This window comes from Anser anser (genome assembly GCF_964211835.1).
Source record: "Anser anser genome assembly, contig: HAP1_SCAFFOLD_109, whole genome shotgun sequence".
Taxonomy (NCBI): Eukaryota; Metazoa; Chordata; class Aves; order Anseriformes; family Anatidae; genus Anser; species Anser anser.
The window spans coordinates 193,693-263,300 of NW_028154199.1; the positions used below are offsets into that span (position 1 = coordinate 193,693).

General features: G+C 45.8%; 2 protein-coding genes and 2 long non-coding RNA genes across 8 annotated transcripts; 1 reads left to right on the forward strand and 3 right to left on the reverse strand.

Moving 5' to 3' along the window:
• Positions 1-307: 307 nt before the first annotated feature.
• On the reverse strand, positions 308-5,457 carry LOC310890369. Its single transcript, XR_014577222.1, has 4 exons — positions 4,613-5,457; positions 3,813-3,875; positions 1,004-3,554; positions 308-587 (listed from the first exon to the last, which is right to left on the reverse strand). It is a non-coding gene; the product is annotated as an uncharacterized lncRNA (long non-coding RNA).
• A 1,118-nt stretch (positions 5,458-6,575) lies between these two features.
• On the reverse strand, positions 6,576-19,036 carry LOC310890370. 4 transcript variants are annotated; one of them, XR_014577224.1, is made up of 6 exons: positions 16,869-19,036; positions 16,339-16,397; positions 15,971-16,131; positions 8,262-8,455; positions 7,922-8,041; positions 6,576-7,139 (listed from the first exon to the last, which is right to left on the reverse strand). It is a non-coding gene; the product is annotated as an uncharacterized lncRNA (long non-coding RNA). The 4 variants fall into 4 exon arrangements; XR_014577223.1 differs by having other exon boundaries at positions 7,922-8,455; positions 16,000-16,131; XR_014577225.1 differs by having other exon boundaries at positions 7,922-8,455.
• An 8,698-nt stretch (positions 19,037-27,734) lies between these two features.
• Positions 27,735-30,751, reverse strand: LOC310890371 (zinc finger CCCH domain-containing protein 11A-like). Its single transcript, XM_083852721.1, has 3 exons — positions 29,715-30,751; positions 28,431-28,600; positions 27,735-28,014 (listed from the first exon to the last, which is right to left on the reverse strand). Exons 1-3 carry the CDS (start codon positions 30,103-30,105, stop codon positions 27,949-27,951), a joined length of 627 nt encoding a protein of 208 aa, XP_083708847.1. The 5' UTR covers positions 30,106-30,751; the 3' UTR covers positions 27,735-27,948.
• Positions 30,752-38,215: 7,464 nt separating this feature from the next.
• LOC310890372 (ubiquitin carboxyl-terminal hydrolase 42-like) lies at positions 38,216-47,824 on the forward strand. Of its 2 annotated transcripts, XM_083852723.1 has the most exons (11): positions 38,216-39,810; positions 40,662-40,899; positions 41,606-41,806; positions 42,883-42,993; positions 43,154-43,256; positions 43,420-43,487; positions 43,644-43,714; positions 44,249-44,331; positions 45,564-45,675; positions 45,995-46,135; positions 46,969-47,824. In XM_083852723.1, exons 2-11 carry the CDS (start codon positions 40,662-40,664, stop codon positions 46,993-46,995), a joined length of 1,155 nt encoding a protein of 384 aa, XP_083708849.1. In that variant the 5' UTR covers positions 38,216-39,810; the 3' UTR covers positions 46,996-47,824. The 2 variants fall into 2 exon arrangements, with proteins under 2 accessions (XP_083708849.1, XP_083708848.1); XM_083852722.1 differs by having other exon boundaries at positions 45,995-47,824.
• Positions 47,825-69,608: the final 21,784 nt, after the last annotated feature.

Genomic DNA, 69,608 nt, shown 5'->3' on the forward strand with positions numbered 1-69,608 from the left:
CTGTAAAAATGTTAAGAAGTCTCCATCTGCAAATATCTGTTTACTAAGTTAGTCATTTTTCCCACGGCACACTCAGCAGAGTTTGCTCCCCACTACAGGAAGCTGATCTGCAGCCATCACTTCCCTCTGCTCTCCCTGCACTCTTGTCACCTTGTATGTTTGTTCGGGTGGCATTCTTGAGGACCAAAAGGCAGAGGACACTACTCATCATTTATCACCTCACGAGGAAGTAGAAGAACTTCACCTCATCCTCATTTAGGTATTCAGACAGAGCAAGAAGTCACTGGAAAGCTGTACCGACTTGCAGCATTTAAAGAAAGTAAGTCTAATTAAGCATTCCTGCTAGCTGCTAGAAAGTCATTTCACGTGACTTATTTATCTTATAAGATAAATAAGTGACTTATCCTCTGATGGATTTGGGCTTTAATTATCTCAGAACCCTCCTTTTTTCCCCACCTGTGACAGAACTTATGTTTCACTGGGGATATACACCGATTGAGAAAAAGAACAAGTTGTGGTCATCACCTGTTTTGGGGATTTTCTTCAAGTCTGGTGGCTGGGACGTGCTCCAGCGTGGCTGGAACAGCCTAGAAAGCAGCAAAACAGTGTTTAGGACTCATGGGTAAAAGATTCCTTACTAGCTTTTTCCTCCATGCTGCTTCTCCTCTGGCATTGCGGAGCCTTAGCCAAAATACAAAACCAAGGTGCTCCTGAAGAAAGTTAATATTCACTTGGAGGTTACTAATGATCTTGTGTCTTTTAAGAACACAGCATTAATGGACAAAATCCTCCACACCAGAGAAATCACAGAATCACAGAGGACTAAGTAAATAGTGCCATTAATCTAATAAATATGGAAGGGTACTACAAGAATTCTGTAGGCAGCTACTGGATTTAAAAGGAAACAGAAGGCCTGTAGAACATTTGAGTTTTCCATCTTTTCTCCTAGAGGAGGGTATAAATTTTACAAGGGATCCATTTCTGCATTAGCCCCTGTCCTTACCATAGCTGCTTTTTTGGCTGGAGGTCCCATTGTGTCTGCATCGGAGGCAGTCCGTGGTTTCACAGCTGCTACAGCAGAGGGAAAACTGCCAGGTGCCTTACGTTTCAGTGCCTTCTTCTTGGGGGAAGCGACTTTCCCATCCCAAGGCTTCGCAAACATGTTAAAGTTGGCTAGAGTAAAAGGAAGAGAGAACTGATACAGTCTTGCTCTGCCTCATGAAAAATCCACGTTCTCTTCCTCATTTCCACGGCCCTTCTACACAGTTAACTGTATTTGGCCAGCAGAATTACACTGCCATTGCCTGGATTCTCAGCAATATCTTCCACATAGTAAACTCCGTCTACCAACAATCCATACAAAGGAACAAAGAAAGTGAATGGCTACAGTAAATCATAATCCAGGACGAGGGAAACTCAGACACAGAGCGATCCCAAGTGCAAGCAATACTCTAAGACGTTGTATGAAGTCTAGTAAGATTCACAAATGTTGACAGCTTTTGTATTTAAAGTCTTGCTCCCTCTAGGAAAGGAAAAGCAGCAGGTATAGTAAGACAAGAGAGTGTATGCAACTGTTGTACCAGCTTCCTCTCCCCTGCAGTGATGTCCCACAAAATTTATTAAGTTGTTCTACAAAATCCAAATTTGTAGAGTCATATTCTAGTCTCCCATTCCTGACCTAACGTCTGGCCGGCAGGAGAAGAAACGAAAGAAAGCTGGGTACTTGTTTTCTTTGTGTGTTTATTTCCTCGTGTCCCGTGAGACAGAGAGAAAGGCTACAATGTGCAGTGCATGCAGCCTTTAAGCCCTCCTTATCTCCCTCACACAATCTCATTTTACAAAGTTGATATAATCTTAACAACGAGGCCTTTGATCCTCTGTCATTTTTGACAGAAACTGGCCCCCCACATTAAGATGCTGATGCATGCTTTACAAACACATACACGTGTCAAGCTAAGCAACACATGCCAAAGAGGAAGGTGAACTTGAACTCAACACAGGGAGGACTTCATACCATAAACAGATGGCAGAAAAAAACAGAATACCAAAATTAGACTAAAAAGCCCCTCAATGTGTTAATTTTCTAGTGGGAAATACAGAATACCATCACGTAATTAACGAAAACAGACATGGTTGCACGTTCTGGCCCTTCTTTGCCTTTGAACTTTGTAGCCTTAAACTCTTTTATCCTCCGCATTGAAGGAAAAAGCAAAGCAGATCCTGAGCAAATGGAACTTGCTCAATATGGGAAGCACCTCACCGGGGCAGGTATTAAAGCATCTTATTACCTGATAGCTTTGTGTTCCATAACGATTTCTGCCCGGCTGGGGCAGGTCCAGGTTGTGCTGGGGGAGCTGGCACATTTCCTCCACTCTGCTGCATCCGCAGAGCTTTCTCGCGCTTTATTTCTTCCAGGGTTTTAACACGCACTTCTCCTTCTGGCTTGGCTTTACCTGCCGGCTCCTTCGACTGCACTTTGCTGGGCCCGGAAAGAGTGAGCACACTCTGCTTCTTGGGCTCACCCTCAATTTTTGCCCCTGCGCTGGGATCTTTGGTTTTACCATGCCATTCAGCCTGGGCTTTGGCTTGACTTTCTCGAAGAGCTCTCTCACGATGGATTTCCTCCAGTGTTTTCACATGGATCTCTCCCTTTGGCTTAGCAGCCTTCCCTGTCATCATCAAGAAATGAGAAGCACCAGCATTTAAAGAGAGTCCAACAATAGTTTAAGTCTCCAAAATTTGTCACAGTACTAAGGAAAACTAAGCCTGAGCGTTCCCAATAACCCATCTTAGGACAATAGCCTAACATTCTCCTCCTCCTCTGAGCCACTTGTTGTATTTTGAAGACCAGCCCTATCCAGAGAGAGTTGCTACACAGAAATGCTAGTTTACTTGATTACTTTTTCAGACTGCATTTCAAATTCCTGCTCCCGGCAGTGGCTCTATTCTAATTGTATATGATGGTTCACAGAAGCAGCTTAAAACCTTGACAAGGCACAAGCGGAAAATAAACACACACCTAGAGGCAGATTTCTGATAGTGGCTGTCAGAAGAGCTTCAGCACTCGAGCAAGAGGAACCAGTTCTTTGTTTTCATTTGAATTCCTTTTTAGGGCTGTATGAAAACGGTCTAAGTTCACGGAAAGGAAGAAGGAGAAAGTATATTTAATAGCCAGTTGTTACCTTTCGCAGTACTAGTCCGTTGAGAAGGTAATCCTAGTCTCTCCTTCACAGACTTGGGAACTTGAACTGCAAAACAGAAAAAGACCAAATTAGGGAGGCTGCATAAACGTCAACTTTGTGTTCACATTCGAAAACAAGGCAGGAAAGGTAACTTTGAATCCCGGTGATTAAGACCTCAGCCAACATGCAAAAAGAAACATCGCAGGAAAAGGACAAACAGAGAGCCTAAATACAAAACCCGTGAATCACATCCAGATGCCTGTTTAGTAGCTGTACCTCTCTTTGGTGCTTTGTCAGCATTTCCCGGAACCTCCACCTTCTTCCCCAGCCTTTCAGCAAGGCTGCGCTTCACGGGAAGGGCGCTTACATCAGCTTCAGACAGAGAAAACAAGGAATATTTTAAGAACATTTCTTTGCAGGAAGATTTGAGAACAGTCAACCACAAGCTTCTATTTTTCAAGCATATTTTCATAAAATTGCCTTTCAGCTGCTAAATGGTTTTTTTGCCATTTCTGCAGTCAACACAGATCTCCACTGCAACGCATTTTCCTCTCACACGTCAAAAATACTCTTCGATGCAGTCATATAGAGAAGGCGGCACCTAAATAACAGCTCATAAAAAGTTCTTACCCACGGAGGCTTTCCGTTTTCCTTGTTTCTCAGCAAGATCTAGTCGAACCACAGGTTCCTCCCCTAAAACAAAAGTAAAATTTTTCTATTTCATAGAGACCAGTAGCCAATAGAAATAGTATACTGTTAGCCCATGTCCAAAAAAACCCAGCAAGACACTGTTTTGACAGCTAAACCACACAAACTCATATTACAACTATAATTAACTTAGAAAAAGTATCCATAGTCTCAGTGTTTGCCTCAAATTCCAGCTGAATGTAGTCGAGAATGAATCTGAGTCTGCTTGACAGCTATACTTTGTGCAGAACAGAGCTGCATAAGCAAGCAGAATATTATTAGGTACCAATGCTGAGAAATATTCCTTTCTAAGGTGAATGTCTATGAGTAAAAGTACTTCTTCACTTCTTTCCCTTTCAAAGGAATTTGCACAACTCTAAACAATATAATTTATACACAGACTCCTATCGCACTACTGTCCACACGTGCCACTGTCAGCCTCTTTAAAGCTTCAGAAATTGCTTCTTACATAGCACTGTCCTCTAGAGCTCTTTCTTCTCGTTACTCTCCTGTTTTTCAGTTATCCCCCTATTTGCATACTGACACATTTTTTTCTTTCTCCTGCTACTGCACTTAACCTGAGCACCAAAGCTTTCCAGTACAACCAGGGACTTTCAGCATAAAAGCATGTTTTGAACAGAAGGCGGCAGCACCAGGAGGCTAACAGGGGTGAATTGCCTTCCGTCTTGCTTAACCTTCCAGTTTAGGAGTAATGAAATCAAAACAAAAGCATTAATTATTACCTTCCTCTGTAGACAGTGTCACAGTTCTCACCACTGTCCGGACATTTTCCTTTTCCGGAGCAGGAAAAATCATAGAATCGACGGGAGGAAGAGAAGATCTTGAAGGACCTTCTGCTCAGAGCAAGCAAAACATAAGGAAGTTTACCAAACAGAAAAAACTATCACGAAGAACAAAAAACTGTAATTATTCATTACTGTCAAACATACAGTGACCAGAGCATGCAAATAAGAGAGGTGACTAATTTGCCTCTGGTTGCCCTTGGAATTCCCATCTAGAATACCAGCTGGCTGAGAATCAGGTTGCTCGATGCCCCCAGCTAAACATGGAAGTCTATCCCTCAAGCAGCTCCCAGCCACCATCACCTGCCATTCTGAAGCCAATCAAATTTCACTTCTTTGGCAAATAGTTGGATTCACCAAAGCATAGCCAGCTACCCGGTATTACTGGAAGAATTTTTTTTTGAAAGAAAAATCATCACACAGGATGAAGGTGAAGAGGGTAAGAAAGTAGGGAATATTAACTCACCACCGTGTCTCTTAGTTTTTTCCTTCATTTTCTGCAATTTGATTTCTTCAAGTGTTTTTATTCCAAAATTCAGACCGTCCTCTGAAAACAGAAAACAGTTAATGAGACTAAGGCTTAGAGGCACTCACTGAGGACCACAGATCCTCAGGCTTCTTAGTGCTCAGGAACTTTCAGAAGTATTTAGAATAAACCCTGTCAACACTCCTCACAAGTGAAACAACCATAGAATCAATGGCATTTTGCCCCTCCTTTCACCCTTCAGGGTAAAAACTGTAGTTTTAATTTTAATCCATTTACGTGATATTAGATCCCTCTATCGTTAGATATGGCTTTCAACAGTGGTTGCCAGGCTGCACGTGCAGCCATTTAAACTCCATGCTGTGACCCTGTTTTGTTCTCCAAAAGGAAAGAAAAGGAGTTCAACTTTCTGACCCAATGGGCACATGATGGTATCAGGGAGAAATGAGATCATGGAAATAACCGAGTCCATTCAGCACCCCTACATTCTGTTGTGTTTTTACGCCACATTGCTTTTGAGTTAATTGTCAAGTTCTCCTTCCGATTTATCCTACTACAGGTGCTGGAATACCTTGTTTAGCAGTAGTAGCACTGGCTTTCCGAGTGGAAATCATCCGTAATCCATTTTGGCCTTCCTCAGCTGGTTGCTGGACGGGAGTTTTAGTTTCTTCTCCTTCCGCAGAAAGCTGGTCTGAAGGGGAAAAATCTATTCAGTTATGCATAGGCCAGATTGTTCGTGATTATGTAGCTCATGCAATGACACTTCAGTCCATGGTTCCTATAAAAAAGCTTTTTTTTTTTTTTTTTTTTTTTAATACAGCTACACTGACCTGATGAACTCGTAAGTAGACTACCCTAGGACAAAACATCTAGGACTCTAGATTCTCTCTGCAGCTTTAACTACTACACAACATATTACTCTTCAGACAAAAAAAAAGGAATTTCCTTCCTAGTTTCACATAGAGCTTTACACAACAGACCAACTAAAGCCAAGAGGGGTTCTAAGCTTTCCTCCAACATTTCAGGTTCTGTTCACTGACTGCCAGACAAAGCCACCAGTGACCTGACCAGACTGCCTGCCCTATCGCTAGTCAGACCTCAGGTCATCTGTGATTTATACATTGATTTACAGCACAAATTCCTTCCAAGAACCAAAGACTTACACAATCATTTACAGCACAAATTCCTTCCAAGAACCAAACCATGCTCACCATCATCATCTTCATCATCATCTGCAGCATTGATTACAACTGGAGGGTGTGTAGGGCTTGGGACATTTTCCGAGTTTTCCACTTTCATCACCCGCCTTAGCTATGGAGAGGGATTGGACTGGACAGAAAGTTTGTTTTGCTGCAGTGACATCTGAGCCACTTTCAAATCATCGTCCGCGGACTCAGGCGGACTTGGTAGTGTAGCTAGAGGAAGAGGAGGATCATCAGTAATATGGCAGTTTAAAACTTTGACCACAATGCACGAAGATGGTAGCTAAGGCAGATAACCTGCACAGACAATGAATTCAGCATCTCCTTTTGCCCATCCCGCCACTGTTTACACCGTGAACAATGACTTGCCTTCAAACAACAACACATCTCCCTACCACCCAGCAGAGGACGAAACAACAGAAAGCAAACTGCAAGGCAAATATCACACAAAGCAGAGAGAAGCTGAGCATGAAAGCAGAAAACAAATACCAGCAGTACAGCAGCAGTACACTCGGTTTAGCTGACCACCTAGGACTGCAGACCTTTTCCTGCACTCACAAATGGACGGTTACCTGATGTCTCCTACACTATTGGCACCCACTAAGTAATATGCAAAATTAATTCTTCAATACTTAAAGAAAAAGGACCTAAACTCACTCTTGCTTGGTGGTAAGAAGACTCCATCGATGTAACGTCCCTTTGCGTGATGAAAAGCACAGTTGGCTTTCTGACAGCCTACTGGCTGCTTCTCCCAGTAGCAGGGAATCTCACCGCGCTTTTTCTGAAGACAGAAAGAAAGACAAGCTCGTGATAACATGCACCTAAGGTTTGCAAAGAGATGCACAGTTCCAGGTCACGACAGCGATAGGGCTGTCACAATACAGTGCTGAAACATCATTCCAAAGGTCAGTTTATCACGGAAGTATAGTATTTCCGGGCATATTCACAAAGTTTGCAGAAGCTGTAACCACTATGCACGTTTAGCCCTGTCATCATTCAGTTTGAGAAGACAGGCACTCTCAGACATCAGTTTAGGGTGGGTTAAACTAATACGCCTAGGATTATACTAGGATTATTCAGAGGGAAAAAGAACATCTTAAATTGCCTACGTTAACTCTATCCAGAACTACTTCTTGGAGACTTCGTTCTTCTGCACCTTTAACTTTCCCCACTGCTTCCTAGCCCAGGCAGCTAGAACAGCATTATCTGAAGGACTCCGGGACACAAGAGACCTGATAGATCATTATCAAGCCTGCTCTCAGGAGGCTAGTACAGCCTGTTTATTACCCCCCTGCTCCAGCAGGTTTTAGCAGTCTAGTTAGCGGTTATTCTGCATCTGTTGAGACAATACTGTCGGCGTCTAATAAAAGAAAATCTTGCTAAGACATACCTAAGGCATTGATTTTATTTCCCTCTCCTTCCTCCCACCCCCTCCCCTGCTAACAGAAACCAGTGTAATTCCAAAGCAAATGACTCTATCCTGCAAAAGCACAATCAGCACACCTACAGCACTGAAAAATGCTTTTGTTGATTTATTTTGAGAACACATCTTTAGGCACTCACGTCAATTTCCATGTGTCTGAATCGGCAGACATTCCTGAAACAACGACCCTCCTGCCACAGCGTGCAGACTGTCTCGTTCCCCAGAGCAGCTTCGCAGTGGCGGAAGGAACAGTTGTCTCCCTGTAACCAAAAGGAAACCAACAAGGAAAATATAGTACAGCCTCAAAAACGTCCATGCTACTGCCTCAGGTTGCTACGATTGAATTCAGAATCTATCTGGTTATCACGTTAACCAAAGACCAGTGTGCCTCCTCCTCCTACTCTACCCCTTCCTGAAAAAAATGAAAAAAAAAAAAAACCAAAAACAAAGCAAAGCAAAGCAAAAGAAACCCAGCCATACCTTGGTACAGGTAGAATAGAAATAGAAGTAGCAATCGTCTCCTTGTTTAGACATGCCGACAAGTTCTGATAACAAGCTCGGGTTCTCTCCACAGCGACTTCCTCTGCTCTTGGAGAGAGCTGTCTTCACCCTTGCTTGGGCTGAAAGTCTTCCACTGGCTTGTGATCAGTGAAATCTTCTTTTTAAAAGTAACCCTAAACAAAGTACCAACAAGTGAAAAATAATGAGTAACAAGCATTTTTCCAGCTTTCTTCTGTTCATCAAATTAGTCTCTTGAGGAGAGCAATGCCTTGAAATCAGCTGTTACGGGAACTAACACAATATTAAACTAAAGTTCTGTAAAGCTGCCAGGAGCTTTGTCAGCAAGTGTTCTCTTCCACGTCCTCAATAATATGCCTTGGAGCACACCTGGAAGCCTGAAAATGGAGTCACTTCTTCAAAAACCACCTGATCATACATGCAAGGCAATGATCAACTATGGCTACGAGTAACTTCTACAGAATGCAGTATGACGCGTTAAATAGCATGTTCCAGTCACTGTGGGTCTTCGAGTTCACCTACCTGGACAACCTCAGCAAAGTTATTGATCTTCAAAGACTTCCAGTTAACTTCTCCTGGAGGCCGAACCAACACTGAATCCGTGAATTAATGATAAAGGGGTAGGAAGAATTTGCCTCTCCACTTTGCCAAGGGAACCTCTCATCCACAATTCAAACGTAGGATGTGCTTTTAAACAGCTTATAACTAATGGAGGAAGCAAGTCCATCTGAACACTCTCTCAGACTGGAGACAGCCAGGGTTAGTTAGCTCTTCAAAAAATAAAAACCAAAAAAAAACCCCCACAAAACAAAACAAAAACAAAAAAAACCAGTGCCTTTAGAGATGAACTCGTGATTCAAAGTGGCTGCAAAAATGAGGATCCATCTTCCACAGCCAGACAATTTGACTTTTTTTTTTTTTTTTTTTATTCAAAATTCAGTATGTTCCAATCTCTGGTCTTCAAGATTTCTTCACCTATTAAGAAAACACTAAAACCTTTCCCCGTCTTTATTACCTGTACAGCAAAAAACACACCAGTGCATAGAAATACACAAATGTGCATACGCATACACACATATGTGTTTAGACACACACACGAGGAGTGAGTGATAGAAAGTTAGCGAGAGCGACAGTGGAAATCAGAAGTTTTGCCTTTTTGACACAGAGAGCGCGTAAAAACTCTCTCATTTTGAGGGAACTAGAAAAAAATGGAGGATCTACCAAATATTTTGATGAGTATGCCTTCGAGGCCAATGCTTTATACCATGAGTGATCTGGGGGCCAGCACACAAATATGCATACATATGTACATGCATACAGGATAAACATATCTATACACACAAGCGTGCACAGTATATGTTGTATGGTATCCATATGGAGAACAACTCGTAGCCCTGATCAGACACGTAGAGTTGCAATCAATTAACAGCAGGAAGACAGCAGATCAAGGATACAGCAAGCTTTGAGAGGCAGGGCAATGCTCACTTTGCCAGTGGCATGGCTGCATGATACCAAGAATTTTGAATTAGTTTGATTTTTTGGAAGCAATTTGTTTTCTTTCTGCGCTGTAGCAAATACCACAGGTTTGCCATCACGTGCTGTTCCCTAATCCATATATCCATCATCATCCATTGCTGCAAGATCATGAAAGGTTAGAAAAGATGACTAAGGTCCAATTTAACAGCCAATGATTTTTCAATGACCAGAGCTGCAACAGATTTTATTTAGCCACAAGCAGGTTTTTTTTTCTGATGTGAAGTCAGATATTTTGATTTTTTTTTAAGACACTAAATGTCATAAAACCTGCAACCAGACCAGATAAAGTTCAAATTAGAGTGATTCTGAATCCTTTCATTAAAATGCTGCACATTTCTGTGCAAATTATTTCTGACTCTTCTGGACAAAAGCGGATGAAATAGTTCTTACAAATTAATAATAAAAGGTTGGAACCTTTTACTCACACAAACACTAGTGAATTTTCCAGGAAGTATTATTTTGGCAGGGAATTTTCCCAAATCTAAAGTAAAGAGGGGAAAAGTTGGGTTCTCGTATTAGTTGTTGGTTTTGACTGCTTGACAAAGGGAATAAAAACAGTAGTTAAGTGCAAGGTTTCCTTCTCTTCTTTAGTATTGAGAGGAATCGTCACTTCCGACCTTTAGCACCTTCAGAAACACACTTAGTGCCATGCAGATTCCTCTGCATCTACTTCTAAAAATTACTGGTGCTCCTTAGCATGGAAGTTGGACTTGAAATCTTTTCCAGATTGAGCTCTTTTGAATGCCCAAGGAGCTCATCATTTTGCTTGTTGCCTTCCATTTTCCTGAACAGACCCAGAACGCTGTTCAGGGTATGAATGGATCTGGTCTAAGGAATGGGAAGAAAGCAAAAACCAAGGATACCTCACAGCCCTAAATGCCATAAAAAGCAGTCTCATTTTAAAAAAGATCTCCAAAGCTTTTTTTTTTTTTTTTAACTGACATCTGCCAATATGGCGATCCAAGTGCTGAACAGAAACCAACTGAACTAGCCCCTGAAAGCCTGAATAAAAATGAGTAACTCTGGTGCACTCAGCAGGTCTGTAATAGAAGTTGGCAAGAGTTTTAGATTTCTTTTTTCTCCAGGGTGCTAGTAAAGTTTTTGCGTTACGAGATTTTGAACTCTTTTTGTACAAAAGAATTACAGATGCACTACAGTCACGGTAGCTGGGGGTCTGGAAATACATGCCAACAAGTGTCATAAACTTTGCCTTTGCTGAAGGAAGATAACTAGTCCAAAGAAAACCTGTCTAGTTTGTTTTACAGGCTTGTCTTTCTCAGTATGGAACAAACTGACCTCCCTGGTCTAACTTTCCAGTTGGCTATTCTGCCTTTGTCCTGGAGAGAAGAGCAAGAAGGGAACAAAATATTTTTGCACTCCAAAAAATGCATTAGGGAAGGATTATCACACCTACCTAAGGGTAATTTCTTGTTTGTTTATAAAGCACAAAGTCTTTCTCTTGGACAGTCTCTGTTGCTGGCCTGTTTTGTGCCTTCCATTTATAATAAAGGTATTAAAGATGCTTACCCCGTTTTGGTGGTTTTTTTTTTTTTTTAGAACAGTGTAAGCAGACAGTCGGATGACAAGCAAGAAAGAACAGCATAAACTCCTTGTTGTGACCCTGCTTTTTAATCACCCAGCATCAGCCTGGCTGCAAAACAGTCTCCGCTGATTTACCTGCTTGTTAAAGCACCCCACAGGCTGCAAGTGTTGTGTGCTAGGTGTCAAACTATATTTAACGGTGCATAGGTAAACCATTCATCTTCCCATGGTCGAAGCACAGAACAGCCCCCTGCTAGCACAGCTCATCCTTGCTGTAACTGCTTTTAAACCTATTTGTTGGTAAGAAAAGAGCTCAGTACACCACCTTCACAGGGCAAAAATTCACATGGAAGAGCAGAAAAACCCAGAAGTGCTTCCTGAACTTCACGTTACCAACAGCACCATCGGATTTAGATCCTGGCCTGGCATCCAGGATGCACGGCCTGCAAGCACTGCTGCGATGTGGAAGTGCCAAGGCAGGTTTTTGGCCTGCCCTAAAACACTTTTTTTTTTTTTTTTTTACAAACAATACAAAGAGTGTGCCAGGTATGCTGTAATGCCCGTGTGCCAGGTCAATAGAGGATATCCAAACAACAGAGGCGCTTCTCCTAATTTCCCGCGTGAAAACACTTTCACAGCATTCTTTTCACGAAGAAACCCCTCTCTATCTTCTCCAATGCTCCAGGACCTGCTGCAGCTGCAGCGGCTGCGCTGGTACAACCCGCATCTTTGACAAATCTTTTCAACAGTTCTGCTTTACCTCGGCACAGTTGAGGTCACTCCTCTTCCTCTTCCAGCTGAGGAAGCAGCTTGCGGGCTCTGCCACACGGTCGGTGCAGAAGCGAAAGCTGGGAACACAGCAGTCAAACTCTCACTGCTAATGAAGCCACCAGGGCAGAGGGCTGACACAGACCCGCCAGAGGCGAACCGTACCCGCTCTCCCTCCCGGCTGCGAGGCTCGCCGCAGCAGCCCCGACCCGAAGCGCTCACAGTGCTTTGCTTGGTGATGTCACCGATGAGTCAGAGTCCCCAGATGAGCATCTGCCTTGCCACTCTTTAATGTTGGTGTTGTTTTTTGGTTGGTTGTTTGCTTGCTTTTGAAACTTATGCAGGTTATGGTAAACCTTCAGGTAAACCACAGATCAATGGGGAAGAAGTCCCACACGAGGGAAGGCCGTGCTTTTCTTCCAGGCAATGGCGCATGCTTTAACATGCTGCATTTAACAAAGAAGCTCTCTCCATTTTGCGCAGTGGCAACAGGCACGACTGCAACACACGCACGTGTAGGCAGCACCTGCAGGTCCCAAACCCTTAACCAATTTTTAGATAGCACCAATTTTTTATGTAGTTGCTTTCCCTTCATCCATAACCCCTTTTTTCCTTTCTTTGTATCGGGTGGCTCTCCTCCATTGTTCTCTCTGTCATTTTCCTCCCCAGTGTCTGAGCAGGCACTGGGAATCGTTTCCAGAGGAAGGGTACTGCTGAAGCTACAACATTTACTCTCAGGGAAAAGAGAGTATGTGAAAGAATACATACTTCCTTTCTTTTTCCTTTTTTTTTTTTTTAAATCTCTGAAATCAACGCTGCGGCCTGGCAGCAAATAACTATGGGAGTAATGATGATTCCTCATCCTCACTGTAACGTTGTAGTTAATGTCATAAAGAAGCAATTTCCCCAGACAGTGGCCATTTGAGATGGGAAGGGGCAGTAAGAGGAAGTTTTCCTTAGACTAGCTCTTCCCCCAGAACACCTCGCCATCCAGCAACAAATTCAATTCACCTGCTCCGCCTGATCAGTCAAACGCGCGTCCGACTCCAGCACACGCCACAGCGGTGGTTCTGACGTGGTTTGAGAATCACCTATCCGCAGAATATCTCGGGTTTGTACACTCAAATAACGCAGTCTTTTCCAAATAAGGCCCAGAGCTCACACTCCGAGTGCAGCCTAACAACACCAGAGGGCCGGTAGGCTAAACATTCCCATCCTGGCAACAGGACTGACCCGGGCAACAGTAAGCATCCCTTCTGCACTTTCATCGTGAACATCAGCATAAGGAAACAGAGACCTCCTCGATCCAAGTTTGAACAAACCCAAGCGGGTTTGAACAACCCAAGCGGGTTGTTTTCAGCAAACTAACGGAGAAATTAAGGTGACAACCGCGTGCATCCAGAGTTAGTCACATCCCGAAGGCAGTTCCTTTGGGAAACGCAGGAGCAGCGCGCCAGATGACGGCTACCTTACAGCGCACCCCTCAGAGGCACTGCTACGAAAGGAAGGCAGAAGGTTGGAACTCAAAATAACTCGCAAGGCGGGTTAAGGGGGAAGCTTTAATTTCCTGAGCAGAACCTCCCCCCTGAAGACAGCCCAGGGACTCTTTGCTTCCCCAGGGAGACGGCAGGGACAGGGCAGGGAGGTGGGATGGAGGGACACAGGGCCAGATGGACGGCCAGACGGCCGGATGGATGGACAGACGGCCAGACGGACGGCCAGACGGCCCAAAAGGCCTGAGCAAGGGCTGAAGAGCGGGAGGGAAGGGCAGGGCGAGGGGAAGGGCGGCCCTGGGCCTGACAGGGCACCTTGGGCCTAACCCCGGGCAGCAGCTCCCCGTCTCACAGGGCCCGCGGGGGGCTGCCTGTAACAGGAGATGCGGGCAGGTAAATTTTACAAGCACTGCATCACAAATACCCTGCAACACCTGAACTATTCACTGGGGCAGCCTCCTTCCTCACCTCCTGAAAGCTCCAGCTGGCAAACCAAGGACAAAATGAAAGGCAGATGTGGAGGACCTCGTAAGATACTGTTTTGTTCCCTACGTGCCCACTGCTGGTGACACGTAATGCCTCCTGTTCCCGAACGACATTGGCACGTTACATCTTTACTACATGCTGAAAGGAACTCAGCAACTTGAACACAACTTAGAATTACCCATCCCGGCAGCAGGCTGTCCAGCTGAAGCTGCTTTAGCCAATCAAGTGTGTCGTGCTGCCCCTCAAAGGTTTCTTCCTGGGAACGTCTGCTGTGACACTCCTGACGTATTACTTCTCGGAATGGCAGAACTGCGCTGGGTAGGCCCCACAGCAAGACTCGTATTTCTGTCCTTCCCTTTCAGGAAAGGATCTCCCACCTTGAATTTATTAATTTTCATGATGATGATACACAAATTGAAGTTTTGAAAAACTGAATGCTGATTAACAGATTTCTAGCACAGCCTGTGCATCAAAATTCATTTCTCTCCATTTAGGTAATCTTAGTTTCTGAGTTACAGTTACAGTCAAAATTTTTCTTCTTCGATTTTTTTCTTTTTCTTTTTTTTTTTTTTTTGTGATCAGAAAAACGAGGGGACTGGCTGTCCCAAGTCAGCCGGGGAACTTCTCTTTGGTCGATGCATCAAGCAACTCAGCTCTCTTGGGGAAACTTAAATAGAAAAGACAGATCTCCAAACGGATAAAAAAAATAAATCAAATGGTAAAAACCCAACCGACACATCTGATACCCCAGCTTATTGAACAGCACAAGGGTTTAATCTACAGGCTCTGTCCAAAGCAGCAAGAAGTGACAGATTTAATCCAAACCAGTTGCCCGCTCTCACTCTCTGATCTGGAGACGTTATTGGACAAGCATGCGTAGCAGTAACACTTGTAAACACTGGGTTACTGCACCACAGCCCCAAATCCCTCACGGGCCCACTAAGATACTTTTACTGACTGATCCACAATAAGCACTCCCAAAAAGATTCTCAACAAGTTAAACCCTGTTTAGAAAGAATCTGAGGAACCTGTCACTGCAGCAACAAAGGGCTGCAATTGCATGCAAAATCTCCAACACCCTCCTTAGCACCCTGCTAGCTCAAGGACTGTGTGGGGCTTCCGTGCCCTGAACGAGTCCACCCTGGCCACGTAATGCAGATGTAATGGTCAAGAAAGCACATAGCGTTATCGAAACTTATCAGATCCACAGCAAAAAGAAAAGCCCACGCTTCTATATTTCTCCTCCTTCTCCATTCACAGAAGGAAGAGACTGAAAACAAGCAGATTTGTGGTTTACATTTACAGTTAATGTGAAAAATGGCTATTTGTGAAATACATCACGTATTGTTTCAAGCTACAAACAACTCGCTCCCACAAAGGAAGGACTTTTGACCTCAGCATGCAACCCCAGTTACAAATAACTTCCTATCTACCAGCGGGCCGCGTTCCCCTGGCACTCAGTCACTCCGCAGCACGGCAGCCACCTTTGTTCTAAGGATGGCAAATTCTACTTAGAAACGCTCTGTAGAAGAGTGATGCTGTCCCCTTTTAACACGATACGGCCTGCAGCACAGAGAAGGGAAAGAGGGGATTAGAGAGAGCCCAGAACCTGAGAATAATCTCGTGTTTTCAGAAAGTGTTTCGTGTGGTTGAGCAGGGTTTTGCCCATCATGCAGAGTGCAGGCCGCCTGGTATTACACGTTCCAAAGGCCAGAACTGGTCTCAGGCAGGGACAGATTCTCCTTCATTCAGCAAAATCAGCAGCTCAAAAATCATCAGGGACAGAGATGTAGCCAGGAATTGCTCACTGAACTTCAACAGCAAGGCTCGTCACACGGTTGATACCTCTCAGTGCTGCTACCTAGAAGGCTCACCCGGGCAGGTTTCAGACCGCGCGTCACTCGGGTTGCACAGACACACGACACACCCAGCTGTTTCCTTGATTTTGTCTTGGAGTGAATCTCCTCTGCGTCATCCAGCGCCAAATTCACGTACTCGTCAAAGCCCTAGAAATCGGCAACAGTGGCAATTAGTTCAGCAACAACACTAACCATCGTCAGCTTTGCTGAGCCAGGCTGGACAATGAAGACTAATTGTTAGAGAAGCACGATTTCTTTTTTCCCTTGGGCTAGTTTTTCTTGACAAGAAAAAATAGGATTGTGAATGAGGGAAAACAAACTAACGACGTAACGTGGGGTCGTGCTGACACTCACGATGATGCAGCCTTCTATCCGCACGTTCACTTGCTCAGCCACACCTGGATCCTCGAGCTCTGCAGAACGAAGGAGGAGAGTAAATTGGAACACAAACACCGCGAGCAGTTTTGTTCTCTCTCGTGTGTTCAGAAATACCCGCTAACCATAGCCGCTAGAGCTCCCAAACACTCCAAGGAGCAACTCTCAGGGGCAGTTTCAATTAACAGTCTGACATTTTAGAGTCTTATATGACTGGGTGAATACTACACGTTTGCTGAAGGACACGTTTCCAGTCACAAGGGAACACTCCTGCAAGCCCGGCTGCACGATGCCACTCCCGTTAACACGAGGGCGAAACGCCGGGCTGCGCAGCAGCTCCTTGTACCCACCAGCACGCCGCACAGCTCTCCATTCCCCACAAACCTGCCCCGAGCAACGGGTGGGAGCCGAAAACTCAGCGAGGGAGATCCCCGGACCCTCCCCGCTCCCCCCACCCCCCCCAAATCCCCATCCCCATCCCCTCCCCGTCCTCTCCCCGCGCTACTCACGCTCTGCAGGTAGCGGAAGATGAGGTTCCGGGGCGCTGCGTGAAGGGCTCAGCACGGGGACAAGAGCTCCAGGCCCGGGACAAGGCCTCAGGACAAGGCCTCAAACCCTGCAACGAGGCCCCAGGGCCCCGGGACAAGGCCTCAAGGCCCGGGCCGAGACCCCTGAGGCCGGGGCCGCCCCCCACCCACTCCCCCGTCGCTCCCCGGCCGCAGGAAGGCTACGATGGGCTGCACCATCACCTTCTGCACCTTCTGGTCCTGCCCGCGGTACGCCATGGCTGCCGCCGCCTCGCTGCTCCCGCCGCCCCTGCTGGGCCGCCTCCGGAAGCCCCTGAGGCCGGGCGGGAGCGCGCAAGGGACGCTGGGATGCTGGAGGAGCGTGGGGGGGCCGCTCTAGCAGGCCGGGAGGACCGCGTCTCTATGGTTGCAGGCAGGGGTCCCTGCGCCAGCTTTATTGGCGAGCAGCGAGGCTGGGGGGGGGGAGGGGGGCAAGACAGCCTTAAATAAAATACGAATATAAAAAGTGTTATAAATGGCTGAGTGCCAAATAGGATTACAATCAAAGTTTACAATTTATTAAATGCATAGAGGCAAGCAAGCAGCGCTGGGTGCGCCGGGAGTCTCTGCTCCCCCAGGACGCACACCTGTTACGTAAGGCGGCTGGTTTTGATGCTCCCAGGCTAATACATATTCATTACTACTTCGAGAAGAGGCAGGGTTATTAGAATTGGTTTCCGGAATCCGAAACCCCTCCCAGGGGCGCCTGCGTACCAGTCTCTGGTGGTCTCTCGGGGCTTGCTCGGGCTGAATGCTGGTTGTCTTCCTCTCAGGCTTTTGTCCTTCAATTGTCCTTCAGCTCCCCCTTCCTCCTCGTTTGGGAGCCTCTACGCCGGATTTCAGAAACTCTAGCAACATCCCCTGCAGTAGTCAGCACTTTTCCCTAAAAACCTGTTGTGGTTTAACCCGGCTGGCAGCTGAACACCACACAGCCATTCGCTCACCCTCCCCCCTCCCTCTCTGGGATGGGGGAGAGAAACGGGAAAGTGAAGCCGGTGAGTTGAGATAAAGACAGTTTATTAAGACAGGAATATAATAATAACAATAATAATAATAATAGTGACAATGATAATAGTATTAACAATAATAATGTGTAAGAAAACAAGTGATGCACAATGGAATTGCTCACCACCCGCGGACCGATGCCCAGCCTATTCCCGAGCAGCCGGCCCCCCCACCCCGGCCAGCCACCCCTATATATTGTTTAGCATGACGTCAGATGGTATGGAATACCCCTTTGGCCAGTTTGGGTCAGCTGTCCTGGGTCTGTCCCCTCCCAGCTCCTGCTGCACCCCCAGCCTGCTCGCTGGCAGGACAGAGCGAGAAGCCGAAAAGTCCTTGGCCTGGTGTAAACACTGCTCTGCAACAATTAAAACATCAGCATGTTATCAGCGCTCTTCTCATCCTAATCCAAAACATAGCACCCTACCAGCTACTATGAGCTACTTAACTCTGTCCTAACTGGAACCAGGACAGATATCCACCCCTTATTCCATACCATTTATGTCATGCTCAGGTTACACTCTGTCCAATACATTCTAATTAATCACCATTTTCATCTATGATATATAGCAATCATGGTAGTGATGACATACATTATTATATAATAATTAACATACTACAATTCAACTCATAGGCTATTCTCACCCAGTATCAAATCCCCTTGAGGTACACACCGGACCTCCCCATTCTTTTGCATTACCCACCAAGTGCATCCAGGTCCCTGAGCAAAAGCAATTCCACGAATGGGTTTGCCTTTTCCTGAGGCAGGAGTAGCCCGGACTGTTTTACCCAGCATGTTTCTTACGTGCACTACAGGAACTTTATCCCCTTCTACAGTGCGTAACAGGTTTGATTGGGCAGGTCCAGCTCGGTTGGCAGATCCCCTGGTATTGACTAACCAGGTGGCCTTTGCCAAATGTGTATCCCAATTTTTGAATGTCCCAGCACCCATTGCTTTCAGCGTAGTCTTCAACAGTCCATTGTATCGTTCAACTTTTCCAGAGGGTGGTGCATGATAGGGGATGTGATACACCCACTCAATACCATGTTCTTTGGCCCAAGTGTCTATAAGGTTGTTTCGGAAATGAGTCCCGTTGTCTGACTCAATTCTCTCTGGGGTGCCATGTCGCCATAAGACTTGCTTTTCAAGGCCCAGGATAGTGTTCCGGGCGGTGGCATGGGGCACAGGATATGTTTCCAGCCATCCGGTGGTTGCTTCCACCATTGTAAGTACGTGGCGCTTGCCGTTGCGGGTTTGAGGGAGTGTGATGTAATCAATCTGCCAGGCCTCTCCATATTTATATTTCAGCCATCGTCCTCCATACCAAAGAGGTTTTGACCGTTTGGCTTGCTTGATTGCAGCACATGTTTCACAGTCATGAATAACCTGTGCTATAGTGTCCATGGTCAGGTCCACCCCTCGATCACGAGCCCATCTGTAGGTTGCATCTCTACCTTGATGGCCTGAGGTGTCATGGGCCCATCGGGCTATAAATAATTCACCTTTATGTTGCCAGTCCAGGTCCACCTGAGCCACTTCAATCTTAGCAGCCTGATCCACCTGCTGGTGGTTTTGATGTTCTTCAGTAGCCCGATTCTTGGGCACATGAGCATCTACATGGCATACCTTTACAACCAGGTTCTCTACCCGGGCAGCAATATCTTGCCACAATGCCGCAGCCCAGATGGGCTTGCCCCTGCGCTGCTAGTTGTTCTGCTTCCATTGCTGTAACCACCCCCACAGGGCATTTGCTACCATCCATGAATCAGTATAGAGATAGAGAACTGGCCACTTTTCTCGTTCAGCAATATCTAAAGCCAGCTGAATGGCTTTCACTTCTGCAAACTGACTCGATTCACCTTCTCCCTCAGCAGCTTCTGCAACTCGTCGTGTAGGACTCCATACAGCAGCTTTCCATCTCCGATGCTTTCCCACAATACGACAGGACCCGTCAGTGAACAAGGCATATGTCTTCTCATTTTCCGGTAGCTTGTTGTACAGTGGGGCTTCTTCAGCACGAACCACCTCCTCCTCTGATGATATCCCAAAGTATTTGCCTTCTGGCCAGTCCATAATCACCTCCAAGATTCCTGGGCGACTGGGGTTTCCTATTCGAGCCCGCTGAGTAATCAGTGCAACCCACTTGCTCCATGTAGCATCAGTTGCATGATGTGTAGAGGGGACCGTTCCTTTGAACATCCAGCCTAGTACCGGCAGTCGGGGTGCCAGGAGGAGCTGCGCTTCAGTACCGACCACTTCCGAAGCAGATCGAACTCCTTCATATGCTGCCAATATCTCCTTTTCAGTTGGAGTATAGCGGGCTTCAGATCCTCTGTATCCCCGACTCCAAAACCCCAGGGGTCGACCTCGAGTTTCCCCAGGTTCTTTCTGCCAGAGGCTCCAGGTGGGACCATTCTCCCCGGCTGCGGTGTAGAGCACATTCTTTACATCTGGTCCTGTTCGGACTGGCCCGAGGGCTACTGCATGAACTATTTCCTGCTTAATTTGTTCAAAGGCTTGTCGTTGCTCAGGGCCCCATTCAAAAGCATTCTTCTTACGGGTTACTTGGTAGAGCGGGTTTACAATCAGACTGTAATTTGGAATATGCATTCTCCAAAACCCCACGACACCTAGGAAAGTTTGTGTTTCTTTTTTGCTAGTTGGTGGAGACATAGCTGTTATTTTGCTGATCACATCCATTGGGATTTGACGACGTCCATCTTGCCATTTTATTCCTAAAAACTGGATCTCTCGTGCAGGTCCTTTAACTTTATTCTGTTTTATGGCAAAACCGGCCTTCAGAAGGATTTGGACTATTTTCTTCCCTTTCTCGAAAACTTCTTCTGCAGTGTCACCCCACACAATGATGTCATCGATGTACTGCAGGTGTTCAGGAGCTTCCCCCTGCTCCAGCGCAGACTGGATCAGTCCATGGCAAATGGTAGGGCTGTGTTTCCACCCCTGGGGCAGCCGATTCCAAGTATATTGGACTCCCCTCCAAGTGAAAGCAAACTGTGGCCTGCACTGTGCTGCTAGAGGGATGGAGAAAAATGCATTAGCGATATCAATTGTGGCATACCACTTGGCTGCCTTTGATTCCAGTTCATACTGGAGTTCTAGCATGTCCGGCACTGCAGCACTCAGTGGTGGCGTGACTTCGTTCAGGCCACGATAGTCCACTGTTAGTCTCCACTCACCATTAGACTTTCGCACTGGCCATATGGGACTATTAAAAGGTGAATGAGTCTTGCTGATCACTCCTTGGCTCTCCAGTTGACGAATTAGCTTATGGATGGGACTCAGGGAGTCTCGGTTGGTGCGATATTGCCACCGGTGCACAGTTGTGGTAGCGATCGGCACTTGCTGTTCTTCAACCCTCAGCAACCCCACAACAGAAGGGTCCTCTGAGAGACCAGGCAAGGTAGACAACTGTTTAATGTCCTCTGTCTCCAAGGCAGCTATGCCAAAAGCCCAGCAGAACCCTTTTGGGTCCTTGAAATATCCTCTTCTAAGATAGTCTATGCCAAGGATGCACGGAGCATCTGGGCCAGTCACAATACGGTGCTTTTGCCACTCATTGCCGGTTAGACTCACTTCAGCCTCCAATACAGTTAACTGCTGGGATCCCCCTGTCACACCATAAATACAGATGGGCTCTGGCCCTGTATAGCTTGATGGCATTAGAGTACATTGTGCACCGGTGTCTACCAAAGCCTTATACTTCTGTGCGTCTGACGTGCCAGGCCATCGAATCCACACAGTCCAATAAACTCGATTGTCCCTTTCCTCCCCCTGTCTGGAGGCAGGGCCCCTCTAGTCCTGGTCAGAATCTTCGTTTCTGTGTCTAAAGGACTGCCTGCTGGAAGTTGGAGCAGCAAACTTTTCAGAGAATTCCTTTTTCCCAATTGTTTTCCTTTGCAATTCACGTACCCATGCCTCTAGGGTCGCAGTAGATTTTCCATCCCATTTTCTCATGTCCTCTCCATGGTCACGTAGGTAAAACCACAGGGTGGCGCGGTGTGTGTGCCCACCATATTGTCTTCCTTGCATAGATGAATGTTTACCCCTAATAGCTGAGACACTGGTTTGTACAGGTGGGGAGGAAAATAATCTCTCTTCAAGTTGGTGGATCTTTTCAGAAAGTTTCTCCAAAGTATTCTCTTTTAGCTGGTGGACACTGGTTCGTGCAGGTGGAGGGGAAGATAAATTCTCTTTAAGTTGGTGGACCTCTTCAGAGAGTTTCTCCACAGCCGAGACACAGGCCTGTAGGGAAGAGGAGAGATTTCCTTCGTACTGCCGGAGTAATTTAGCCACTTCATTCACTGGGGGATTCTCCTCCGCTTTCCAGGCTATTATTGCCAATGAGCTGGCATATGATGATGGTGCACTCCGTACAAACTTCCGCCACATAGGTGGTGTACACTGGACTGCATCTGGATCTGCGGATGTTTGTGCGTCGTCTAGGTCCTTATAAATTACTTCCCGTATGGCCAATTCCCTCAGGTACTGAATTCCCTTCTCCATGGTGGTCCATTTGCCTGGTAGACATACAAGTTCTTCCTTGAAGGGATACCTTTCCTGCACAGCTGACAGGAGACGCCTCCAGAGACTGCGAGATCGTGCTCCATCTCCAATTGCTTTGTCAATGCATGCATCCCTAGCAAGGGATCCCAGCCGCCTGGCTTCCTTGCCCTCTAATTCCACATAATTGGCTCCAGTGTCCCAGCACCGGAGCAGCCAGGTGACAAGCTGCTCACCTATACAGCGACCAAAATCTTTTCGCACATCTCGTAGCTCACGCTGGTATAGAGTCCGGGTAATTACTGTTGATTTTTCGACATCCCCATTCTCATCTTCAGTCTCCTGCACCTTTGATGGCCCAGCCTCGTCTTCACTATGCCCAGACTTAGCAGAAGACTGTTTGCGTTGTAAACGACCTGAGCCTCTATACCATTTCTTCACCTTGTCTACAGGGGCAACTTGCACTGCTACAGCTCGTTTCTCTAACCCAGACACAGGGTCTGCCACAGGGGTTGGAATACCCTCTGCGGGGTCAACTTGCACTGCTACAGCTCGTTTCTCTGACCCAGACACAGGAGTGGGAGCAGCTGCAGGAGCTGGAGCGGCTGCAGGGGCTGGAGCGGCTGCAGGAGCTGGAGCTGGAGCGGCTGCAGGAGCTGGAGCGGCTGCAGGAGCTGGAACTGGAACGGCTGCAGGAGCTGGAACTGGAGTGGCTGCAGGAGCTGGAGCGGCTGCAGGAGCTGGAGCGGCTGCAGGAGCTGGAACTGGAGCGGCTGCAGGAGCTGGAGCGGCTGCAGGAGCTGGAGCGGCTGCAGGAGCTGCAGCTGGAGTGGCTGCAGGAGCTGGAGCTGGAGCGGCTGCAGGAGCTGGAGCGGCTGCAGGAGCTGGAACTGGAATGGCTGCAGGAGCAGGAGCGGCTGCAGGAGCTGGAGCGGCTGCAGGAGCTGGAGCTAGGTTGCTAGTAGCATCAATTGCAGCTCGATAGGCACAAGCCAGACCCCAGCATGCTACAGTGATTTGTGTCACTTTGGAACTGCCAGAGTCATGACACCTTTTTTTCAAGCATTCTGCCAGCTTTTTAGGATTTTGCAGTTGTTCAGGGGTGAATGTCCAAAACACTGGAGGTGACCACTGCTCTAGAAACCTGCCCATATCCTCCCACACTCCCTGCCACTCGCAACTATCCCGCCTCAAGACAGATCTCCGGATGAGATTCCTAAGTAGTTGTTTAACCCTCAACAAAACCTGAAGCGCATTCAGGAGACATAACAACAAGAGCAGGCTGGTCTGAGTATCCCAAGGATATTCAACATCTCGGAGAACCACCGTAACTAGCTCGGGGGATAAGAGGGTGGTGGTGAAGGAGAAAGGGAGAGTGAACAGGTAGGGAAACATGTCTTCCCCTGTCCCCTTCACAGATGGGCTCCCTAACGAAAACAGGCAATAGGTGTAATTGCTAATAGTTTCCGAGATATGGTTTCCAAAGTATAGAGTCGACGTCAGTGCTGAGTACAAATACCAGGTTAAAGTCGTGACCAGATATTTCATCATTTCATAAGCCATTGTTACACCGCACAGTACCATAACAATCTTAAACCAGGGCCCGGAAAGGATAAACAGTGCAACAGGGAGCACATACAGAAAGTAACGCACCATAAAACTCAATTTGGAATACAGGTATAGCAGACTGGAGATTAAGGCAATCAACATCGTGACTAGCAACTATTAAGCAGGTCCAATACTTATACCAATATTAGTTTAACACACTCTGGTCAGATTTGTCGATATCTCAACCCTTCGTGCCCCACGTTGGGCGCCAAAAGGACTGTTGTGGTTTAACCTGGCTGGCAGCTAAACACCACACAGCCGTTCGCTCACCCTCCCCCCTCCCTCTCTGGGATGGGGGAGAGAAACAGGAAAGTGAAGCCGGTGAGTTGAGATAAAGACAGTTTATTAAGACAGGAATATAATAATAACAATAATAATAATAATAGTGACAATGATAATAGTATTAACAATAATAATGTGTAAGAAAACAAGTGATGCACAATGGAATTGCTCACCACCCGCGGACCGATGCCCAGCCTATTCCCGAGCAGCCGGCCCCCCCACCCCGGCCAGCCACCCCTATATATTGTTTAGCATGACGTCAGATGGTATGGAATACCCCTTTGGCCAGTTTGGGTCAGCTGTCCTGGGTCTGTCCCCTCCCAGCTCCTGCTGCACCCCCAGCCTGCTCGCTGGCAGGACAGAGCGAGAAGCCGAAAAGTCCTTGGCCTGGTGTAAACACTGCTCTGCAACAATTAAAACATCAGCATGTTATCAGCGCTCTTCTCATCCTAATCCAAAACATAGCACCCTACCAGCTACTATGAGGGAAAATTAACTCTGTCCTAACTGGAACCAGGACAAAACCCCTTTGTTCTCTTATCACCTAGACCCGGGCCTCAATGTTAACCCTTCAAATCCCTTAGTGACACGAATTGCTGGACCATTCCTTACAAAAGGAAGGATAAAATATGTAGAGGAGCAATGGCACACGTGAAAGCCCAGCGCCGCGGGCAGAGGCAGCGAAGGTTGACGGCAGAACAGTGCTCGGTTTGAACACGGAGAGGGAAAGCGAGGGGAAGGTGGCCGAAGCCGGCCGCAGTCTCTGAGCTCTCCTCCTCCTGATTGTTTTCTCTCAAAGCCATTTCTGTCTGTGTGCGGGCACCCGGAGCCGGCAGAAGTCCCCGTGAAGTCCTTCGGCAGGACGGAGGGCTGCGTGGGCTCCAGTGAGAGAGGGAGTTAGGAGAATCTTATCAAGTAGAGATAGAGCGCTGACGGCATTAAACTAGGATGCTACTTAGTGTCTTTGCTAGCTATGGTGCATTGTGCCAATTAACTAAAGCAAGAAGCCTTGGGCCCCTTACCAAGGTCAGTCTCCTAATAAGAGAGTGAGCCTATCTTAAGAAACTGGGAGAAACTGGTCCTGCAGATGGACAAGAGCCAAGGAGCAACTGAGTCTGTGCAAAGACAAGAGGTCAACTAGCGGTGACGAGGAAGAGTCATCAATCTTCATGCCCACGACCTCCCATGCTGCCCAGCGCTGAATAAACATACCTACTTTACAGTCTCACTGATTGTGGAGTCCCTTTTCCGCAAGTCACTAGCAGCGGTTTCTTCCGCAGAGGTTTTCCCAGAGCCGCTTCAAAGCTTCCCTCGCGGAGCTGGGGCGTCGCAGGGGGTCGTCAAAGCACGCACGCACACACACACACACGCACACACACACACACACAGGCGTTGTTGTCCAAACAGAAAGTATTTACAACAAATTCGACAAGCGGTTTTCCTCTGCCAGCAGCAAATGCCTGAGGGCCCCTACAGCTTCACAAATCATAGCACAAAGAGCCTAAAGTTCCTCTAAAATTTAGGGAAATGATTCAAAATAGATCTGCTAGGGGAAAACGATCACTGGCGGCAGGGTACACAATACACGCGAGTCTCAGCTCTCCTCCGCAGGGTCAGTGCCCACGCCCAAGTGCGACGCTGATGGCACCCGAACATTTGCTGTAGCAGGCAGCAGAGCCAGCAGCTCAGGGGAGCAATTTTAAAAACCAGGAGGCACTTAAACCAACCCTTAATTGACCCAGTTACTGCAGGAGAGTCCCGACTACTCGCCCTGGAGTCCTACTGTCACCAGCAAAAAGCACCAACCAAAGCTTGGGGGAACTTTGGTACAGCACAAGAGAAGGGAGTGGGGGTAGCGTAGCCGTATCGCAGAGCTGCTGCTTTTCACACCATTTTATCATCCCTGATAATTGAAAGTAAGGCCGGGTGGGCTGACCCCCACCACCACCACTCCTGGCAGCATGTTTGGTCCACAACGCTAGAATAATTATTTTGCTCCCTCCCGTCCCTACAGCTTCATCATCTGAAAAGATTACAGTCAAAACAATGGCATACACAAATAAAAGTCAAGAGTTGACATAGTAACTCCGGGATTTGGGTATCAACTGTCCGAGAAATCAGAACACCCAGGCTTCAAAATGTGCCCAACATCGAGCTGTGCCAAGGGGGGGCGGAAGGAAGAAGCTTTCCGTTTAAGCCTTCAGAGCATCGCTCCATCACTACGTCAATTCACAGCCACCACAGCGTGCCGATGGACATCTTTCTGTGCCAAAAGAAACAAGTGCTTTGTCCTCTTGATATCAAAGGTAGCCACCTATAGTTACGGAACCATGCACAAGACCTTAACTCTGACCAGCAGGAAAACTTAGGACAACTGAGTGCAGATCCTGCCAATTTCTACCAGTTCCAACTGTGCTTTAAGTCTCATTGCAAAGCCTCAGTTAGAAAAAGGATCACCTCGGGGTATCCAACAAGAAGAAGAGTTTTTTTTTGTTGTTGTTTTTTTTTTTTTTTTTTTTTTTTAATATACCATAGGACTATGCAGTTCAATCATCAATCATCTTGGAAAGCTCAAGGAGGAGGTCATCCTCATCCTTCCCTGGGTCCAAGTCGAGCTCGGCTTCCAGTATGCTGTCTGAGAGTTCCCAAAGTAGCATCTCTAAATCCTCGTCTACAGATACGGGCGCGTTGCCTGTGGAACTCAGCCGGCGTGTCCTTGCTTCTTCTAGCTGGGAAGAAGCTGAAGTCGAGCTTGAGAACTCCATTGGCTCCACGGATTCTGCCTGGCTTCCAAGATGTGCTTCAGGTCTTGGCAGAGCAAGGAAGAGAACAATCAGTATATGCCATTTCTTAACGGGAAATCCCTTTTCTGCAAACCGGCTCTTAAAACCGTAGCCAACCCCTCCTGCACTTCAATCTTACCCAGGGATTGTTATTCAATTAACCCAGGGCTACATTTAGAGCCCAATATATTAGCAGGTACATTTTTCAGTTTGGGGGTTTCACTGTGAAGCCAGAGCACCCGGAGTCTAGCAAAGATGGTTCAATTTTTGTAGCAAGAGGCACTTTGCCACCTTGCTTAATTTTCCTGTAAAAATGTTAAGAAGTCTCCATCTGCAAATATCTGTTTACTAAGTTAGTCATTTTTCCCACGGCACACTCAGCAGAGTTTGCTCCCCACTACAGGAAGCTGATCTGCAGCCATCACTTCCCTCTGCTCTCCCTGCACTCTTGTCACCTGGTATGTTTGTTCGGGTGGCATTCTTGAGGACCAAAAGGCAGAGGACACTACTCATCATTTATCACCTCACGAGGAAGTAGAAGAACTTCACCTCATCCTCATTTAGGTATTCAGACAGAGCAAGAAGTCACTGGAAAGCTGTACCGACTTGCAGCATTTAAAGAAAGTAAGTCTAATTAAGCATTCCTGCTAGCTGCTAGAAAGTCATTTCACGTGACTTATTTATCTTATAAGATAAATAAGTGACTTATCCTCTGATGGATTTGGGCTTTAATTATCTCAGAACCCTCCTTTTTTCCCCACCTGTGACAGAACTTATGTTTCACTGGGGATATACACCGATTGAGAAAAAGAACAAGTTGTGGTCATCACCTGTTTTGGGGATTTTCTTCAAGTCTGGTGGCTGGGACGTGCTCCAGCGTGGCTGGAACAGCCTAGAAAGCAGCAAAACAGTGTTTAGGACTCATGGGTAAAAGATTCCTTACTAGCTTTTTCCTCCATGCTGCTTCTCCTCTGGCATTGCGGAGCCTTAGCCAAAATACAAAACCAAGGTGCTCCTGAAGAAAGTTAATATTCTCTTGGAGGTTACTAATGATCTTGTGTCTTTTAAGAACACAGCATTAATGGACAAAATCCTCCACACCAGAGAAATCACAGAATCACAGAGGACTAAGTAAATAGTGCCATTAATCTAATAAATATGGAAGGGTACTACAAGAATTCTGTAGGCAGCTACTGGATTTAAAAGGAAACAGAAGGCCTGTAGAACATTTGAGTTTTCCATCTTTTCTCCTAGAGGAGGGTATAAATTTTACAAGGGATCCATTTCTGCATTAGCCCCTGTCCTTACCATAGCTGCTTTTTTGGCTGGAGGTCCCATTGTGTCTGCATCGGAGGCAGTCCGTGGTTTCACAGCTGCTACAGCAGAGGGAAAACTGCCAGGTGCCTTACGTTTCAGTGCCTTCTTCTTGGGGGAAGCGACTTTCCCATCCCAAGGCTTCGCAAACATGTTAAAGTTGGCTAGAGTAAAAGGAAGAGAGAACTGATACAGTCTTGCTCTGCCTCATGAAAAATCCACGTTCTCTTCCTCATTTCCACGGCCCGTCTACACAGTTAACTGTATTTGGCCAGCAGAATTACACTGCCATTGCCTGGATTCTCAGCAATATCTTCCACATAGTAAACTCCGTCTACCAACAATCCATACAAAGGAACAAAGAAAGTGAATAGCTACAGTAAATCATAATCCAGGACGAGGGAAACTCAGACACAGAGCGATCCCAAGTGCAAGCAATACTCTAAGACGTTGTATGAAGTCTAGTAAGATTCACAAATGTTGACAGCTTTTGTATTTAAAGTCTTGCTCCCTCTAGGAAAGGAAAAGCAGCAGGTATAGTAAGACAAGAGAGTGTATGCAACTGTTGTACCAGCTTCCTCTCCCCTGCAGTGATGTCCCACAAAATTTATTAAGTTGTTCTACAAAATCCAAATTTGTAGAGTCATATTCTAGTCTCCCATTCCTGACCTAACGTCTGGCTGGCAGGAGAAGAAACGAAAGAAAGCTGGGTACTTGTTTTCTTTGTGTGTTTATTTCCTCGTGTCCTGTGAGACAGAGAGAAATGTTACAATGTGCAGTGCATGCAGCCTTTAAGCCCTCCTTATCTCCCTCACACAATCTCATTTTACAAAGTTGATATAATCTTAACAACGAGGCCTTTGATCCTCTGTCATTTTTGACAGAAACTGGCCTCCCACATTAAGACGCTGATGCATGCTTTACAAACACATACACGTGTCAAGTTAAGCAACACATGCCAAAGAGGAAGGTGAACTTGAACTCAACACAGGGAGGACTTCATACCATAAACAGATGGCAGAAAAAAACAGAATACCAAAATTAGACTAAAAAGCCCCTCAATGTGTTAATTTTCTAGTGGGAAATACAGAATACCATCACGTAATTAACGAAAACAGACATGGTTGCATGTTCTGGCCCTTCTTTGCCTTTGAACTTTGTAGCCTTAAACTCTTTTATCCTCCGCATTGAAGGAAAAACAAAGCAGATCCTGAGCAAACGGAACTTGCTCAATATGGGAAGCACCTCACCGGGGCAGGTATTAAAGCATCTTATTACCTGATAGCTTTGTGTTCCATAACGATTTCTGCCCGGCTGGGGCAGGTCCAGGTTGTGCTGGGGGAGCTGGCACATTTCCTCCACTCTGCTGCATCCGCAGAGCTTTCTCGCGCTTTATTTCTTCCAGGGTTTTAACACGCACTTCTCCTTCTGGCTTGGCTTTACCTGCCGGCTCCTTCGACTGCACTTTGCTGGGCCCGGAAAGAGTGAGCACACTCTGCTTCTTGGGCTCACCCTCAATTTTTGCCCCTGCGCTGGGATCTTTGGTTTTACCATGCCATTCAGCCTGGGCTTTGGCTTGACTTTCTCGAAGAGCTCTCTCACGACGGATTTCCTCCAGTGTTTTCACATGGATCTCTCCCTTTGGCTTAGCAGCCTTCCCTGTCATCATCAAGAAATGAGAAGCACCAGCATTTAAAGAGAGTCCAACAATAGTTTAAGTCTCCAAAATTTGTCACAGCACTAAGGAAAACTAAGCCTGAGCGTTCCCAATAACCCATCTTAGGACAATAGCCTAACATTCTCCTCCTCCTCTGAGCCACTTGTTGTATTTTGAAGACCAGCCCTATCCAGAGAGAGTTGCTACACAGAAATGCTAGTTTACTTGATTACTTTTTCAGACTGCATTTCAAATTCCTGCTCCCGGCAGTGGCTCTATTCTAATTGTATATGATGGTTCACAGAAGCAGCTTAAAACCTTGACAAGGCACAAGCGGAAAATAAACACACACCTAGAGGCAGATTTCTGATAGTGGCTGTCAGAAGAGCTTCAGCACTCGAGCAAGAGGAACCAGTACTTCTTCACTTCTTTCCCTTTCAAAGGAATTTGCACAACTCTAAACAATATAATTTATACACAGACTCCTATCGCACTACTGTCCACACGTGCCACTGTCAGCCTCTTTAAAGCTTCAGAAATTGCTTCTTACATAGCACTGTCCTCTAGAGCTCTTTCTTCTCGTTACTCTCCTGTTTTTCAGTTATCCCCCTATTTGCATACTGACACATTTTTTTCTTTCTCCTGTTACTGCACTTAACCTGAGCACCAAAGCTTTCCAGTACAACCAGGGACTTTCAGCATAAAAGCATGTTTTGAACAGAAGGCGGCAGCACCAGGGGGCTAACAGGGGTGAATTGCCTTCATTCTTGCTTAACCTTCCAGTTTAGGAGTAATGAAATCAAAACAAAAGCATTAATTATTACCTTCCTCTGTAGACAGTGTCACAGTTCTCACCACTGTCCGGACATTTTCCTTTTCCGGAGCAGGAAAAATCATAGAATCGACGGGAGGAAGAGAAGATCTTGAAGGACCTTCTGCTCAGAGCAAGCAAAACATAAGGAAGTTTACCAAACAGAAAAAACTATCACGAAGAACAAAAAACTGTAATTATTCATTACTGTCAAACATACAGTGACCAGAGCATGCAAATAAGAGAGGTGACTAATTTGCCTCTGGTTGCCCTTGGAATTCCCATCTAGAATACCAGCTGGCTGAGAATCAGGTTGCTCGATGCCCCCAGCTAAACATGGAAGTCTATCCCTCAGGCAGCTCCCAGCCACCATCACCTGCCATTCTGAAGCCAATCAAATTTCACTTCTTTGGCAAATAGTTGGATTCACCAAAGCATAGCCAGCTACCCGGTATTACTGGAAGAATTTTTTTTTGAAAGAAAAATCATCACACAGGATGAAGGTGAAGAGGGTAAGAAAGTAGGGAATATTAACTCACCACCGTGTCTCTTAGTTTTTTCCTTCATTTTCTGCAATTTGATTTCTTCAAGTGTTTTTATTCCAAAATTCAGACCGTCCTCTGAAAACAGAAAACAGTTAATGAGACTAAGGCTTAGAGGCACTCACTGAGGACCACAGATCCTCAGGCTTCTTAGTGCTCAGGAACTTTCAGAAGTATTTAGAATAAACCCTGTCAACACTCCTCACAAGTGAAACAACCATAGAATCAATGGCATTTTGCCCCTCCTTTCACCCTTCAGGGTAAAAACTGTAGTTTTAATTTTAATCCATTTACGTGATATTAGATCCCTCTATCGTTAGATATGGCTTTCAACAGTGGTTGCCAGGCTGCACGTGCAGCCATTTAAACTCCATGCTGTGACCCTGTTTTGTTCTCCAAAAGGAAAGAAAAGGAGTTCAACTTTCTGACCCAATGGGCACATGATGGTATCAGGGAGAAATGAGATCATGGAAATAACCGAGTCCATTCAGCACCCCTACATTCTGTTGTGTTTTTACGCCACATTGCTTTTGAGTTAATTGTCAAGTTCTCCTTCCGATTTATCCTACTACAGGTGCTGGAATACCTTGTTTAGCAGTAGTAGCACTGGCTTTCCGAGTGGAAATCATCCGTAATCCATTTTGGCCTTCCTCAGCTGGTTGCTGGACGGCAGTTTTAGTTTCTTCTCCTTCCGCAGAAAGCTGGTCTGAAGGGGAAAAATCTATTCAGTTATGCATAGGCCAGATTGTTCGTGATTATGTAGCTCATGCAATGACACTTCAGTCCATGGTTCCTATAAAAAAGCTTTTTTTTTTTTTTTTTTTTTTTTTTAATACAGCTACACTGACCTGATGAACTCGTAAGTAGACTACCCTAGGACAAAACATCTAGGACTCTAGATTCTCTCTGCAGCTTTAACTACTACACAACATATTACTCTTCAGACAAAAAAAAAGGAATTTCCTTCCTAGTTTCACATAGAGCTTTACACAACAGACCAACTAAAGCCAAGAGGGGTTCTAAGCTTTCCTCCAACATTTCAGGTTCTGTCCACTGACTGCCAGACAAAGCCACCAGTGACCTGACCAGACTGCCTGCCCTATCGCTAGTCAGACCTCAGGTCATCTGTGATTTATACATTGATTTACAGCACAAATTCCTTCCAAGAACCAAAGACTTACACAATCATTTACAGCACAAATTCCTTCCAAGAACCAAACCATGCTCACCATCATCATCTTCATCATCATCTGCAGCATTGATTACAACTGGAGGGTGTGTAGGGCTTGGGACATTTTCCGAGTTTTCCACTTTCATCACCCGCCTTAGCTATGGAGAGGGATTGGACTGGACAGAAAGTTTGTTTTGCTGCAGTGACATCTGAGCCACTTTCAAATCATCGTCCGCGGACTCAGGCGGACTTGGCAGTGTAGCTAGAGGAAGAGGAGGATCATCAGTAATATGGCAGTTTAAAACTTTGACCACAATGCACGAAGATGGTAGCTAAGGCAGATAACCTGCACAGACAATGAATTCAGCATCTCCTTTTGCCCATCCCGCCACTGTTTACACCGTGAACAATGACTTGCCTTCAAACAACAACACATCTCCCTACCACCCAGCAGAGGACGAAACAACAGAAAGCAAACTGCAAGGCAAATATCACACAAAGCAGAGAGAAGCTGAGCATGAAAGCAGAAAACAAATACCAGCAGTACAGCAGCAGTACACTCGGTTTAGCTGACCACCTAGGACTGCAGACCTTTTCCTGCACTCACAAATGGACGGTTACCTGATGTCTCCTACACTATTGGCACCCACTAAGTAATATGCAAAATTAATTCTTCAATACTTAAAGAAAAAGGACCTAAACTCACTCTTGCTTGGTGGTAAGAAGACTCCATCGATGTAACGTCCCTTTGCGTGATGAAAAGCACAGTTGGCTTTCTGACAGCCTACTGGCTGCTTCTCCCAGTAGCAGGGAATCTCACCGCGCTTTTTCTGAAGACAGAAAGAAAGACAAGCTCGTGATAACATGCACCTAAGGTTTGCAAAGAGATGCACAGTTCCAGGTCACGACAGCGATAGGGCTGTCACAATACAGTGCTGAAACATCATTCCAAAGGTCAGTTTATCACGGAAGTATAGTATTTCCGGGCATATTCACAAAGTTTGCAGAAGCTGTAACCACTATGCACGTTTAGCCCTGTCATCATTCAGTTTGAGAAGACAGGCACTCTCAGACATCAGTTTAGGGTGGGTTAAACTAATACGCCTAGGATTATACTAGGATTATTCAGAGGGAAAAAGAACATCTTAAATTGCCTACGTTAACTCTATCCAGAACTACTTCTTGGAGACTTGGAGGGTGTGTAGGGCTTGGGACATTTTCCGAGTTTTCCACTACTTCAGGCTACTTCAGCAGGTTATTTATTTATTTATTTATTTTTAACTGTATTGAACCTCTCAAGTAAGCTAGGAGCAGACTAGGAACAACTGTGGACTTGTTAGAGTGTGCCTTTTCACCTGGACTCATGTTACTTTGAATAAATTAACAAGGATAGCTGGTGATAATTTGTGATTTAAGGAAATTCCAGATACGTGAGAGAAAGAGCAGCGTTAAAGCAGTTAAATTCCTGCATTCCTAAGTGCTCTCTCTAGCCAGTTTCTGAACGCTTCTGTTCTGTGGCTAGGATTTGGTCAGCTTGACCACAAGATCACTAGTAAAACAAGGATGCCGTCCAGTCAAACCTTCAAATGAATGTAACTTACCTAAGGTCTACCGTTTGCTATCAAAGCAGGTAGCTTTGTCCTAATATTCTGTACAGTTGACCAATTTTAGCACGGAACTGAAATGCAGTCAGTTTAATGGGAGGGCTTTGGAAGCTGCCTTCAACAGTCAGTTCAGCCCTGTAGTCAGAGAGCAGATCAAGCCATGTGCAGGGTTGTGACTTCTCTCTTTAGAAAGAAAACCACTGAGCCAGACAGTTCCATGTTGAGTATCACAACAGGGAATGACATTTCTTCCCTTTGTCTTTCAGATGCAGAGCTTACTGATGGAAGCCTTCAATACTCAGACTAAACCTACCATCAAAACCGACGACCTTTTTACCGTCCAAACCAACCATTTTTCCATCAAACCCAACAACTTGGGTTTTGAAACGAAACTGGTAAGCCACAAGTCTTTATTGAATCTATTTTGCAGTGAAAGGGTTTTCTCTGTAACCTGATCATTTAAACTGTTGTGCTTAAAAGAAGGTCACTTGCAAGAGCGGTTATAATCCATGCTATAAAATCGAATCATCCTCTGGAAAGGGAAAAAAGGAGCAATTATCTTGCATGTACTCTTGATAAAGGAGGAGCTACACAATGGTATATAGTTTCACACTTTGTTTTTGAGAATGTCCAGGCTTAAGTAACAGCTCTTGATGATAAATGAAAAGATTAATACGCAGTGGATTTACACAGAACATTACGTTTTTAACAATGATCGATACAGAGTATTTGTCATGCATATCACCTGTGTACACCAAGAAATACTTATTTCAATATATATCTGTACAGTATTTACATTTTATATTTAAACTCTAACTCGAAACATTTTCCAAGAAAATACAGAAATGAAACTGGTAAGCCACAAGTCTTAATCTGCAGCATTTGGTCTACAACAGACCTGGCTTTTCCAGCAAGCGTATCTACATAGATATGTAACAAATCTTAAAAATAGGCATTGTTTTTATATATGAAGCATTATAAATGCTGCTTGGTTTATAAAGCTTCGGTTTTGTACCCGTTTAAAACTCTTCAAAATGTCAAGTGATTTAGAGCTTACTTTGTCAGAATATTTTATAATGTAAGTCAGTCCAGGGGAGTTTAACTATTATATACAGTTCTCTCCCTAGATTGCACTGGCAACGGGGCAGCAATTTAATGCTAGAAATAATATACTTCCTGCTACGATCTCCTCAGTTACATGTTACTCTAAATAATTATTTCTGCAGGGTATAAGAACTTCAAATACAGCAAACGAACTCTCAAGGCATTTCCTTTGTGCTTACAGGTAGACACCGTCGCCTGGCTGGATAAACAGATTTTCTTGAAGGTGTTATTTCAGCATATAAGAATTGATTAAAAAAAAAAAAAAAAGTGCTTCATGGCTTATTGGTTTTGTAATCTCACAGTTCTCCAGGAACACTTGATTTGCTGCATTTCACCATTACGCTCGTCAGTAGCACTGATTCTGGTTTATCACTATTTGCATTACAAATCTCCTTGTCCAAAGCCTAAACTGATGTATGCACTGCTTGAAAACAAAATTTGAAGTTGCAGAGCAGAAGACTCAAGTCATTAGGTTAGCAGCTGCGTAACCATACTGCTTTCCAAATATAAGATGTAGAGCTTATTGAGTTTCTATGAAGAGTTTAAATGGCTCCCATTAAGCAAAGATGTCCCCACACTGATACTTCCTCTTAAGCAAGGATTCTACCTCCTTTGGCTGAGGCTTGCTCCCTTACATTCGAACATTCATCCAAGTAGCCTGCAATTCCACATTCGTGGGGGAAAGTCTATAGAATAGAAAAGGTTCCTCCAGTCTCTTCCTCTCAGCCTTTTTTTGAAGCATGCAATAAAGCAAAACATTCACAGGCTGACCTTCCATGCAAAACAAGGCAACTTAGTAAGACAGGAACCGCAAAACTGATTGCTCTTTAAAGTTAAAATGAGATTTGAAATAGATCAAGTTAGCAAGTGGTGTTAAGTCTGTAAGTAAGTCTGTTTTTGCCAGTGCAGCACAGTTCCCTATCATGTAGCCAGAGCTGCTTCTGTAGCTCCAAGAAGCAAAACTGCTTTGACAAAATACTGTGTCATGAAAGCATTCGTTGGTGCGGTAGGCACAGCTCAGGTTCAACAAGTTTCTGAAAAAATGAGTACTAACAGAAGCAGCAGCGTCCAAAGAAACACTTTATGTCCCCACTGCAAAATGAGGGGCTTTACCTTGAGTGTTATGCACACTGTCAATAGAAAAGCACCGTAACAGAATCTGCCATGGCAGTTTGTATGTTACTGAAAGACCATCAGAGTGGGACTGCAGAAAGATCTTTCAGAAGTTCCAAAAAGCATGTGGGGGTGGGAGTATAGTTGTGTTAGATAACACAATCTTAGATAAAGATTTTGGTCTTAACGTAAAAGTAAGGGCGTCTACCGATTTCTTCAACTCCAACAACTGAAGCACAAGTCTGAAAAATCGCCTTTAAGAATGCAATGAAAATATTTAACTCTTCTGTATGTTCATAGTTTGTTGTCAAGCAAAGGAATGAATGCTGATGCCTTAACTATCAAGAGCTGTAGCTTACAGAAGGACTACACCTTCCTGGTTTTTTCCCTTTAAAAACGTTAAATGCATGTGAAATTATTTGGGGGTGTTTTCACATGCAAAGCCTAATGCGATGCGTGCAAGCCCTGTCATCTTCTTCCTTTAGTAGTGTCGCATTAAGGGGTGTAGCCGATTGACCGTTACGGGTGCGGTCGGCTTCAGGGTACTGAACTATCACGGCCACGGATCCACCACCAACGCAGCACGCCCTCGCTCTAGTCGCGTTCAAGGAGAACTGTCACGGCCAGGAACAATGCAATTAAGTGCAGTTTATTACGGCAACAGATACACAGGTCCTTTGGATTGCCAGTGATAAATTCACTGTCTGCAAAAGCAAGCTAGCATGCATGAAATGCACAGGTACACGGCCTAGGTATTAAGACGTTAAAAAGCATAAAGACGCTAGAGATTTCTAAGTTTCCGTGGAGACGCCTGGTATAACCAAGCGTTCAGATCTTACCTCGCAGCATCCCAGTGGGCGGGGGGGGGGAGGGTGAGAGGCTCAGCCTGTCGACTGATGTCAGAAGGTATCCTTCGTGACAGTATCTCCCCCAACATTCCCTTTCTCTTAAGCCAATTGATATTATTTTCTATCTTTTAGGTGGAGCTTGAGTGACTCCAGTCATGCGTATCTTGGTTGTGATTGGTAGAAATTACCTCGCTTGCGTTTAAAGGTACAGGCTCCGAGAAATTCAGAGGATGTGCTCAGTGAGGGGTGGTTGCACCTTGGAGGCGGGTAGCTTTTGGGATGGAGGGGTGCTTATAATGCCTAGTCATTTAAGGCAATTACTCCACAAGGAGAAGCAAGGAAGAGAAGGGATAAAAGGGAAAAAACAAGAAGGAGAAAACCAGCTCCAGACTGACCTATAGTAACCTTTTGCTCATTAAGGGTCATTAAGGGTTAACACATTAGAAATCACACCTGTCAAAATGCTAATCCTTGCTAATGTGGGATTCGGTGTGTGTCCCCCTCCTCCTGTACCCCCTCCACCCCGGTGTTCCTCTGTAACGCGCAAGCTCAGTAGAGATAAGTTAGGTGAGCTGTAATAACCAATCAAAAGGAGCCAAAGAGAGAGTTTTCACAAATTTCCTGTGTATGAATGACGGTGATTCGAGTCAGAGGTGTGCTTGCTTTGCGAAAGATAGCCAAGTACCTGACTCTGCAGAGTTCTGTAATTAATTATGTAATTAAAAGACCTTGGTGTGCATTCCAACTCTGGGTGAATAATTGGCGTGGTGCACTGGGCACGAACCTGCGGATAACATCTGTACTCAGTGTGATGCCTACAGACAATCCTTTACTGTTGGGACCTGCATATTTTTCTGTGCATTCAACACAAACCCTTTGGCACAACTAGTTCCCTACGTAGCTGCCAGTTCACCACTCAGTTGCACTTCTGAAGAGGAAAAGCTATTTCCATCTAATGTAGGAGCACATACTCTAAATGCAAGCTTCACTCAGCTGGTCATTTACTGCAGGACAAGATTTGAAAACTGTTGTGGAGATTCTGTTGGGTTTTCTGCTTACAGAAAAATTAAGTGCTAGATCGCCCTCTACTCCACTTTGTAGTGCTGCGTTTAATGGAGATTCAAAGAATTTCATTTGCTCCTCTGTTTATGGACAATGAGCTGAAGGAACAGGTACAGCACGTTAGCCTGGAATGCCTTCCCTCCCAACCAAAGTAAACTGGAGCTGTAACTAACACAAGCAGAAACAAGGCTTCCACGTTTTCAGCTGAATAAAGTTCCAACAAAATCATCCTCTGGGATTTGAAGCTTACTTCAAATTACATGCCAACAACTCTTTTCCCTGAAAGGTCTTGCCCAGTTCTTACGTCATAGTAAAGTGTGTACCTATAAAATTTACAGTTAACGTCTTCACTTAGTTTGTCCAATTTTTGCATTATCGCTCAGCTGTGTGCTCATTTATAAGTTGATGCATGTATACAAGCTGCTGCTCAAGTCCTACGTCTTGTTTGCAATTCTTTGTTTCCTTGTTGCCAGCCTATTGTAAAGCGGATCCCTGCTGCTACTTGCTCTAGAAGAAAAGGAATCATCGGTTTGGTTACCAAATACCCGCTTCTGGAAACCAGAAGTGTTTTGGTCTCTCTTCCCTTCGAATGACTCCACACCTCTCATCAGATAATGGATTGCTGACCTAGAATCAGAGAACATCCCAAGGTGGAAAGGGCTCACAATAATGAGCGAGTCCAACTCCTGGCTCCACACAGGACCACCCCAAAAGCAGAGCCTATGTCTGAGAGCATTGTTCAAACACTTCTGGACCCCCGTCAGGCTCGGTGCCATGACCATTGCCCTGGGCAGCTGTCCCAGTGCCCGAGCGCCCTCTCAGGGCAGCACCTGAGGCGCACGGGTCTCGGCGGGGCGGCCCGGGAGGGGAGGAGGACGGCGGGGCGAAGCGGCCGCTCCCTCAGAGCCGTCTCCCCGCCGCCTCGCCCGCATGTCGGGGCTTTTTCGTGTCGGGGCTTTTTCGTGTCGCGCCCTCTGGCTCTCGCCGCGGGCGACATGCCGCTCCCCAGCGCGGACAGCTTGCACGTGGGGCCTGCCCGCGGCGGCGGCGGGAGGGAAACCCCAACCGCAAAGCCCTCCCGGCAGGGAGAGCTCGGGGTGAGGGCCGGTCCGGCACCGACAGTAAAGACACGCCGGAGGAAACGCTCTGCTTTTAGCCGTGAGCACCGCGGCCAGGTTGAAAAGGCGTCACGCTGGAGCTCCGAGTTGGGCGGCGTTCCGAGGCCGTTGTGGCAGTTGTGGAGACGGCCTCGGCTGAGGTGGCGGCTGCTGTCGCTGCTGTCCCCTCTGTCCCCGCTGTTGCCGCTGTTCCCGGCGCCTGGAGACCCCCGGCAGCCCCCTGTGACAGGACCTGTGGCCCCGGGGAGCAGGACCTGTGGCCCCCGTGCCCGCCGCCTCGTCGGCCATCCCGGCAGCAATCCTGCCAGCACAGAATAGCTCACTGGCTTTACGTGCGTTTCAGGGTAAAGTGACGATTAACTTCTATTTCCTGGCTTGGGTGCTGCTTTATTCTTTAACGGAGCTTCAGGTTTAAAGGTTAAACTCAGTTCTGTCAAGGTTAAACTCAGTTTCGTGAATGGCATCTTGGACAAAATCTTAAGCTGTGATTGACTCTCTGCTTAACAGAGGCCAAACGTGTACCTACTGAGAAGCAGGTCATAGGTGATAAGCCCTCACAAATTAACTTGCTATCACAAAGTGACGCCCAGAAAAAGTGTATTCAAAAGCTAGCCTCATTATAGAATCACAACAAAGCCATCATGACTGGTGCAGTAGACAGTGAGGTAGAGGGTGAGCCCTGGAAAGACAGAAGTAAAGTAGCAGCGAAATGCAGGTACCTTTGTGCACACAAAGCAGAAAAGCGCAGGCAGTAAAGTAATAGTGCTCCATTACTAGCGTGAGCAACAATTATATATAAATCGCAACCATTATCTATTAGATAATAGGTAATAATTAATAGATAATTGCAAAGCTCCAAAAATGCAATAAATAACTGATTCCCCTCAGAGAATGTCATTTGCATTTTTATATTAAAAAGACTCCAGAGTTGTAATGGATTAAAATCCTACGAAAGTGAAAGAAATGGCATCAGCCACTAGTTCTGCAGAAGCTAAAAGTAATACTGATAGAGTTTTGATGGAAATTTTTCCTTTGTGTGTTTAGTTTGGGGATTCCTTTTAAATCATTCATACCAGCAATTTAGTTCTTAAAGGCCGTTTCTTTGAGATTAAGTGACAGGACTTCTACTACTCTTTTCTTCTTGGAATGCTTCTTGGTATTCTTACGTCAGCCAGAACATTTGTCTCTGCCGCAGATGAGAACAATGACCATAGTTAACAAGCCCAAATCTTCAAAGTCTAAAAAGCCATCTTCAAGGCGGTCTGGCAAATCCAAGAAACCGAGTACTAAAAAACCGATGTCACGCACCGCAAACTGGGGCCGGATACCACCTGCAGAAGATTCAAGCCAAGTCTCTGTGGCCCAAGGATGTGGAGGTGCTATTTATTGTAGATCCTCTGAAAAATCTAAGCCTTTTGCCCAAAGAGATCTAAGTAAGTGTGCGCTTTATCCTGCCTCTGTTTTCTTCAAAACAAAAGTAGAAAGTGCAGTTCTTACTTGTTGCACTGATAGAGAACGGGACTACTGTGAATAAAGACTTCCAAAGCGATTCTCCTAAGGCAACTGAAGTGACTGACGTTACAGAAATTAATTTTGATATATTTACAGTCGACAGAGAAATATGGGGAGCATTTTGTAATGCACAGATTCATCCATATCTTTTCTGTTTTGCAAAGAAAAGTGTTTGATTGTTGCTATTCACAGGTTCCATTATTCACAGGTTTTTGAATGCTAAGATTGCTCAGGAAAAGATCTGATATTTGTAGGGGTACCGTCATTCCTAGTTATTTGTTTTTACATTGTCCTTGCATTTATTACCATATAATTTCAAGTCTAAGTTTGTGGTTGAAGTTATAATAAGGAAAAAAGCATATAATAAGGAAAAAATTAAAATGGTTGACTAAACTTTTTTTTCCCAAAACGTTGTGTTGACCAGCCAATTTGAATATGGCGGTATTAAAGGTGTCTGCAATAAGTTTTTCTGTTTTGGATTGTAGCTAGTTCCTCTAGGTGCTCCCGCAGAATAGTATTTTTACTATGCCTATATATACTTTATATATTTACTATACCTATATATACTTAATACCTTTCTTAGAAACAAACAAACAAAATCTCTTTTTAAATATAACTTTCTTGCAGTTGTTAATGATGGAATTGCTCCGCCACAAAGGATTCTTTTTCCACCTGAGAAGATACGTATGGATTGGCAAGAAACACAAAGTGTTGGAGTTGGCCTGTACAATCTTGGCAACACGTGTTTTCTTAATGCTACTCTACAGTGTTTGACCTACACCCCCCCACTTGCCAATTACATGCTTTCTCTTGAGCACAGCCAGTCATGTGAGTACTTTCTAACAGTATTTTAAATCTGTTGGATAGCTGTGAAGGTGAAAGAACAGCAGTGATTCTGTGAGACAAACTTACTTGCCTGATTTTACCTGTAGAAGCTGGCTTTGAGCATTGTATTAGCAGCGGGCTCGGAATAGCATATGGAGTGCGTTTAATGCACCATGTGTTTTTTTTGTTTGTTTGTTTTTTTAAAAGGATCTTTTCTTGCTTCATGGGAATAATGAAGTGCATTGGACAGTAATGCATTTAATGAACATTTGGCATTTGGGCTATTTGGGCTTCCTGCTGCTAGAAAGGCAATAAAATTTAGGATGTTGGCATCATAGGTCTTTAGTCTGCACAGCCGAGGTTCCATAATGCACTACAATAAAGGGTCTGTTTGTTGTTGAACCAATTAAAAAAAAAAAAAAAAAAAAAACCTAGAAAGCAATATGAGCTGTTATGAACACGACTAGATTTTTTTGTGGGACTGAATTAAAATCTAGACTGATTTTGTCCTAAATAAAATGTTGTACTATAAAGTAAATGTTGTACTAAACCTGTATGCTTTTTAGGCTGGTATCTTTGTATCGATACCTAGAAATTTAACTGTTTTCTTCCTGTATATAGAAATCGTTTCAGTTAAGAATCCTGTTGAAAAAAGGAGGGCAGAAGTACTATTACATACATTACTGTAATTTTTCCTTTCTCCCAAAGGACTCGTAGCTCTGTATCATGAAGCTCACCTGACAGCACTGTGCTGAAAATAACCCACATTCTCTTAATGCTGTGTCATCAACGTCAAATATTCTTTCCTCATACATTTTGCAACCTGTGGAGTTCACATTCCTGTCAGCCTTTACAAACGTGACTTTGCAGTAGTCTTTTAGATTTCTCATCACAAAATGCACTTGAATACAGGCTTAATGGATATTTTTATTCTATAAAGTTGTGTGAAATGAAATGTTAGGAGGCTGTTGGGACAAGGAGAGTGGATATTGTATCTATAGTTTAAATGTTACTTATATGTTTGTTTGTAGTTATGTCTGTTTCGCTAGACTGGGATGCTTTCTTCTTTCACTCTTCAGGTCGTGAACAAGATTTTTGCATGATGTGCACGATGGAGACTCACATTAACCAGGCCCTGCGTTGCACTGTTGATGCCATCGAGCCTACGCGTGTTATCAATAATCTCAGTCGTAAGTGGCTTCAGATGTGTTTCTTTTTCAGCATCTTGTAATCTTCAAATAATTATTTGATGTGTATAAATGGTTTTAACACTATAAAGAAGAGAGATTTTAGAAACAGGAGAATTACTTCATTTTTAAATGAGGTAAATACTATCATCTTCTTATTTAGGAATAGGACAACATTTCCGTTTTGGCAGTCAAGAAGACGCACACGAGTTCTTGCGCTATACTGTTGATGCTATGCAGGAAGTGTGCTTGAATGGAAGCACCAAGTAAGCATAAACAAATTCACTTTTATACGTTCTCTAGCACCTTTTAGGCCTTTATTTACTATCAAAACTGAAAGTCTAGGTCATCCTTGGTTTTCATAAAACTCTTTGAAGAGTTAACTGTGTGCCTTAAATCTTCTGAGGTCTGATTATAATTTATTTCCAGATTGGACAGATCTTCTCAAGCTACCACCACCATTCATCAAATATTTGGAGGATTTCTAAGATCAAGAGGTACTTTTAAAAATATTCCTGTCCTTAGAACTGATCTGTGTCTTTTGTCGGTAGTAAAGCAGTCTGTAGTTTGTCTGAAGTAGTATCTATCGACAACTTGAATGTGGACAGTTAGTCTCCTTCACGTGTTGTTAAGCATTTATATTTTGCTTCCAGTGAAGTGCTTGAATTGCAAAGCAGTTTCGGATACGTATGAGGCATTTCTTGATATCACTTTGGATGTAAAGGTAGGAGGTTTTGTAAATATAATTCATGATGTTTAAGTACATGTATAACTTTCTAAATTAAACTTGTTTAACTTAAAAAACCAAACCACGTACAATGTTAAAATATAAGAGCTTGGTGGTGGTTAGAAAGTGGATTGGACTTTGTCCTTCTGTGGAACCCCTGTAAATAGTCTCCACGTCTGCATTGGGTTTAAGGGGAAAGAATTTTATTGTTGCACAAAGTATAATACTGTCACACTTCTTTGTTGTTCTACCTCAATATACATCCAATTGTTAGACTGCTGGATTTGTTGCCAGTATTGATGACAAAGCACACTATAGATGCTGTCTGCGTTACTGGAAAATGATTTGTTTCAAAGTAGAATGACTTCCAGGTGAGGTAAACGCTGAGCATGCTCTTTCTGCCTCCTTCTTGACAGTGCTCATAGTAGATCGCTTAAGTATGTATTAGTCAGGTTCTCTTATAAACTCCTAGTGCGTCTCTGGAATTTTGAATTTACAGTGACTTTACGCTCTTCTTTCTCGCTCCTCTAGGCGGTTTCATCTGTTACCAGAGCTCTAGAACTATTTGTGAAACCTGAAGAGCTGGATGGAGAGAATTGCTATAAATGTAGCGAGTAAGATCATTACTAATTATGTCTTAATACTAGATATTAGTTTTATATATTATATGACTTAGAGCGTAAGTTATCCTTTAACTTCATTTAGAAATAAGGAGACGCAGCTTTGTTGTTGTTGTTGTTGTTGCTTCATTTCGTAGTAGTGGTGAGCTGAAGCAAGGAGCTATGGAGAATGATTTGGAGTGGAAGGCAGCAGCAGGTTCCTGCAGGTCCCAGCGTTCACTGTGAAACAAAGTTAGATTGAGTGTCAGGGAATGTGAGCTGGCTCCGTGGTAATGAATGTTAGCAGCCTGTGCTGGCTCACTAAACAGCGTCTTGCACAGCTCTTGAACTGTGAAACCTGTCGATGTGGACTAATGCCTGAAATGAGCTCCCTTAAGCCTAACCCGTGCACAGGGAAAGCCTATTGAGTTCAGGCGCTCTCTGTGCTGATCAATATGTAAGATGTTTCTACGTATGTGAGAAACAATTGAACATTTGCATAAGATGGTTTGGCAAAACAAGCTGTTAGTCAAACATCCCCTCAGAAAAGCACAGAGTGCCCGGCTCAGTTCTGTAGGATTCATGCCTGACCCCTCTAAATGAAAAATGCAGTATCCACTTCTTGTTGTCGGATACTAAGGAAATTAGGGTGTCGAATCAAGAGCGTCCAATAGGTTATTAAAGCAATTTAATCCCAGGTTCGTCTTGGCCTGCGGATCCTAGAAAGCAACATGCAGCGTATTCAGGATTCTCATAACTGATGTCTGAGGAAGAGAAAGAACTGTAATAGCACCTCACATCTGAATTGCATGGTCTTTCCTTAATGTGCTCTTTGAGGTGTGATCGGTTCAGTCACACTTAAAGCCAGAATTTTCTGTCTTTTTGTGAGCTTAAAAGGAAAGGCCTTGCACATGTACAGTACTTTTTCCATTGCTGATAACTGTTATTAGTCTTATATATAACTCATTTTTAATATTTTTTGTTTATATTTTATAACTCCCTGGTAATACGCTTTCATGAGAGATTCCTGTTCCCGCTGTGCTCTGAGTTGTTGGTAAAACTTACCTTCTTCTCTGTATTAACAAACGTGACATGCAGTGCATGGGTTTATGAAAAGAAAAAACCAAACATATGATGCAAGTAAATATCATTCAAATAGCATAAGCATGCGTGAGACATTAAAAGGAGTTTGTTTTGGGGGCGAAAAAGAAGATGCTTTCAAACACTTGTCTCTGCTTGTTTTTAAGGTGTAAAAAGATGGTTCCTGCATCCAAGAGATTTACCGTACACCGTTCTTCCAACGTTCTCACAATATCACTGAAAAGATTTGCAGATTTCACAGGTGGAAAGATCAACAAGGTATATTAAGAATATACCTTAAGAATATAGAGAAATGGTCTGCTTTTATTTTCATTTTCTCTTTTTTTCACTTTTCTCTTAATATCAGTAAAGTTCCTGCTTGACAAGAAGCATAAACTTTCCTCTGAGAAGGCTAATTCATCAGGAAACAGTTGTCTGCAACTTCTAGTATTAAACGTTGCTTATGGGAAGACTTATTTTTAGTGAATCAAGAGATATATTCATATAATTCCAGTCTCTGTTTTTTGGAAGTGTTTTTCTCTGGCTAGTCTGCGAAGTACTCTGATATAATTTTTCTATCTTCTTGGTCTCTCTTTAGGAGGTAAAATATCCTGAATATTTGGACCTCCGAGCCTACATGTCTCAATCAAGTGGAGAACCACTCCTCTATGCCTTATATGCGGTGCTGGTGCATCATGGAATCAACTGTCGCACAGGACACTATGTATGCTACATGAAGGTAGAAGTCAACATCATTTCTAACAGGGTAAAAGGTTGTGCTGGCAAACCAGTTAAAGTGTTACTAGTAGTACTGTTTCTAGGCAAAAAGATTTTCTGAAATAATCCCAAACTTGAAAATGGGATCTTGTATAAAATCTTAAGCTGTGATTGACTCTCTGCTTAAGAGAGGCCAAACGTGTACCTACTGAGAAGCTAGGTGATAAGTGTTTTTGTACACTTATAAGTGGTCATTTTGTAAAGAGACTGCTGAAAAATCTGAACACTGCTGCTGCAGAACTCTGAATGGGGGGCTAGCAACTGTTTTAACTGATCTGGAATCTTGAGTTTACTTTTCAGTGGACAGGAGGAGAGTCTCTCAAGGCAAACAGAAATAACACCCGATACTCATGTCAACATAAATTTATGCTCAGAGTGTAGGTGTAGGAACAGCGTCGGTATGTATATGGAACATCGGGAGAGGAAACTATATCGGTATTTACAGCTTTTCTACTTCCTTGTCAGAGAGACGTTATCTCCAAATTAGAAATTGATGTATTTTGAATAAGGGCTGGTGGATCGGATTTATTCTTACTAGTGTTAATATTTGCTCTTGAATAGTACTTAATATCTGGTAACGCATCAATCAATCGTCAAAAATAAACTTAAAAATGTGTAAGGCTTATCTCGTTGGTCGATACAAAGACCAAGGTCTTTTCTCTTTTCTCTTTTTTTTTTTTTTCCCAGTATTGTTTTTCTGTTTTCCTTCTCACTGCAGTCTTGATTTTGTTTCTTGTCCCTTAAGTATGTTTTCAATGTGTTGTTGAAACATTTTCCCTTTCAATCCGAAAAAAGGAGCTGTCACTGGTGTCTGCAAGTTGAAGACTGGAGCTTATCCGAAAATCACTGAGCCCAAGAGCTGTCACCTTAGTCTTCCAATAGGACGGGGATGTCTTCATTTCTCAGTTAAATGCATTTTTCAGGTTTGTGTATTATTTTCTCAGGAACGGAAAGTGTGCGCACAATTTGCCAGTTGTGGGACTAGGAGTTCTCTTATTTCCTGTGCTTTGTTTAACCTGTCTTAAGTTTAATGGATAGCAATCAAGGTGTACTAGAAATCTGAAAACACTTTATGCTTTGTTCTCTCAGTCATTTTGGTATAACAAACTAGCTTATGGTTTAAACCCTCCATTAGGTTAGCATTTTCCCTAAACGTAACAAGTCCCTGTGTGCTACAGGAAGACAGTAACAAAAAATTAAGTATAGATATTCATCCTGTCATTATTCAGCTTCTGCCTATGGACACACAATTACGCTTATTTAAAGCGGTATCCTCTTGAAACCTAATCAGCATGTTAGAAAGGACTTAGTTATCGGCTTTTGTCCTGGAGGGCTGAGGTTTGGTCTGTTTTGTTTTACATTCAGCATTTCCTTTTCTAGCTTCCATTCCCCTGTTGTTTTGCATGAGGAAAACATGCAGCTTTACAAAGTAGAACGGAAAGAGATGCTTTTCAGTCTAACTTTTCAGTTTTTTGTAGGAGTTTTAAATGTGGTGGGTGCAAAACAGCATAAGTACTGCTGCCAAAGTTATATTCAAACAAGTATTTCTTGGAGAAGCAGAAGAAGCCCAGGGAGAAATAAATTTACAAACATGTTCTTCATGCTCTCCTTTCCCAAGATTTCTCTGAGATATATCCCATAGTCTGTGGGTTTTGAGGTATGTGGTTCCCAGGAGTGAAAAGGAGGGCCAAACAGCTCTCCTCTTGGATCTCAACGTGCCAGGGCTTTAGTGTACTGCCACTTATGGCTCCGCTTTTCACCTGGAAAAAGCGACCTCATGCTGTAAACTGAGGAGCCCTGCAATTGTTCTACTTGTTGTTCACTTGTGGTCACTTTGAAAAATACCAGCTAAATTACTGGCAAGACTGCACCCGTTCTTAAAAACAAACAACCCCCCCAAATCATCTGTTTTCCTCTTACAGGTAATTGAAGTAATCCCCAAAGAAGACAGTTCACTATCCATAGGCAAGTTTTATTTTTAAACATTTTCTACATTTTATACCTAGCCACAACTTAACAACCAGTTAACAGTTGGTGACAATCCTGTTCAGTGTTGAAAATGTCATTCTGGCATAGGAAACAAAGGACTTCATCTTCTTGCTTTACAGCTGAATGTCTTCTACATAATGTTTGGAGAAGTGAAATCTTGCAAGAGGTTTTCAAAAATTCTGCCCGGTTTGGATGATGAAGTAAATTGCCATAGTCAGTAGATTCTGGCACTGACAAGTTCCTTCAAGCTAAAGAGGGAGTGCGATTGTTGCAAAGCATGTCTGTATTTTGAGACAGGGACGACCACAAGTTTTAATCTTAAAATACGACATGGAGGGGAGGCTGGTTGTTCACACATTCTTGCAAACATTAATACAATCTGTCCCATTATCAAGAACAAAATTAGGGACTGAACGGAGGTCTTTCAAATACCAGTGTTGCAAAAATAGACTTTTTATGCTACTAATGTCAAAAGAATCCTGATTGTACTAAACTGTAAGTGTCTCTTCTAGCTGATAAATCAGGAACAGCACAGAAGAAAATGCGTCTGCTCTAATGCTCTTTGGGCTTCGGTGAATTCTCTGGCCAGCAGATGGCGAACTCGCTTTTTCTAAACCAGTCAAAAGTATAGGGAGAAAGTAAATGTCTTGCACACATTACACAAGTCCAGGGCATTGGGATCACTGGGCTACATGAGTGAAAGAGATGCACCCCAACAGTACCCCACTTAGATACGCTGCTTGAAACATAAGCAGGATAGGAGGGCTGTGCAAAGCAATTTTGGTAAATTGAGAAATTCATGTATTTCATCAAGCCTGAAGATACTAATTAGTTTCATGTGGGGGAAGGTCAGTCTTTCAAAGAAAAGAAAAAACGTCTCTTAAGCAGGATTTTCTGAATGGTGGAATCTAATCTGAAAAAAGGCTACTTCAGCAGGTTATTTATTTATTTATTTATTTTTAACTGTATTGAACCTCTCAAGTAAGCTAGGAGCAGACTAGGAACAACTGAGCACTTGTTAGAGTGTGCCTTTTCACCTGGACTCATGTTACTTTGAATAAATTAACAAGGATAGCTAGTGATAATTTGTGATTTAAGGAAATTCCAGATACGTGAGAGAAAGAGCAGCGTTAAAGCAGTTAAATTCCTGCTCTCTCTAATAAGTGCTCTCTCTAGCCAGTTTCTGAACGCTTCTGTTCTGTGGCTAGGATTTGGTCAGCTTGACCACAAGATCACTAGTAAAACAAGGATGCCGTCCAGTCAAACCTTCAAATGAATGTAACTTACCTAAGGTCTACCATTTGCTATCAAAGCAGGTAGCTTTGTCCTAATATTCTGTACAGTTGACCAATTTTAGCACGGAACTGAAATGCAGTCAGTTTAATGGGAGGGCTTTGGAAGCTGCCTTCAACAGTCAGTTCAGCCCTGTAGTCAGAGAGCAGATCAAGCCATGTGCAGGGTTGTGACTTCTCTCTTTAGAAAGAAAACCACTGAGCCAGACAGTTCCATGTTGAGTATCACAACAGGGAATGACATTTCTTCCCTTTGTCTTTCAGATGCAGAGCTTACTGATGGAAGCCTTCAATACTCAGACTAAACCTACCATCAAAACGGACGACCTTTTTACCATCCAAACCAACCATTTTTCCATCAAACCCAACAACTTGGGTTTTGAAACGAAACTGGTAAGCCACAAGTCCTTATTGAATCTATTTTTCAGTGAAAGGGTTTTCTCTGTAACCTGATCATTTAAACTGTTGTGCTTAAAAGAAGGTCACTTGCAAGAGCGGTTATAATCCATGCTAATCCATGCTCCGTGCTGTTCCTTACAGTCAGCACACCAGGTTCCCCCAGTGCGGTAACATGTAAGGGTGGAAGCCTAGGGAACACTCAGGTAATGCTGCTATAGCATACCCTGAAAGCCTCCTCAATGCTCTACAGTTTCTTTAAAATGTGAATGTTAGTTTAATTTTCCTAGTCACTTTAAGCAATTACTCCACAAGACCTTATTGTTCTCCACAACTCCCTCTTAGAGGTTGTAGCAGCGTGGGGGTTGGTCTTTCTCCCAAGCAGCAAGCAACAGGAGAAGAGGAATTGGCCTCAAGTTTCACCCAGGAAGGCATGGGGTGGATATGAGGAAAAAATTCTTCCCTGAAAGGATTGTGAGTCCTTGGAAGAGGCTGCCCAGGGAAGGAGTTGAATCACCGTCCCTGCATCTCTGCAAAAGACGTGTAGATGTGGTGCTTGGGGACGTGGTTTAGTGGTAGACTTGGCAGGGCTGGGTTAGCGCTTGGACTTGATGACCTCAGAGCTCTTTTCCAGCCTAAAGGATTTGACAATTCTATGGTAATAAGCACAAGTGCTGAGACACAGAGCTGACCAAGCAAACATAGAGACAAGGACAAGACATGAACCATGAGGATTCTTAACAGAAGAGTAGAGAAAGCAGCTAGAAATAGAAGATCTTTTTAGAAGAGAACTTTCCAAGCTAGAGAAAGAGGAAAGCATATGTGTGTAACTTCAAACTTGAACAAGAAAGGAAAAGCATGCTAAACACTGACAAGAAAAACACAAAGAAATATAAACACCAACACTTCAGACTAAAACTTCAAGAATGATTTGGCATTTGTTATCTTGTTGAGGTTTACGGAAGTTGCCAGAAATATTTTTTTTCTGGGGGTGAATCTGATAAATTATCTTAAATTTAACTGTCACTGACAAACCTGTGAGTCCGAGGAAATAGATACTGAGTGGTGTCCCAGTAGGCAGGAGGGCAGCGGTGGCTGTGTCACCCAGGTGTCACAATGGGCAGCGGTGGCTGTGTCATCCAGGCGTCACAGTGGGGCCGTGACATGGCAGCCCAGTCAGGATAAAAGGCCCCTGGTTGCAGGCAGGCCCCAGTCGGGATGGAAGCCCCTGGCAGCAGGCAGCAGAGGGCAGAGCAGGGCAGGACAGGGAGGTGAGTGCGCGATGGAGCAGGGGCTGAAGTGCAGTGCGAGCCTGAATGGTCCAGGAACCAATGTGGGGAGGAGATGCTTGTGTGCTCATCCCAGTGCAGAGATGATGCCTGGGTGCCTGAGAAGGTGCCCGCGGGACTCAGGAGCTGCTTTCTTGCTCGATGGAAGTTCTTGGCTATGGCAAGAAGAATCTGGGTGCTCCCCAGGCTTCTTAGCTGCTGTGTCCAGATACTCCCTGGGTGTGCAGGGAGATGCTTGGTTTCTCCAAGAAGACAGCTGGGTGATGCAGAGATTTTTTTGGATGTCTCAGGAAGATGGATTGGTGATCCTGGCTGTTTCTTGGTGGCTCCAGAGAAATGCTTGAGTGCTATTTGGGGATGCTTGTGTACCCTAGGAGATGTGGTTGTGTGCCCAAGGGAGAGGCTAGTTTGATCCAGGGTAAAGCTGTGTTTCTCCAGGGAGGATTTTGGGTGCTCCAGGGAGATGGTTGGGTGCTTTTTGTGTGATGCTTGGCTCCAGGGAGATGCTGGAGTGCTGTGGGGAGATGCTTAGTTCCTGCTCTTTGGTATCTGTGTCCCCTGGGGGGGTGCGTGCATGAGCACGGGGACATACTTGAATGACCCTGGTAGGTACTTGTGCAGCCCTCAGAAGCTCTTGGGTGCCAAGGGAGGTGCTTCCCATGTCCAGTGGGATGTTTGTGTGCCCCAGGTGGTGTTTTGGTGCCCTGGGGAGATGCTTGGGTTCTCCAGTCAGATGTAGGACTGTGGTGGGAAGGTTCCTGTGTGAGGTGCAATGAGGTGCTTGGGTATTGCAGGGAGGTGCTTCTGTGCTGCAGGGAGATGCTTGGGTGCCTGGGGCAGAGCTTTGTGTGATTAGGGGATAGATTTTTGTGCTCTAAGGTGCAGCCAAACATTCCCCAGACCATTCCCCATCTTGGGAGCACCCAAGCATCTCCCCAGAGCACCCAACCATATTGTACTAGGAGTACCCAAGCAGCTCCCCAGAGTACACGAGCATGTCCAAGGAGCATTCAGGCACCTCCCTAGAGAAGACATGAACCTCCCTAGGGAAAGAACCAGTCTCCCTTGGGAATACAAGCATCTTCCTGGAGCACTCTCCACGACACCCAAGCCTCTCGCCAAGGAACATAAGCACCTCTTGAAATCACCGAGATTTTCCCCAGGGCACACAAGCCTTGTGTTGGAGTAGACAAGCATCTCCCCAGGACACCTAAGCACTACATTCTACCTGTGAGGCATCATCCAAGAGCATTCCAGCACCTTCCAGGAGATCCCAACATCACCCTGAGCTCACAAGGTTCTGCCGGGCTCAGCCAGGCATCTCTCTGGAGCACCCAAGCATCATTGTAGGGCATCCAAACATGACCCTTTTAAGGACCCAAGCATTTTGGGTAGACCTGTGCGGTGCCAGGGGTTGGACTTGATCATCCTTATGGGTCCCTTCCAACTCGGGCTATTCTATGATTCTACGATTCCCCAGCAGCAGCAAAGCATTTCCCCAGGAACACGGCTATTTCCCTGAGGCACACAAGCATAACCCCCCGAGAACGCAAGCATCTTCCTGGAGAACCCACGCATCTCCCCACAGCACTCAGGCACCCCACTGCAGCATTATTGAAACATCTCCCCAGGGAACCCAAGCACATCCCAAGGTACTTTGACATCCGTCCAGAGCTCCCAAGCAAGTTCTTTCAGCATCTCGGTCGTTCAAAAAGCACCTCTGTGAAGCATGCAGAGACCTCTGTGGAGTACCCTAACTTGTCCCTGGGGTAGGAGAGGTAGATACCCAGGATCCCCAAGCATCACTCTGGTACACCCATCACATCCTTGGTACGCAAAAGCACCTCCCCGTGCTGCACAAGCAATTTGCTGAGGCAGCCAAAGATCTCCCCAGAGCACCCAGTCACCTGCGTGGGATATTCAAAAAGCAAAGCGCGGACAGAAAAGCAAAGCAAAAAAGGTCCAAAAATAAAACAAAGCAATGCAATGAATATGTACCTATAAAAAAAAAAAAAAAAAAAGGACAAAAAAACCCAAGGAAAGCAGGGCCAGGAAAAGCAAAGTAAAGCATGTCCAGGAAAGGCAAAGCAGTGCAAGGCAGAGCAAAGAAAAGCAGAGCAGAGAAAGTAAAGCAAAGCCATGGCAGGAATACAAAGCAAAGCAAACCAAAGGAAAGCACGGCCTGAAAAAGCATGGTCAGGAAAGGCAACGCAGAGCAAGGCAAAGCGAAGCAGTGCAAAGCGAAGCAGTGTAAACTTGTACAAGGAAAGTCCCAGCAGTGCCAGGAAACGTACAGCAAAGTAAAGAAAGCAGTTTGAGGCAAGGCAAAGCAGAGCAGAGACAGTAAAACCAAGAGGTGCCAGGAATAGGAAGCGAAGCAAAGCACGACAAAAGAAAGTGTGGCCTGAAAAAGCAAAAGAAAACATGGCCAGTGGAGGCAAAGCAGAGCAAGGCAAAGCAAAGCAAAGCAAAGTAGCACGAGGAAAAGCAAAGCATTGCCAGGAAAGACAAAGCAAACAAAGCAAAGCAAAGCAATCTGAGGCAAAGCAAAGCAAAGCAGGGGCAGGAACAGCAGAGGAAAGCAGAGAAGGAAAACCAAAAGTGTGCCCGGAAGAGCAGAGCAGAGCAAAGCAAAGCAGAGCAAGGAAAAACAAAGAGAAGCGAAGCAAATGTAAGGAGCTGGCGGCCAGCCCTCCTGCCGGTTCCCAGTGTCTGCGGGGCAAAGACCGCAGGGCCCTCATGCCGGGTAGAGCTGGCGGCCAGACTCGGACGGTGGCTATACCCTGCTCGCCCGCTCCCCGGCCTCCTTGACACCTCATAGTCCGCCGTGACAGCGGGCAAGAACCATGTCTTGCTTTACCTGGGTTTATATTTACTTATTTATTGATTAATTGATTAATTTATTGTTGCCTTTCTTCCACTGTACTTATCGTCGTTGAAAACCTCACCCAACACCGTCCCCGGAAGGGTAACTGTGGGGACCGCCTAGCGGCAGGCCACACGGCTGGGGCCACAGAACTGACAATGTCGGGTGGCCAGGCCTGCTGCCCCCACCCTCGAGTTGCGAGGGGACAGTGTCCGGGCTGCGGGGAGGCCCAGCTGTGTGTCTGAGGGTTTATGCGTTCCTAAATATACCGATAGCCTCATCGGCAAAATCGTCGGGACAGTCTGCAAAGGAAGCCTAGCGCAGCACAGGAGAGCAGAGAAATGAAGAGGAAAGCAGAGCAAGGCAAAGCAAAGCAGTGCAAACTGGTACAAGGAAAGTCCCAGCAGTGCCAGGAAACGTAGAGCAGAGTAAAGAAAGCAGTTTGAGGCGAGGCAAAGCACAGCAGGAGTAGGAAAAGCAAAGCACAGCAGAGAAGGTAAAGCAAAGCTGTGGCAGGAAAACAAAGCGAAGCAAGACAAAGGAAAGCGTGGCCTGAAAAAGCAAAAGAAAACATGGCCAGTGGAGGCAAAGCAGTGCAAGGCAAAGCAAAGCAGTGCAAACTTGTACAAGGAAAGTCCCAGCAGGGCCAGGAAACGTAGAGCAAAGTAACGAAAGCAGTTTGAGGCAAGGCAAAGCACAGCAGGGGTAGGACAAGCAGAGCAGAGAAAGTAAAACCAAGAGGTGCCAGGAATACAAAGCGAAGCAAGACAAAGGAAAGCGTGGCCTGAAAAAGCATGGCCAGGAAAGGCAACGCAGAGCAAGGCAAAGCGAAGCAGTGCAAACTTGTACAAGGAAAGTCCCAGCAGTGCCAGGAAACGTAGAGCAAAGTAAAGAAAGCAGTTTGAGGAGGCAAGACAAAGCACAGCAGGGGTAGGAAAAGCAAAGCAGAGCAGAGAAGGTAAAGCAAAGCCGTGGCAAGTATACGAAGCAAAGGAAAACAAAGGAAAGCGTGGCCTGAAAAAGCATGGCCAGGAAAAGCAAAGCGCGGCGAGGAAAACCAAAGCCAAAAGGTCCAAAAACAAAACAAAGCAATGCAATGAATATGTATCTAAAGTAAAAAAAATAAAATAAAATAAAAGGCAAAAAAAACCAACAAGCAAAGCAGGGCCAGGAAAAGCAAAGTAAAGCGTGTCCAGGAAAGGCAAAGCAGTGCAAGGCAGAGCAAAGCAAAGGAAAGTAGCACAAGGAAAAGCAAAGCAGTGCCAGGAAATGTAGAGCAAAAGAAAGAAAGCAGTTTGAGGAGGCAAGGCAAAGCACAGCAGGGGTAGGAAAAGAAAGCAACGTAGAGAAGGAAAAGCAAAGCAGTGCCAGGAATACAAAGCAAAGCAAAACAAAGGAAAGCATGGCCTGAAAAAGCATGGCCCGGAAAGGCAACGCAGAGCAAGGCAAAGCGAAGCAGTGCAAACTCGTACAAGGAAAGTCCCAGCAGGGCCAGGAAACGTAGAGCAAAGTAAAGAAAGCAGTTTGAGGTGAGACAAAGCACAGCAGGGGTAGGAAAAGCAAAGCAGAGCAGAGAAGGTAAAGCAAAGCCGTGGCAGGAATACGAAGCAAAGGAAAACAAAGGAAAGCATGGCCTGAAAAAGCATGGCCAGGAAAGGCAAAGCAGAGCAAGGCAAAGCAAAGCAGTGCAAACTCGTACAAGGAAAGTCCCAGCAGGGCCAGGAAACGTAGAGCAAAGTAACGAAAGCAGTTTGAGGTGAGGCAAAGCAGAGCAGGGGCAGGAAAAGCAAAGCAGAGCAGAGAAGGTAAAACCAAGAGGTGCCAAAAATACGAAGCAAAAAAAAGACCAAGCAAAGCAGGGCCAGGAAAAGCAAAGTAAAGCGTGTCCAGGAAAGGCAAAGCAGTGCAAGGCAGAGCAAAGCAAAGGAAAGTAGCACAAGGAAAAGCAAAGCAGTACCAGGAAATGTAGAGCAAAAGAAAGAAAGCAGTTAGAGGAGGCAAGGCAAAGCACAGCAGGCGTAGGAAAAGCAAAGCAGAGCAGAGAAGGTAAAGCAAAGCCGTGGCAGGAATACAAAGCGAAGCAAAACAAAGGAAAGCGTGGCCTGAAAAAGCATGGCCCGGAAAGGCAACCCAGAGCAAGGCAAAGCAAAGCAGTGCAAACTGGTACAAGGAAAGTCTCAGCAGTGCCAGGAAACGTAGAGCAAAGTAAAGAAAGCAGTTTGAGGCGAGGCAAAGCACAGCAGGGGTAGGAAAAGCAGAGCAGAGAAAGTAAAACCAAGAGGCGCCAGGAATACAAAGCGAAGCAAGACAAAGGAAAGCATGGCCTGAAAAAGCATGGCCAGGAAAGGCAAAGCAGAGCAAGGCAAAGCAAAGAAGTGCAAACTCATACAAGGAAAGTCCCAGCAGGGCCAGGAAAGGTAGAGCAAAGTAACGAAAGCAGTTGGAGGCAAGGCAAAGCAGAACAGAGAAAGTAAAACCTAGAGGTGCCAGGAATACAAAGCGAAGCGAAGCAAGACAAAGGAAAGCGTGGCCTGAAAAAGCAAAAGAAAACATGGCCAGTGGAGGCAAAGCAGAGCAAGGCAAAGCAAAGCAGTGCAAACTCGTACAAGGAAAGTCCCAGCAGTGCCAGGAAACGTAGAGCAAAGTAAAGAAAGCAGTTTGAGGCAAGGCAAAGCACAGCAGGGGTAGGAAAAGCAAAGCAGAGCAGAGAAGGTAAAACCAAGAGGTGCCAAGAATACGAAGCAAAGGAAAACAAAGGAAAGCATGGCCTGAAAAAGCATGGCCAGGAAAGGCAACGCAGAGCAAGGCAAAGCAAAGCAGTGCAAACTCGAACAAGGAAAGTCCCAGCAGTGCCAGGAAACGTAGAGCAAAGTAACGAAAGCAGTTTGAGGCAAGGCAAAGCACAGCAGGGGTAGGAAAAGCAAAGCAGAGCAGAGAAGGTAAAGCAAAGCCGTGGCAGGAATACAAAGCAAAGCAAAACAAAGGAAAGCATGGCCTGAAAAAGCAAAAGAAAACATGGCCAGTGGAGGCAAAGCAGAGCAAGGCAAAGCAAAGCAAAGCAAAGCGAAGTAGCACGAGGAAAAGCAAAGCATTGCCAGGAAAGACAAAGCAAACAAAGCAAAGCAAAGCAATCTGAGGGAAAGCACAGCAGGGGCAGGAACAGCAGAGGAAAGTAGAGAAGGAAAACCAAAAGTGTGCCCGGAAGAGCAGAGCAGAGCAAAGCAAAGCAGAGCAAGGAAAAAGAAAGAGAAGCGAAGCAAATGTAAGGAGCTGGCGGCCAGCCCTCCTGCCGGTTCCCAGTGTCTGCGGGGCAAAGACCGCAAGGCCCTCATGTCGGGTAGAGCTGGCGGCCAGACTCGGACGGTGGCTGTACCCTGCTCGCCCGCTCCCCGGCCTCCCTGACACCTCATAGTCCACCGTGACAGCGGGCAAGAACCATGTCTTGCTTTACCTGGTTTTATCTTTATTTATTTATTTATTTATTTATTTATTGTTGGCTTCCATCCAATGTAGTTGTGGGAATCATGTAGTTACTTACCGTCGTTGAAAACCTCACCCAACGCCGTCCCCAGACAAATAGCAGTGGGGCCCGCCTAGCGGCAGGCCACACGGCTGGGGCCACAGAACTGACCATGTCGGGTGGCCGGGCCTGCTGCCCCCACCCTCGAGTTGCGAGGGGACAGTGTCCGGGCTGCGGGGAGGCCCAGCTGTGTGTCTGAGGGTTTATGCGTTCCGAAATATACCGATAGCCTCATCGGCAAAATCGTCGGGACAGTCTGCAAAGGAAGCCTAGCGCAGCACAGGAGAGCAGAGAAATGAAGAGGAAAGCAGAGCAAGGCAAAGCAAAGCAGTGCAAACTGGTACAAGGAAAGTCCCAGCAGTGCCAGGAAACGTAGAGCAGAGTAAAGAAAGCAGTTTGAGGCGAGGCAAAGCACAGCAGGAGTAGGAAAAGCAAAGCACAGCAGAGAAGGTAAAGCAAAGCTGTGGCAGGAAAACAAAGCGAAGCAAGACAAAGGAAAGCGTGGCCTGAAAAAGCAAAAGAAAACATGGCCAGTGGAGGCAAAGCAGTGCAAGGCAAAGCAAAGCAGTGCAAACTTGTACAAGGAAAGTCCCAGCAGGGCCAGGAAACGTAGAGCAAAGTAACGAAAGCAGTTTGAGGCAAGGCAAAGCACAGCAGGGGTAGGACAAGCAGAGCAGAGAAAGTAAAACCAAGAGGTGCCAGGAATACAAAGCGAAGCAAGACAAAGGAAAGCGTGGCCTGAAAAAGCATGGCCAGGAAAGGCAACGCAGAGCAAGGCAAAGCGAAGCAGTGCAAACTTGTACAAGGAAAGTCCCAGCAGTGCCAGGAAACGTAGAGCAAAGTAAAGAAAGCAGTTTGAGGAGGCAAGACAAAGCACAGCAGGGGTAGGAAAAGCAAAGCAGAGCAGAGAAGGTAAAGCAAAGCCGTGGCAAGTATACGAAGCAAAGGAAAACAAAGGAAAGCGTGGCCTGAAAAAGCATGGCCAGGAAAAGCAAAGCGCGGCGAGGAAAACCAAAGCCAAAAGGTCCAAAAACAAAACAAAGCAATGCAATGAATATGTATCTAAAGTAAAAAAAATAAAATAAAATAAAAGGCAAAAAAAACCAACAAGCAAAGCAGGGCCAGGAAAAGCAAAGTAAAGCGTGTCCAGGAAAGGCAAAGCAGTGCAAGGCAGAGCAAAGCAAAGGAAAGTAGCACAAGGAAAAGCAAAGCAGTGCCAGGAAATGTAGAGCAAAAGAAAGAAAGCAGTTTGAGGAGGCAAGGCAAAGCACAGCAGGGGTAGGAAAAGAAAGCAACGTAGAGAAGGAAAAGCAAAGCAGTGCCAGGAATACAAAGCAAAGCAAAACAAAGGAAAGCATGGCCTGAAAAAGCATGGCCCGGAAAGGCAACGCAGAGCAAGGCAAAGCGAAGCAGTGCAAACTCGTACAAGGAAAGTCCCAGCAGGGCCAGGAAACGTAGAGCAAAGTAAAGAAAGCAGTTTGAGGTGAGACAAAGCACAGCAGGGGTAGGAAAAGCAAAGCAGAGCAGAGAAGGTAAAGCAAAGCCGTGGCAGGAATACGAAGCAAAGGAAAACAAAGGAAAGCATGGCCTGAAAAAGCATGGCCAGGAAAGGCAAAGCAGAGCAAGGCAAAGCAAAGCAGTGCAAACTCGTACAAGGAAAGTCCCAGCAGGGCCAGGAAACGTAGAGCAAAGTAACGAAAGCAGTTTGAGGTGAGGCAAAGCAGAGCAGGGGCAGGAAAAGCAAAGCAGAGCAGAGAAGGTAAAACCAAGAGGTGCCAAAAATACGAAGCAAAAAAAAGACCAAGCAAAGCAGGGCCAGGAAAAGCAAAGTAAAGCGTGTCCAGGAAAGGCAAAGCAGTGCAAGGCAGAGCAAAGCAAAGGAAAGTAGCACAAGGAAAAGCAAAGCAGTACCAGGAAATGTAGAGCAAAAGAAAGAAAGCAGTTAGAGGAGGCAAGGCAAAGCACAGCAGGCGTAGGAAAAGCAAAGCAGAGCAGAGAAGGTAAAGCAAAGCCGTGGCAGGAATACAAAGCGAAGCAAAACAAAGGAAAGCGTGGCCTGAAAAAGCATGGCCCGGAAAGGCAACCCAGAGCAAGGCAAAGCAAAGCAGTGCAAACTGGTACAAGGAAAGTCTCAGCAGTGCCAGGAAACGTAGAGCAAAGTAAAGAAAGCAGTTTGAGGCGAGGCAAAGCACAGCAGGGGTAGGAAAAGCAGAGCAGAGAAAGTAAAACCAAGAGGCGCCAGGAATACAAAGCGAAGCAAGACAAAGGAAAGCATGGCCTGAAAAAGCATGGCCAGGAAAGGCAAAGCAGAGCAAGGCAAAGCAAAGAAGTGCAAACTCATACAAGGAAAGTCCCAGCAGGGCCAGGAAAGGTAGAGCAAAGTAACGAAAGCAGTTGGAGGCAAGGCAAAGCAGAACAGAGAAAGTAAAACCTAGAGGTGCCAGGAATACAAAGCGAAGCGAAGCAAGACAAAGGAAAGCGTGGCCTGAAAAAGCAAAAGAAAACATGGCCAGTGGAGGCAAAGCAGAGCAAGGCAAAGCAAAGCAGTGCAAACTCGTACAAGGAAAGTCCCAGCAGTGCCAGGAAACGTAGAGCAAAGTAAAGAAAGCAGTTTGAGGCAAGGCAAAGCACAGCAGGGGTAGGAAAAGCAAAGCAGAGCAGAGAAGGTAAAACCAAGAGGTGCCAAGAATACGAAGCAAAGGAAAACAAAGGAAAGCATGGCCTGAAAAAGCATGGCCAGGAAAGGCAACGCAGAGCAAGGCAAAGCAAAGCAGTGCAAACTCGAACAAGGAAAGTCCCAGCAGTGCCAGGAAACGTAGAGCAAAGTAACGAAAGCAGTTTGAGGCAAGGCAAAGCACAGCAGGGGTAGGAAAAGCAAAGCAGAGCAGAGAAGGTAAAGCAAAGCCGTGGCAGGAATACAAAGCAAAGCAAAACAAAGGAAAGCATGGCCTGAAAAAGCAAAAGAAAACATGGCCAGTGGAGGCAAAGCAGAGCAAGGCAAAGCAAAGCAAAGCAAAGCGAAGTAGCACGAGGAAAAGCAAAGCATTGCCAGGAAAGACAAAGCAAACAAAGCAAAGCAAAGCAATCTGAGGGAAAGCACAGCAGGGGCAGGAACAGCAGAGGAAAGTAGAGAAGGAAAACCAAAAGTGTGCCCGGAAGAGCAGAGCAGAGCAAAGCAAAGCAGAGCAAGGAAAAAGAAAGAGAAGCGAAGCAAATGTAAGGAGCTGGCGGCCAGCCCTCCTGCCGGTTCCCAGTGTCTGCGGGGCAAAGACCGCAAGGCCCTCATGTCGGGTAGAGCTGGCGGCCAGACTCGGACGGTGGCTGTACCCTGCTCGCCCGCTCCCCGGCCTCCCTGACACCTCATAGTCCACCGTGACAGCGGGCAAGAACCATGTCTTGCTTTACCTGGTTTTATCTTTATTTATTTATTTATTTATTTATTTATTGTTGGCTTCCATCCAATGTAGTTGTGGGAATCATGTAGTTACTTACCGTCGTTGAAAACCTCACCCAACGCCGTCCCCAGACAAATAGCAGTGGGGCCCGCCTAGCGGCAGGCCACACGGCTGGGGCCACAGAACTGACCATGTCGGGTGGCCGGGCCTGCTGCCCCCACCCTCGAGTTGCGAGGGGACAGTGTCCGGGCTGCGGGGAGGCCCAGCTGTGTGTCTGAGGGTTTATGCGTTCCGAAATATACCGATAGCCTCATCGGCAAAATCGTCGGGACAGTCTGCAAAGGAAGCCTAGCGCAGCACAGGAGAGCAGAGAAATGAAGAGGAAAGCAGAGCAAGGCAAAGCAAAGCAGTGCAAACTGGTACAAGGAAAGTCCCAGCAGTGCCAGGAAACGTAGAGCAGAGTAAAGAAAGCAGTTTGAGGCGAGGCAAAGCACAGCAGGAGTAGGAAAAGCAAAGCACAGCAGAGAAGGTAAAGCAAAGCTGTGGCAGGAAAACAAAGCGAAGCAAGACAAAGGAAAGCGTGGCCTGAAAAAGCAAAAGAAAACATGGCCAGTGGAGGCAAAGCAGTGCAAGGCAAAGCAAAGCAGTGCAAACTTGTACAAGGAAAGTCCCAGCAGGGCCAGGAAACGTAGAGCAAAGTAACGAAAGCAGTTTGAGGCAAGGCAAAGCACAGCAGGGGTAGGACAAGCAGAGCAGAGAAAGTAAAACCAAGAGGTGCCAGGAATACAAAGCGAAGCAAGACAAAGGAAAGCGTGGCCTGAAAAAGCATGGCCAGGAAAGGCAACGCAGAGCAAGGCAAAGCGAAGCAGTGCAAACTTGTACAAGGAAAGTCCCAGCAGTGCCAGGAAACGTAGAGCAAAGTAAAGAAAGCAGTTTGAGGAGGCAAGACAAAGCACAGCAGGGGTAGGAAAAGCAAAGCAGAGCAGAGAAGGTAAAGCAAAGCCGTGGCAAGTATACGAAGCAAAGGAAAACAAAGGAAAGCGTGGCCTGAAAAAGCATGGCCAGGAAAAGCAAAGCGCGGCGAGGAAAACCAAAGCCAAAAGGTCCAAAAACAAAACAAAGCAATGCAATGAATATGTATCTAAAGTAAAAAAAATAAAATAAAATAAAAGGCAAAAAAAACCAACAAGCAAAGCAGGGCCAGGAAAAGCAAAGTAAAGCGTGTCCAGGAAAGGCAAAGCAGTGCAAGGCAGAGCAAAGCAAAGGAAAGTAGCACAAGGAAAAGCAAAGCAGTGCCAGGAAATGTAGAGCAAAAGAAAGAAAGCAGTTTGAGGAGGCAAGGCAAAGCACAGCAGGGGTAGGAAAAGAAAGCAACGTAGAGAAGGAAAAGCAAAGCAGTGCCAGGAATACAAAGCAAAGCAAAACAAAGGAAAGCATGGCCTGAAAAAGCATGGCCCGGAAAGGCAACGCAGAGCAAGGCAAAGCGAAGCAGTGCAAACTCGTACAAGGAAAGTCCCAGCAGGGCCAGGAAACGTAGAGCAAAGTAAAGAAAGCAGTTTGAGGTGAGACAAAGCACAGCAGGGGTAGGAAAAGCAAAGCAGAGCAGAGAAGGTAAAGCAAAGCCGTGGCAGGAATACGAAGCAAAGGAAAACAAAGGAAAGCATGGCCTGAAAAAGCATGGCCAGGAAAGGCAAAGCAGAGCAAGGCAAAGCAAAGCAGTGCAAACTCGTACAAGGAAAGTCCCAGCAGGGCCAGGAAACGTAGAGCAAAGTAACGAAAGCAGTTTGAGGTGAGGCAAAGCAGAGCAGGGGCAGGAAAAGCAAAGCAGAGCAGAGAAGGTAAAACCAAGAGGTGCCAAAAATACGAAGCAAAAAAAAGACCAAGCAAAGCAGGGCCAGGAAAAGCAAAGTAAAGCGTGTCCAGGAAAGGCAAAGCAGTGCAAGGCAGAGCAAAGCAAAGGAAAGTAGCACAAGGAAAAGCAAAGCAGTACCAGGAAATGTAGAGCAAAAGAAAGAAAGCAGTTAGAGGAGGCAAGGCAAAGCACAGCAGGCGTAGGAAAAGCAAAGCAGAGCAGAGAAGGTAAAGCAAAGCCGTGGCAGGAATACAAAGCGAAGCAAAACAAAGGAAAGCGTGGCCTGAAAAAGCATGGCCCGGAAAGGCAACCCAGAGCAAGGCAAAGCAAAGCAGTGCAAACTGGTACAAGGAAAGTCTCAGCAGTGCCAGGAAACGTAGAGCAAAGTAAAGAAAGCAGTTTGAGGCGAGGCAAAGCACAGCAGGGGTAGGAAAAGCAGAGCAGAGAAAGTAAAACCAAGAGGCGCCAGGAATACAAAGCGAAGCAAGACAAAGGAAAGCATGGCCTGAAAAAGCATGGCCAGGAAAGGCAAAGCAGAGCAAGGCAAAGCAAAGAAGTGCAAACTCATACAAGGAAAGTCCCAGCAGGGCCAGGAAAGGTAGAGCAAAGTAACGAAAGCAGTTGGAGGCAAGGCAAAGCAGAACAGAGAAAGTAAAACCTAGAGGTGCCAGGAATACAAAGCGAAGCGAAGCAAGACAAAGGAAAGCGTGGCCTGAAAAAGCAAAAGAAAACATGGCCAGTGGAGGCAAAGCAGAGCAAGGCAAAGCAAAGCAGTGCAAACTCGTACAAGGAAAGTCCCAGCAGTGCCAGGAAACGTAGAGCAAAGTAAAGAAAGCAGTTTGAGGCAAGGCAAAGCACAGCAGGGGTAGGAAAAGCAAAGCAGAGCAGAGAAGGTAAAACCAAGAGGTGCCAAGAATACGAAGCAAAGGAAAACAAAGGAAAGCATGGCCTGAAAAAGCATGGCCAGGAAAGGCAACGCAGAGCAAGGCAAAGCAAAGCAGTGCAAACTCGAACAAGGAAAGTCCCAGCAGTGCCAGGAAACGTAGAGCAAAGTAACGAAAGCAGTTTGAGGCAAGGCAAAGCACAGCAGGGGTAGGAAAAGCAAAGCAGAGCAGAGAAGGTAAAGCAAAGCCGTGGCAGGAATACAAAGCAAAGCAAAACAAAGGAAAGCATGGCCTGAAAAAGCAAAAGAAAACATGGCCAGTGGAGGCAAAGCAGAGCAAGGCAAAGCAAAGCAAAGCAAAGCGAAGTAGCACGAGGAAAAGCAAAGCATTGCCAGGAAAGACAAAGCAAACAAAGCAAAGCAAAGCAATCTGAGGGAAAGCACAGCAGGGGCAGGAACAGCAGAGGAAAGTAGAGAAGGAAAACCAAAAGTGTGCCCGGAAGAGCAGAGCAGAGCAAAGCAAAGCAGAGCAAGGAAAAAGAAAGAGAAGCGAAGCAAATGTAAGGAGCTGGCGGCCAGCCCTCCTGCCGGTTCCCAGTGTCTGCGGGGCAAAGACCGCAAGGCCCTCATGTCGGGTAGAGCTGGCGGCCAGACTCGGACGGTGGCTGTACCCTGCTCGCCCGCTCCCCGGCCTCCCTGACACCTCATAGTCCACCGTGACAGCGGGCAAGAACCATGTCTTGCTTTACCTGGTTTTATCTTTATTTATTTATTTATTTATTTATTTATTGTTGGCTTCCATCCAATGTAGTTGTGGGAATCATGTAGTTACTTACCGTCGTTGAAAACCTCACCCAACGCCGTCCCCAGACAAATAGCAGTGGGGCCCGCCTAGCGGCAGGCCACACGGCTGGGGCCACAGAACTGACCATGTCGGGTGGCCGGGCCTGCTGCCCCCACCCTCGAGTTGCGAGGGGACAGTGTCCGGGCTGCGGGGAGGCCCAGCTGTGTGTCTGAGGGTTTATGCGTTCCGAAATATACCGATAGCCTCATCGGCAAAATCGTCGGGACAGTCTGCAAAGGAAGCCTAGCGCAGCACAGGAGAGCAGAGAAATGAAGAGGAAAGCAGAGCAAGGCAAAGCAAAGCAGTGCAAACTGGTACAAGGAAAGTCCCAGCAGTGCCAGGAAACGTAGAGCAGAGTAAAGAAAGCAGTTTGAGGCGAGGCAAAGCACAGCAGGAGTAGGAAAAGCAAAGCACAGCAGAGAAGGTAAAGCAAAGCTGTGGCAGGAAAACAAAGCGAAGCAAGACAAAGGAAAGCGTGGCCTGAAAAAGCAAAAGAAAACATGGCCAGTGGAGGCAAAGCAGTGCAAGGCAAAGCAAAGCAGTGCAAACTTGTACAAGGAAAGTCCCAGCAGGGCCAGGAAACGTAGAGCAAAGTAACGAAAGCAGTTTGAGGCAAGGCAAAGCACAGCAGGGGTAGGACAAGCAGAGCAGAGAAAGTAAAACCAAGAGGTGCCAGGAATACAAAGCGAAGCAAGACAAAGGAAAGCGTGGCCTGAAAAAGCATGGCCAGGAAAGGCAACGCAGAGCAAGGCAAAGCGAAGCAGTGCAAACTTGTACAAGGAAAGTCCCAGCAGTGCCAGGAAACGTAGAGCAAAGTAAAGAAAGCAGTTTGAGGAGGCAAGACAAAGCACAGCAGGGGTAGGAAAAGCAAAGCAGAGCAGAGAAGGTAAAGCAAAGCCGTGGCAAGTATACGAAGCAAAGGAAAACAAAGGAAAGCGTGGCCTGAAAAAGCATGGCCAGGAAAAGCAAAGCGCGGCGAGGAAAACCAAAGCCAAAAGGTCCAAAAACAAAACAAAGCAATGCAATGAATATGTATCTAAAGTAAAAAAAATAAAATAAAATAAAAGGCAAAAAAAACCAACAAGCAAAGCAGGGCCAGGAAAAGCAAAGTAAAGCGTGTCCAGGAAAGGCAAAGCAGTGCAAGGCAGAGCAAAGCAAAGGAAAGTAGCACAAGGAAAAGCAAAGCAGTGCCAGGAAATGTAGAGCAAAAGAAAGAAAGCAGTTTGAGGAGGCAAGGCAAAGCACAGCAGGGGTAGGAAAAGAAAGCAACGTAGAGAAGGAAAAGCAAAGCAGTGCCAGGAATACAAAGCAAAGCAAAACAAAGGAAAGCATGGCCTGAAAAAGCATGGCCCGGAAAGGCAACGCAGAGCAAGGCAAAGCGAAGCAGTGCAAACTCGTACAAGGAAAGTCCCAGCAGGGCCAGGAAACGTAGAGCAAAGTAAAGAAAGCAGTTTGAGGTGAGACAAAGCACAGCAGGGGTAGGAAAAGCAAAGCAGAGCAGAGAAGGTAAAGCAAAGCCGTGGCAGGAATACGAAGCAAAGGAAAACAAAGGAAAGCATGGCCTGAAAAAGCATGGCCAGGAAAGGCAAAGCAGAGCAAGGCAAAGCAAAGCAGTGCAAACTCGTACAAGGAAAGTCCCAGCAGGGCCAGGAAACGTAGAGCAAAGTAACGAAAGCAGTTTGAGGTGAGGCAAAGCAGAGCAGGGGCAGGAAAAGCAAAGCAGAGCAGAGAAGGTAAAACCAAGAGGTGCCAAAAATACGAAGCAAAAAAAAGACCAAGCAAAGCAGGGCCAGGAAAAGCAAAGTAAAGCGTGTCCAGGAAAGGCAAAGCAGTGCAAGGCAGAGCAAAGCAAAGGAAAGTAGCACAAGGAAAAGCAAAGCAGTACCAGGAAATGTAGAGCAAAAGAAAGAAAGCAGTTAGAGGAGGCAAGGCAAAGCACAGCAGGCGTAGGAAAAGCAAAGCAGAGCAGAGAAGGTAAAGCAAAGCCGTGGCAGGAATACAAAGCGAAGCAAAACAAAGGAAAGCGTGGCCTGAAAAAGCATGGCCCGGAAAGGCAACCCAGAGCAAGGCAAAGCAAAGCAGTGCAAACTGGTACAAGGAAAGTCTCAGCAGTGCCAGGAAACGTAGAGCAAAGTAAAGAAAGCAGTTTGAGGCGAGGCAAAGCACAGCAGGGGTAGGAAAAGCAGAGCAGAGAAAGTAAAACCAAGAGGCGCCAGGAATACAAAGCGAAGCAAGACAAAGGAAAGCATGGCCTGAAAAAGCATGGCCAGGAAAGGCAAAGCAGAGCAAGGCAAAGCAAAGAAGTGCAAACTCATACAAGGAAAGTCCCAGCAGGGCCAGGAAAGGTAGAGCAAAGTAACGAAAGCAGTTGGAGGCAAGGCAAAGCAGAACAGAGAAAGTAAAACCTAGAGGTGCCAGGAATACAAAGCGAAGCGAAGCAAGACAAAGGAAAGCGTGGCCTGAAAAAGCAAAAGAAAACATGGCCAGTGGAGGCAAAGCAGAGCAAGGCAAAGCAAAGCAGTGCAAACTCGTACAAGGAAAGTCCCAGCAGTGCCAGGAAACGTAGAGCAAAGTAAAGAAAGCAGTTTGAGGCAAGGCAAAGCACAGCAGGGGTAGGAAAAGCAAAGCAGAGCAGAGAAGGTAAAACCAAGAGGTGCCAAGAATACGAAGCAAAGGAAAACAAAGGAAAGCATGGCCTGAAAAAGCATGGCCAGGAAAGGCAACGCAGAGCAAGGCAAAGCAAAGCAGTGCAAACTCGAACAAGGAAAGTCCCAGCAGTGCCAGGAAACGTAGAGCAAAGTAACGAAAGCAGTTTGAGGCAAGGCAAAGCACAGCAGGGGTAGGAAAAGCAAAGCAGAGCAGAGAAGGTAAAGCAAAGCCGTGGCAGGAATACAAAGCAAAGCAAAACAAAGGAAAGCATGGCCTGAAAAAGCAAAAGAAAACATGGCCAGTGGAGGCAAAGCAGAGCAAGGCAAAGCAAAGCAAAGCAAAGCGAAGTAGCACGAGGAAAAGCAAAGCATTGCCAGGAAAGACAAAGCAAACAAAGCAAAGCAAAGCAATCTGAGGGAAAGCACAGCAGGGGCAGGAACAGCAGAGGAAAGTAGAGAAGGAAAACCAAAAGTGTGCCCGGAAGAGCAGAGCAGAGCAAAGCAAAGCAGAGCAAGGAAAAAGAAAGAGAAGCGAAGCAAATGTAAGGAGCTGGCGGCCAGCCCTCCTGCCGGTTCCCAGTGTCTGCGGGGCAAAGACCGCAAGGCCCTCATGTCGGGTAGAGCTGGCGGCCAGACTCGGACGGTGGCTGTACCCTGCTCGCCCGCTCCCCGGCCTCCCTGACACCTCATAGTCCACCGTGACAGCGGGCAAGAACCATGTCTTGCTTTACCTGGTTTTATCTTTATTTATTTATTTATTTATTTATTTATTGTTGGCTTCCATCCAATGTAGTTGTGGGAATCATGTAGTTACTTACCGTCGTTGAAAACCTCACCCAACGCCGTCCCCAGACAAATAGCAGTGGGGCCCGCCTAGCGGCAGGCCACACGGCTGGGGCCACAGAACTGACCATGTCGGGTGGCCGGGCCTGCTGCCCCCACCCTCGAGTTGCGAGGGGACAGTGTCCGGGCTGCGGGGAGGCCCAGCTGTGTGTCTGAGGGTTTATGCGTTCCGAAATATACCGATAGCCTCATCGGCAAAATCGTCGGGACAGTCTGCAAAGGAAGCCTAGCGCAGCACAGGAGAGCAGAGAAATGAAGAGGAAAGCAGAGCAAGGCAAAGCAAAGCAGTGCAAACTGGTACAAGGAAAGTCCCAGCAGTGCCAGGAAACGTAGAGCAGAGTAAAGAAAGCAGTTTGAGGCGAGGCAAAGCACAGCAGGAGTAGGAAAAGCAAAGCACAGCAGAGAAGGTAAAGCAAAGCTGTGGCAGGAAAACAAAGCGAAGCAAGACAAAGGAAAGCGTGGCCTGAAAAAGCAAAAGAAAACATGGCCAGTGGAGGCAAAGCAGTGCAAGGCAAAGCAAAGCAGTGCAAACTTGTACAAGGAAAGTCCCAGCAGGGCCAGGAAACGTAGAGCAAAGTAACGAAAGCAGTTTGAGGCAAGGCAAAGCACAGCAGGGGTAGGACAAGCAGAGCAGAGAAAGTAAAACCAAGAGGTGCCAGGAATACAAAGCGAAGCAAGACAAAGGAAAGCGTGGCCTGAAAAAGCATGGCCAGGAAAGGCAACACAGAGCAAGGCAAAGCGAAGCAGTGCAAACTTGTACAAGGAAAGTCCCAGCAGTGCCAGGAAACATAGAGCAAAGTAAAGAAAGCAGTTTGAGGAGGCAAGACAAAGCACAGCAGGGGTAGGAAAAGCAAAGCAGAGCAGAGAAGGTAAAGCAAAGCCGTGGCAAGTATACGAAGCAAAGGAAAACAAAGGAAAGCGTGGCCTGAAAAAGCATGGCCAGGAAAAGCAAAGCGCGGCGAGGAAAACCAAAGCCAAAAGGTCCAAAAACAAAACAAAGCAATGCAATGAATATGTATCTAAAGTAAAAAAAATAAAATAAAATAAAAGGCAAAAAAAACCAACAAGCAAAGCAGGGCCAGGAAAAGCAAAGTAAAGCGTGTCCAGGAAAGGCAAAGCAGTGCAAGGCAGAGCAAAGCAAAGGAAAGTAGCACAAGGAAAAGCAAAGCAGTGCCAGGAAATGTAGAGCAAAAGAAAGAAAGCAGTTTGAGGAGGCAAGGCAAAGCACAGCAGGGGTAGGAAAAGAAAGCAACGTAGAGAAGGAAAAGCAAAGCAGTGCCAGGAATACAAAGCAAAGCAAAACAAAGGAAAGCATGGCCTGAAAAAGCATGGCCCGGAAAGGCAACGCAGAGCAAGGCAAAGCGAAGCAGTGCAAACTCGTACAAGGAAAGTCCCAGCAGGGCCAGGAAACGTAGAGCAAAGTAAAGAAAGCAGTTTGAGGTGAGACAAAGCACAGCAGGGGTAGGAAAAGCAAAGCAGAGCAGAGAAGGTAAAGCAAAGCCGTGGCAGGAATACGAAGCAAAGGAAAACAAAGGAAAGCATGGCCTGAAAAAGCATGGCCAGGAAAGGCAAAGCAGAGCAAGGCAAAGCAAAGCAGTGCAAACTCGTACAAGGAAAG

Coding starts and splice junctions, on each gene's coding strand:
- LOC310890372 (XM_083852722.1), top strand. CDS start 40,662: ATGAGAACAATGACCATAGTTAACAAGCCCAAATCTTCAAAGTCTAAA. Junction 42,994..43,153: donor TGTTATCAATAATCTCAGTC/GTAAGTGGCTTC, acceptor CTTCTTATTTAG/GAATAGGACAACATTTCCGT. Junction 43,715..44,248: donor ATATCACTTTGGATGTAAAG/GTAGGAGGTTTT, acceptor TCGCTCCTCTAG/GCGGTTTCATCTGTTACCAG.
- LOC310890371 (XM_083852721.1), bottom strand. CDS start 30,105: ATGATGACAGGGAAGGCTGCTAAGCCAAAGGGAGAGATCCATGTGAAA. Junction 28,601..29,714: donor ATGGAACACAAAGCTATCAG/GTAATAAGATGC, acceptor CTTTTACTCTAG/CCAACTTTAACATGTTTGCG. Junction 28,015..28,430: donor CAGCCAAAAAAGCAGCTATG/GTAAGGACAGGG, acceptor GCTGCTTTCTAG/GCTGTTCCAGCCACGCTGGA.